General features: G+C 43.9%; 1 protein-coding gene across 1 annotated transcript; it reads left to right on the top strand.

Annotated features, from left to right (window-relative positions):
* Positions 1 to 23,948: 23,948 nt before the first annotated feature.
* Positions 23,949 to 58,947, top strand: LOC311115536 (ras-related protein Rab-5C-like). Its single transcript, XM_084190689.1, has 7 exons — positions 23,949 to 24,441; positions 30,327 to 30,668; positions 49,492 to 49,858; positions 51,344 to 51,381; positions 54,341 to 54,463; positions 54,685 to 54,807; positions 57,588 to 58,947. The coding sequence occupies exons 3-7, from the start codon at positions 49,693 to 49,695 to the stop codon at positions 57,852 to 57,854; spliced, it is 717 nt and encodes a 238-aa protein (XP_084046815.1). The 5' UTR covers positions 23,949 to 24,441; positions 30,327 to 30,668; positions 49,492 to 49,692; the 3' UTR covers positions 57,855 to 58,947.
* Positions 58,948 to 64,991: the final 6,044 nt, after the last annotated feature.

Below are 64,991 nucleotides of genomic sequence, written 5' to 3' on the forward strand. Positions count from 1 at the left end.
AAAGCACAATGTGCGCGCAAAAGTACACTGCCGGCCCTTTATGCGCAATAATAGTCGCTGAAGTCAAGAGTGAAATCTTATGTTATAATTTAATGCTAGCCTTCTATGGCAAACGAGACCAGTAGTACACTGCGCGGATGCAACTGCACACTGCGCGCAGGCAAAAGCACAATGTGCGCGCAAAAGTACACTGCCGGCCCTTTATGCGCAATAATAGTCGCTGAAGTCAAGAGTGAAATCTTATTTTCTAATCTAATGTCAGCCTGCTATGGCGAACGATGCCAATAGTCCACTGCGCGCAGGCATTAGGACACTGCCGCGCGATAATATTCATCAAAGTCAAGAGTAAAATCTTTTGTTCTAATCACCACATGTTCAGTAATGGCATTTTCCCCCTTTATTCAAATTACAACTTCTCACTTTCAGTTATTTGAAATGAAATAATCTCTCAAATATCACTATATCTAAAACAAGCCATAGAAAGTTGGTTGCAATTTCAATTAAATCACCCAGAAACGACAGAACAAACTCAAATACACTAATAGGAGAAAATATATATTTATTGACATTATATGTTGTATAGCCTTACTTGTTGGTATCTCAGACGACCAGAACCTTAATAATAATCACCATACTTACTTCACATAGCACGGACATATAGTAGACTACTGACACTCACTCCTATGGAATGGGTATGGGGACTGGACACGCCGGGACCCAGACCCTACTGTTGTCGATCACACATATTAATGTCGTGTTCAGGGTGCTATCAGAGTTATCGGAAATACCTAGTTCCGACTGGGAAGTTTCACTTGAATGACCCTCCAAGTAGGAATTACAAGTGAGAAATAGTGAAAATGTTGTTGGCAATCTTATTGGTTTAAGAATTGTTCCGACTTCAAAACCACTTGAACACAATCATGTGGGAGTTACAACTTCCCATTTTCCACGAGAATGTGAAGTTGGCATAACACAGCATTCAAGTGCTAGTCGGTACCAAGAAACGGACATTTCTGACTTGCTAACTGGTTGAACGCGTTACAATAGCCTAAGTATATAATATGATTGACATAACCACAATAGAAAGGCCTTGGAAGTGCCATAAGTGAAAGCCGACATATTTCATTATTTTTACATTAACCTCTTTAACATGTATTAAATGAATAATGAAGAAAATTGTGTAATTTAGACTCTACGAAATATGAAATGCATTATGAAGAAAATCGTGTACTGTTACCTACACGGAAAAGGGGCCTTTCTGACCAAAAGTGCTCCAGTATCCCAAAGTATTAATCGAAATCAAGCATAGAAAACAGCGTTAGCATTAATAAAACAATTTTTCCCACGAATTAAGTTGCACGTAAATGTGTGTATTTTCTCACAAATGATGTTCAGAAAATCTCAAACAGCACATAGGCATACAACTACAATGTTTGAAACATTATTAAATAAAGACAACATTTCTGTATATTCATAACGTTTAATTAGCCATAATAAAGAAAATAAAGAAAAATAGGCTATCCGTTTATGGTTGTTGTGTGTTAAATTGCTGTCTTTTCGCACGAATTAAGTAGCACATAAATTCGTGTCTTTTCACACAGAAACGCACGAAATCTGATGAAATACATTATGCTACCTGTGGTTTTCTCGAGCACGGTTATATGTCAGACATTTGAACGGCTACGGATAGCGGACAGCAAACCCCGTATTGAGTCAATACTGTCATCGATTGGTAAACATAATCCTTAACGTAAATATCCCAGGTTCGTACACAACGATTTCCCTTACATGTTGACTTTGCGTGCAGCCTTGGCGGCGAGCTGCATCCTGTAGGCTTTGCCACGGGTGGATTTGCGAGCGGTTTGCTTGGTTCTGGCCATGGCGCGAGCTTCATTCTTAGACAGTCGGAGTATAGCCTCGAAATGCCCATGTGAAATGTTTAAAGCCGGCAGTGGCATCTGCTGATTGGACACCATCTCCCCACCACCCCGATTGGCCCGTTACGGAGGCCTCCTCTGTCGGCTATCGGAAGGGATGCTTTGCTTCTCTTTTTTTTTGACCGCGCACCCAAAACAGTACACTGCGCACCCAAAACAATACACTGCGCGCCCATAAAACACACTGTACGCCAAAAAACAATACACTTTGCGTGCGCCCGCAATAATACACTGCACGCCCAAAACAATAGATCACTGCTGGCCTTTACACGCAATAATAGTCGCCATTGTCAAGAGTGAAATCTTGTGTTATAATTTAATGCTAGCCTGCTATGGCAAACGAGGCCAATAGTACACTGCGCGGATGCAACTGCACACTGCGCGCAGGCAAAAGCACAATGTGCGCGCAAAAGTACACTGACGGCCCTTTATGCGCAATAATAGTCGCTGAAGTCAAGAGTGAAATCTTGTGTTATAATTTAATGCTAGCCTGCTATGGCAAACGAGGCGAATAGTACACTGCGCGCAGGCAAAGGCACAATGTGCGCGCAAAAGTACACTGCCGGCCCTTTATGCGCAATAATAGTCGCTGAAGTCAAGAGTGAAATCTTGTGTTATAATTTAATGCTAGCCTGCTATGGCAAACGAGGCCAATAGTACACTGCGCGGATGCAACTGCACACTGCGCGCAGGCAAAAGCACAATGTGCGCGCAAAAGTACACTGACGGCCCTTTATGCGCAATAATAGTCGCTGAAGTCAAGAGTGAAATCTTATGTTCTAATCTAATGCCAGCCTGCTATGGCGAACGATGCCAATAGTCCACTGCGCGCAGGCATTAGGACACTGCCGCGCGATAATATTCGCCAAAGTCAAGAGTAAAATCTTTTGTTCTAATCACCACATGTTCAGTAATGGCATTTCCCCCCTTTATTCAAATTACAACCTCTCACTTTCAGTTATTTGAAATGAAATAATCTCTCAAATATCACTATATCTAAAACAAGCCATAGAAAGTTGGTTGCAATTTCAATTAAATCATCCAGAAACGACAGAACAAACTCAAATACACTAATAGGAGAAAATATATATTTATTATAATAATAATAATAAGCCATTTAGCAGACGCTTTTATCCAAAGCGAAATACAGTCATGCGTGCATACATTTTTTTTTGTGCATGGGTGGTCCCGGGGATTGAACCCACTACCTTGGCGTTACAAGCGCCGTGCTCTACCAGCTGAGCTACAGAGGACCACATTGTATGTTGTATAGCCTTACTTGTTGGTATCTCAGACGACCAGAACCTTAATAATAATCACCATACTTACTTCACATTGCACGGACATATAGTAGACTACTGACACTCACTCCTATGGAATGGGTATGGGGACTGGACACGCCGGGACCCAGACCCTACTGTTGTCGATCACACATATTAATGTCGTGTTCAGGGTGCTATCAGAGTTATCGGAAATAACTAGTTCCGACTGGGAAGTTTCACTTGAATGACCTTCCAAGAAGGAATTACAAGTGAGAAATAGTGAAAATGTTGTTGCCAATCTTATTGGTTTAAGAATTGTTCCGACTTCAAAACCACTTGAACACAATCATGTGGGAGTTACAACTTCCCATTTTCCACGAGAATGTGAAGTTGGCATAATACAGCATTCAAGTGCTAGTCGGTACTAGGAAACGGACATTTCTGACTTGCTAACTGGTTGAACGCGTTACAATAGCCTAAGTATATAATATGATTGACATAACCACAATAGAAAGGCCTTGGAAGTGCCATAAGTGAAAGCCGACATATTTCATTATTTTTACATTAACCTCTTTAACATGTATTAAATGAATAATGAAGAAAATTGTGTAATTTAGACTCTACGAAATATGAAATGCATTATGAAGAAAATCGTGTACTGTTGCCTACACGGAAAAGGGGGCTTTCTGACCAAAAGTGCACCAGTGTCCCAAAGTATTAATCGAAATCAAGCATAGAAAACAGCGTTAGCATTAATAAAACCATTTTTCCCACGAATTAAGTTGCATGTAAATGTGTGTATTTTCTCACAAATGATGTTCAGAAAATCTCAAACAGTACATAGGCATACAACTACAATGTTTGAAACATTATTAAATAAAGACAACATTTCTGTATATTCATAACGTTTAATTAGCCATAATAAAGAAAATAAAGAAAAATAGGCTATCCGTTTATGGTTGTTGTGTGTTAAATTGCTGTCTTTTCGCACGAATTAAGTAGCACATAAATTCGTGTCTTTTCACACAGAAACGCACGAAATCTGATGAAATACATTATGCTACCTGTGGTTTTCTCGAGCACGGTTATATGTCAGACATTTGAACGGCTACGGATAGCGGAAAGCAAACCCCGTATTGAGTCAATACTGTCATCGATTGGTAAACATAATCCTTGACGTAAATATCCCAGGTTCGTACACAACGATTTTCCTTACATGTTGACTTTGCGCGCAGCCTTGGCGGCGAGCTGCATCCTGTAGGCTTTGCCACGGGTGGATTTGCGAGCGGTTTGCTTGGTTCTGGCCATGGCGCTAGCTTCCTTCTTAGACAGTCGGAGTATAGCCTCGAAATGCCCATGTGAAATGTATAAAGCCGGCAGTGGCATCTGCTGATTGGACACCATCTTCCCACCACCCCGATTTGCCCGTTACGGAAGCCTCCTCTGTCGGCTATCGGAAGGGATGCTTTGCTTCTCTTTTTTTTTGACCGCGCACCCAAAACAGTACACTGCGCACCCAAAACAATACACTGCGCGCCCATAAAACACACTGTACGCCAAAAAACAATACACTTTGCGTGCGCCCGCAATAATACACTGCGCGCCCAAAACAATAGATCACTGCTGGCCTTTACACGCAATAATAGTCGCCATAGTCAAGAGTGAAATCTTGTGTTCTAATTTAATGCTAGCCTGCTATGGCAAACGAGGCCAATAGTACACTGCGCGGATGCAACTGCACACTGCGCGCAGGCAAAAGCACAATGTGCGCGCAAAAGTACACTGCCGGCCCTTTATGCGCAATAATAGTCGCTGAAGTCAAGAGTGAAATCTTATGTTCTAATCTAATGTCAGCCTGCTATGGCGAACGATGCCAATAGTCCACTGCGCGCAGGCATTAGGACACTGCCGCGCGATAATATTCATCAAAGTCAAGAGTAAAATCTTTTGTTCTAATCACCACATGTTCAGTAATGGTATTTCCCCCCTTTATTCAAATTACAACCTCTCACTTTCAGTTATTTGAAATGAAATAATCTCTCAAATATCACTATATCTAAAACAAGCCATAGAAAGTTGGTTGCAATTTCAATTAAATCATCCAGAAACGACAGAACAAACTCAAATACACTAATAGGAGAAAATATATATTTATTGATATTGTATGTTGTATAGCCTTACTTGTTGGTATCTCAGACGACCAGAACCTTAATAATAATCACTATACTTACTTCATATAGCACGGACATATAGTAGACTACTGACACTCACTCCTATGGAATGGGTATGGGGACTGGACACGCCGGGACCCAGACCCTACTGTTGTCGATCACACATATTAATGTCGTGTTCAGGGTGCTATCAGAGTTATCGGAAATACCTAGTTCCGACTGGGAAGTTTCACTTGAATGACCCTCCAAGTAGGAATTACAAGTGAGAAATAGTGAAAATGTTGTTGCCAATCTTATTGGTTTAAGAATTGTTCCGACTTCAAAACCACTTGAACACAATCATGTGGGAGTTACAACTTCCCATTTTCCACGAGAATGTGAAGTTGGCATAATACAGCATTCAAGTGCTAGTCGGTACTAGGAAACGGACATTTCTGACTTGCTAACTGGTTGAACGCGTTACAGTAGCCGAAGTATATAATATGATTGACATAACCACAATAGAAAGGCCTTGGAAGTGCCATAAGTGAAAGCCGACATATTTCATTATTTTTACATTAACCTCTTTAACATGTATTAAATGAATAATGAAGAAAATTGTGTAATTTAGACTCTACGAAATATGAAATGCATTATGAAGAAAATCGTGTACTGTTGCCTACACGGAAAAGGGCGCTTTCTGACCAAAAGTGCACCAGTATCCCAAAGTATTAATCGAAATCAAGCATAGAAAACAGCGTTAGCATTAATAAAACAATTTTTCCCACGAATTAAGTTGCACGTAAATGTGTGTATTTTCTCACAAATGATGTTCAGAAAATCTCAAACAGTACATAGGCATACAACTACAATGTTTGAAACATTATTAAATAAAGACAACATTTCTGTATATTCATAACGTTTAATTAGCCATAATAAAGAAAATAAAGAAAAATAGGCTATCCGTTTATGGTTGTTGTGTGTTAAATTGCTGTCTTTTCGCACTAATTAAGTAGCACATAAATTCTTGTCTTTTCACACAGAAACGCACGAAATCTGATGAAATACATTATGCTACCTGTGGTATTCTCGAGCACGGTTATATGTCAGACATTTAAACGGCGACGGATAGCGGAAAGCAAACCCCGTATTGAGTCAATACTGTCATCGATTGGTAAACATAATCCTTAACGTAAATATCCCAGGTTCGTACACAACGATTTTCCTTACATGTTGACTTTGCGCGCAGCCTTGGCGGCGAGCTGCATCCTGTAGGCTTTGCCACGGGTGGATTTGCGAGCGGTTTGCTTGGTTCTGGCCATGGCGCTAGCTTCCTTCTTAGACAGTCGGAGTATAGCCTCGAAATGCCCATGTGAAATGTATAAAGCCGGCAGTGGCATCTGCTGATTGGACACCATTTCCCCACCACCCCGATTGGCCCGTTACGGAGGCCTCCTCTGTCGGCTATCGGAAGGGATGCTTTGCTTCTCTTTTTTTTTGACCGCGCACCCAAAACAGTACACTGCGCACCCAAAACAATACACTGCGCGCCCATAAAACACACTGTACGCCAAAAAACAATACACTTTGCGTGCGCCCGCAATAATACACTGCGCGCCCAAAACAATAGATCACTGCTGGCCTTTACACGCAATAATAGTCGCCATAGTCAAGAGTGAAATCTTGTGTTATAATTTAATGCTAGCCTGCTATGGCAAACGAGGCCAATAGTACACTGCGCGGATGCAACTGCACACTGCGCGCAGGCAAAAGCACAATGTGCGCGCAAAAGTACACTGTCGGCCCTTTATGCGCAATAATAGTCGCTGAAGTCAAGAGTGAAATCTTATGTTCTAATCTAATGCCAGCCTGCTATGGCGAACGATGCCAATAGTCCACTGCGCGCAGGCATTAGGACACTGCCGCGCGATAATATTCGCCAAAGTCAAGAGTAAAATCTTTTGTTCTAATCACCACATGTTCAGTAATGGCATTTCCCCCCCTTTATTCAAATTACATCCTCTCACTTTCAGTTATTTGAAATGAAATAATCTCTCAAATATCACTATATCTAAAACAAGCCATAGAAAGTTGGTTGCAATTTCAATTAAATCATCCAGAAACGACAGAACAAACTCAAATACACTAATAGGAGAAAATATATATTTATTGATATTGTATGTTGTATAGCCTTACTTGTTGGTATCTCAGACGACCAGAACCTTAATAATAATCACCATACTTACTTCACATAGCACGGACATATAGTAGACTACTGACACTCACTCCTATGGAATGGGTATGGGGACTGGACACGCCGGGACCCAGACCCTACTGTTGTCGATCACACATATTAATGTCGTGTTCAGGGTGCTATCAGAGTTATCGGAAATACCTAGTTCCGACTGGGAAGTTTCACTTGAATGACCCTCCAAGTAGGAATTACAAGTGAGAAATAGTGAAAATGTTGTTGCCAATCTTATTGGTTTAAGAATTGTTCCGACTTCAAAACCACTTGAACACAATCATGTGGGAGTTACAACTTCCCATTTTCCAAGAGAATGTGAAGTTGGCATAATACAGCATTCAAGTGCTAGTCGGTACCAATAAACGGACATTTCTGACTTGCTAACTGGTTGAACGCGTTACAATAGCCGAAGTATATAATATGATTGACATAACCACAATAGAAAGGCCTTGGAAGTGCCATAAGTGAAAGCCGACATATTTCATTATTTTTACATTAACCTCTTTAACATGTATTAAATGAATAATGAAGAAAATTGTGTAATTTAGACTCTACGAAATATGAAATACATTATGAAGAAAATCGTGTACTGTTGCCTACACGGAAAAGGGCGCTTTCTGACCAAAAGTGCACCAGTATCCCAAAGTATTAATCGAAATCAAGCATAGAAAACAGCGTTAGCATTAATAAAACAATTTTTCCCACGAATTAAGTTGCACGTAAATGTGTGTATTTTCTCACAAATGATGTTCAGAAAATCTCAAACAGTACATAGGCATACAACTACAATGTTTGAAACATTATTAAATAAAGACAACATTTCTGTATATTCATAACGTTTAATTAGCCATAATAAAGAAAATAAAGAAAAATAGGCTATCCGTTTATGGTTGTTGTGTGTTAAATTGCTGTCTTTTCGCACTAATTAAGTAGCACATAAATTATTGTCTTTTCACACAGAAACGCACGAAATCTGATGAAATACATTATGCTACCTGTGGTATTCTCGAGCACGGTTATATGTCAGACATTTAAACGGCGACGGATAGCGGAAAGCAAACCCCGTATTGAGTCAATACTGTCATCGATTGGTAAACATAATCCTTAACGTAAATATCACAGGTTCGTACACAACGATTTTCCTTACATGTTGACTTTGCGCGCAGCCTTGGCGGCGAGCTGCATCCTGTAGGATTTGCCTCGGGTGGATTTGAGAGCGGTTTGCTTGGTTCTGGCCATGGCGCTAGCTTCCTTCTTAGACAGTCGGAGTATAGCCTCGAAATGCCCATGTGAAATGTATAAAGCCGACAGTGGCATCTGCTGATTGGACACCATCTCCCCACCACCCCGATTGGCCCGTTACGGAGGCCTCCTCTGTCGGCAATCGGAAGGGATGCTTTGCTTCTCTTTTTTTTTGACCGCGCACCCAAAACAGTACACTGCGCACCCAAAACAATACACTGCGCGCCCATAAAACACACTGTACGCCAAAAAACAATACACTTTGCGTGCGCCCGCAATAATACACTGCGCGCCCAAAACAATAGATCACTGCTGGCCTTTACACGCAATAATAGTCGCCATTGTCAAGAGTGAAATCTTGTGTTATAATTTAATGCTAGCCTGCTATGGCAAACGAGGCCAATAGTACACTGCGCGGATGCAACTGCACACTGCGCGCAGGCAAAAGCACAATGTGCGCGCAAAAGTACACTGCCGGCCCTTTATGCGCAATAATAGTCGCTGAAGTCAAGAGTGAAATCTTATGTTCTAATCTAATGCCAGCCTGCTATGGCGAACGATGCCAATAGTCCACTGCGCGCATGCATTAGGACACTGCCGCGCGATAATATTCGCCAAAGTCAAGAGTAAAATCTTTTGTTCTAATCACCACATGTTCAGTAATGGCATTTCCCCCCTTTATTCAAATTACAACCTCTCACTTTCAGTTATTTGAAATGAAATAATCTCTCAAATATCACTATATCTAAAACAAGCCATAGAAAGTTGGTTGCAATTTCAATTAAATCATCCAGAAACGACAGAACAAACTCAAATACACTAATAGGAGAAAATATATATTTATTGATATTGTATGTTGTATAGCCTTACTTGTTGGTATCTCAGACGACCAGAACCTTAATAATAATCACCATACTTACTTCACATAGCACGGACATATAGTAGACTACTGACACTCACTCCTATGGAATGGGTATGGGGACTGGACACGCCGGGACCCAGACCCTACTGTTGTCGATCACACATATTAATTTCGTGTTCAGGGTGCTATCAGAGTTATCGGAAATAACTAGTTCCGACTGGGAAGTTTCACTTGAATGACCCTCCAAGTAGGAATTACAAGTGAGAAATAGTGAAAATGTTGTTGCCAATCTTATTGGTTTAAGAATTGTTCCGACTTCAAAACCACTTGAACACAATCATGTGGGAGTTACAACTTCCCATTTTCCACGAGAATGTGAAGTTGGCATAATACAGCATTCAAGTGCTAGTCGGTACTAGGAAACGGACATTTCTGACTTGCTAACTGGTTGAACGCTTTACAATAGCCTAAGTATATAATATGATTGACATAACCACAATAGAAAGGCCTTGGAAGTGCCATAAGTGAAAGCCGACATATTTCATTATTTTTACATTAACCTCTTTAACATGTATTAAATGAATAATGAAGAAAATTGTGTAATTTAGACTCTACGAAATATGAAATGCATTATGAAGAAAATCGTGTACTGTTGCCTACACGGAAAAGGGGGCTTTCTGACCAAAAGTGCACCAGTGTCCCAAAGTATTAATCGAAATCAAGCATAGAAAACAGCGTTAGCATTAATAAAACAATTTTTCCCACGAATTAAGTTGCACGTAAATGTGTGTATTTTCTCACAAATGATGTTCAGAAAATCTCAAACAGTACATAGGCATACAACTACAATGTTTGAAACATTATTAAATAAAGACAACATTTCTGTATATTCATAACGTTTAATTAGCCATAATAAAGAAAATAAAGAAAAATAGGCTATCCGTTTATGGTTGTTGTGTGTTAAATTGCTGTCTTTTCGCACGAATTAAGTAGCACATAAATTCGTGTCTTTTCACACAGAAACGCACGAAATCTGATGAAATACATTATGCTACCTGTGGTTTTCTCGAGCACGGTTATATGTCAGACATTTAAACGGCGACGGATAGCGGAAAGCAAACCCCGTATTGAGTCAATACTGTCATCGATTGGTAAACATAATCCTTAACGTAAATATCCCAGGTTCGTACACAACGATTTTCCTTACATGTTGACTTTGCGCGCAGCCTTGGCGGCGAGCTGCATCCTGTAGGCTTTGCCACGGGTGGATTTGCGAGCGGTTTGCTTGGTTCTGGCCATGGCGCTAGCTTCCTTCTTAGACAGTCGGAGTATAGCCTCGAAATGCCCATGTGAAATGTATAAAGCCGGCAGTGGCATCTGCTGATTGGACACCATCTCCCCACCACCCCGATTGGCCCGTTACGGAGGCCTCCTCTGTCGGCTATCGGAAGGGATGCTTTGCTTCTCTTTTTTTTTGACCGCGCACCAAAAACAGTACACTGCGCACCCAAAACAATACACTGCGCGCCCATAAAACACACTGTACGCCAAAAAACAATACACTTTGCGTGCGCCCGCAATAATACACTGCGCGCCCAAAACAATAGATCACTGCTGGACTTTACACGCAATAATGGTCGCCATAGTCAAGAGTGAAATCTTGTGTTATAATTTAATGCTAGCCTGCAATGGAAAACGAGGCCAATAGTACACTGCGCGGATGCAACTGCACACTGCGCGCAGGCAAAAGCACAATGTGCGCGCAAAAGTACACTGCCGGCCCTTTATGCGCAATAATAGTCGCTGAAGTCAAGAGTGAAATCTTGTGTTATAATTTAATGCTAGCCTGCTATGGCAAACGAGGCCAATAGTCCACTGCGCGCAGGCATTAGGACACTGCCACGCGATAATATTCGCCAAAGTCAAGAGTGAAATATTTTGTTCTAATCACCACATGTTCAGTAATGGCATTTCCCCCCTTTATTCAAATTACAACCTCTCACTTTCAGTTATTTGAAATGAAATAATCTCTCAAATATCACTATATCTAAAACAAGCCATATAAAGTTGGTTGCAATTTCAATTAAATCATCCAGAAACGACAGAACAAACTCAAATACACTAATAGGAGAAAATATATATTTATTGATATTGTATGTTGTATAGCCTTACTTGTTGGTATCTCAGACGACCAGAACCTTAATAATAATCACCATACTTACTTCACATAGCACGGACATATAGTAGACTACTGACACTCACTCCTATGGAATGGGTATGGGGACTGGACACGCCGGGACCCAGACCCTACTGTTGTCGATCACACATATTAATGTCGTGTTCAGGGTGCTATCAGAGTTATCGGAAATACCTAGTTCCGACTGGGAAGTTTCACTTGAATGACCCTCCAAGTAGGAATTACAAGTGAGAAATAGTGAAAATGTTGTTGCCAATCTTATTGGTTTAAGAATTGTTCCGACTTCAAAACCACTTGATCACAATCATGTGGGAGTTACAACTTCCCATTTTCCACGAGAATGTGAAGTTGGCATAATACAGCATTCAAGTGCTAGTCGGTACCAAGAAACGGACATTTCTGACTTGCTAACTGGTTGAACGCGTTACAATAGCCTAAGTATATAATATGATTGACATAACCACAATAAAAAAGGCATTGGAAGTGCCATAAGTGAAAGCCGACATATTTCATTATTTTTACATTAACCTCTTTAACATGTATTAAATGAATAATGAAGAAAATTGTGTAATTTAGACTCTACGAAATATGATATGCATTATGAAGAAAATCGTGTACTGTTGCCTACACGGAAAAGGGGGCTTTCTGACCAAAAGTGCACCAGTGTCCCAAAGTATTAATCGAAATCAAGCATAGAAAACAGCGTTAGCATTAATAAAACAATTTTTCCCACGAATTAAGTTGCACGTAGATGTGTGTATTTTCTCACAAATGATGTTCAGAAAATTTCAAACAGTACATAGGCATACAACTACAATGTTTGAAACATTATTAAATAAAGACAACATTTCTGTATATTCATAACGTTTAATTAGCCATAATAAAGAAAATAAAGAAAAATAGGCTATCCGTTTATGGTTGTTGTGTGTTAAATTGCTGTCTTTTCGCACGAATTAAGTAGCACATAAATTCGTGTCTTTTCACACAGAAACGCACGAAATCTGATGAAATACATTATGCTACCTGTGGTTTTCTCGAGCACGGTTATATGTCAGACATTTAAACGGCGACGGATAGCGGAAAGCAAACCCCGTATTGAGTCAATACTGTCATCGATTGGTAAACATAATCCTTAACGTAAATATCCCAGGTTCGTACACAACGATTTTCCTTACATGTTGACTTTGCGCGCAGCCTTGGCGGCGAACTGCATCCTGTAGGCTTTGCCACGGGTGGATTTGCGAGCGGTTTGCTTGGTTCTGGCCATGGCGCTAGCTTCCTTCTTAGACAGTCGGAGTATAGCCTCGAAATGCCCATGTGAAATGTATAAAGCCGGCAGTGGCATCTGCTGATTGGACACCATCTCCCCACCACCCCGATTGGCCCGTTACGGAGGCCTCCTCTGTCGGCTATCGGAAGGGATGCTTTGCTTCTCTTTTTTTTTGACCGCGCACCAAAAACAGTACACTGCGCACCCAAAACAATACACTGCGCGCCCATAAAACACACTGTACGCCAAAAAACAATACACTTTGCGTGCGCCCGCAATAATACACTGCGCGCCCAAAACAATAGATCACTGCTGGCCTTTACACGCAATAATAGTCGCCATTGTCAAGAGTGAAATCTTGTGTTATAATTTAATGCTAGCCTGCTATGGCAAACGAGGCCAATAGTACACTGCGCGGATGCAACTGCACACTGCGCGCAGGCAAAAGCACAATGTGCGCGCAAAAGTACACTGCCGGCCCTTTATGCGCAATAATAGTCGCTGAAGTCAAGAGTGAAATCTTGTGTTATAATTTAATGCTAGCCTGCTATGGCAAACGAGGCCAATAGTACACTGCGCGGATGCAACTGCACACTGCGCGCAGGCAAAAGCACAATGGGCGCGCAAAAGTACACTGCCGGCCCTTTATGCGCAATAATAGTCGCTGAAGTCAAGAGTGAAATCTTATGTTCTAATCTAATGCCAGCCTGCTATGGCGAACGATGCCAATAGTCCACTGTGCGCAGGCATTAGGACACTGCCGCGCGATAATATTCGCCAAAGTCAAGAGTAAAATCTTTTGTTCTAATCACCACATGTTCAGTAATGGCATTTCCCCCCTTTATTCAAATTACAACCTCTCACTTTCAGTTATTTGAAATGAAATAATCTCTCAAATATCACTATATCTAAAACAAGCCATAGAAAGTTGGTTGCAATTTCAATTAAATCATCCAGAAACGACAGAACAAACTCAAATACACTAATAGGAGAAAATATATATTTATTGATATTGTATGTTGTATAGCCTTACTTGTTGGTATCTCAGACGACCAGAACCTTAATAATAATCACCATACTTACTTCACATATCACGGACATATAGTAGACTACTGACACTCACTCCTATGGAATGGGTATGGGGACTGGACACGCCGGGACCCAGACCCTACTGTTGTCGATCACACATATTAATTTCGTGTTCAGGGTGCTATCAGAGTTATCGGAAATAACTAGTTCCGACTGGGAAGTTTCACTTGAATGACCCTCCAAGTAGGAATTACAAGTGAGAAATAGTGAAAATGTTGTTGCCAATCTTATTGGTTTAAGAATTGTTCCGACTTCAAAACCACTTGAACACAATCATGTGGGAGTTACAACTTCCCATTTTCCACGAGAATGTGAAGTTGGCATAATACAGCATTCAAGTGCTAGTCGGTACTAGGAAACGGACATTTCTGACTTGCTAACTGGTTGAACGCGTTACAATAGCCTAAGTATATAATATGATTGACATAACCACAATAGAAAGGCCTTGGAAGTGCCATAAGTGAAAGCCGACATATTTCATTATTTTTACATTAACCTCTTTAACATGTATTAAATGAATAATGAAGAAAATTGTGTAATTTAGACTCTACGAAATATGAAATGCATTATGAAGAAAATCGTGTACTGTTGCCTACACGGAAAAGGGGGCTTTCTGACCAAAAGTGCACCAGTGTCCCAAAGTATTAATCGAAATCAAGCATAGAAAACAGCGTTAGCATTAATAAAACAATTTTTCCCACGAATTAAGTTGCACGTAAATGTGTGTATTTTCTCACAAATGATGTTCAGAAAATCTCAAACAGTACATAGGCATACAACTACAATGTTTGAAACATTATTAAATAAAGACAACATTTCTGTATATTCATAACGTTTAATTAGCCATAATAAAGAAAATAAAGAAAAATAGGCTATCCGTTTATGGTTGTTGTGTGTTAAATTGCTGTCTTTTCGCACTAATTAAGTAGCACATAAATTTGTGTCTTTTCACACAGAAACGCACGAAATCTGATGAAATACATTATGCTACCTGTGGTTTTCTCGAGCACGGTTATATGTCAGACATTTAAACGGCGACGGATAGCGGAAAGCAAACCCCGTATTGAGTCAATACTGTCATCGATTGGTAAACATAATCCTTAACGTAAATATCCCAGGTTCATACACAACGATTTTCCTTACATGTTGACTTTGCGCGCAGCCTTGGCGGCGAGCTGCATCCTTGTCACGTTCGTCATGATAAGGAGTAGACCAAGGCGCAGCGTTGCAAGCAAACATCTTCTTTAATAAATGAAACACGATCAAAACAAACAAAGACGATAACGTGACAGTACACGGTGAAACAAAACTACCTCGAAACAAGAACCCACAAAACACAAAGGAAAACCGACAGTTTAAATATGGCTCCCAATCAGAGATAACGAGCCGACAGCTGACACTCGTTACCTCCGATTGGGAGTCACTCAGGTACACATAGAAAAAGAACAACTAGACTACCCAACATAGAAAACGAAAACACACCGAACCAAACACACCCTGGCACAACAACACGAGTCCATAGCCAGAGTGTGACAGTACCCCCCCCTAAAGGCGCGGACTGCGACCGCGCCTAACTACGAGAAAACAAGGGAGGGTTGGGTGGGCATTCCTCCTCGGCGGCGGCTCCGGCTCCGGGCTTGATCCCCACTTCCTCTCCATCCCCCCAAAGTACTCCTGGTCCTGTCTAGCCCCGCTGGCCGGAGCCGGACTGACGACACGCGCCCCTGGCTTGGTGCGTAGAGCATGTATGGACCGGACTGGTCTGGCGACGCGCACCACCGACTTGGTGCGGAGAGCAGGAACGAGCCGGACAGGGCTGACGAGACGCACCACAGACTTGGTGCGGGAAGCTTGGACGGACCGGACCTGGCTGACGATACGCACCCTCGGCTTGATGCGTGGAGCCGGAACGGACCTCACCAGGCTGACGACTCGCATCCCTGGCTTGGTGCGAGTAGCAGGAGTGGGCTGGATCAGGCTGACGTCTCGCACCCTTGGCTTGGTGCGAGTAGCAGGGACGAGCTGAACCAGGCTGACGACTCGCACCCTTGGCTTGGTGCGAGTAGCAGGAACGGGCTGGACCAGGCCGACGACTCGTACCCCTGGCTTGGTGCGAGTAGCAGGAACGGGCTGGACCAGGCTGACGACTCGTACCCCTGGCTTGGTGCGAGTAGCAGGAACGGGCTGGACCAGGCTGGCGACTCGCACCCCTGGTTTGGTGCGAGTGGCAGGAACAGGCCGGGCTGGGCTGGCGACGCACACCGTAGGCTTCGTGCGTTGAGCAGGAACAGGCCGGGCTGGACTGGCGACGCACACCGTAGGTCCTGTGCGTAGAGCAGGAACAGGCCGGGCTGGGCTGACGACGCACACCACTGACTTGGTGGGAATGGCAGGAACAGGCCGGGCTGGGCTGACGACGCGCACCACTGACTTGGTGGGAATGGCAGGAACAGGCCGGGCTGGGCTGACGACGCGCACCACTGACTTGGTGGGAATGGCAGGAACAGGCCGGGTCGGGCTGGCGACGCGCACCACTGACTTGGTGGGAATGGCAGGAACAGGCCGGACCGTACTGGGGACACACACCACTGGCTCCACGCAGGGATCAGGAACGGGCCGGACCGGACTGGTAACACACCCCAGTACCTCTCGCCGTGCCTCCACACTTTCCCTCTCCTCTGTGCCCAGTGGCCCCCATAACCTGGCGGCCTTCTCTGCCAACGCTTTGTACCTCTCTACCCCGTACACCTGCTGCCCCGACGTCGTGAGCCCCCCCCTAAAAATTTCCTGGGGAACTCTCCCCGCGGCCAAGGCCTCTCTCCCTCTTGCCATACTATCAATCATCTCCTGCCACGTCCATCCTCTCTCCTCGTCCCGCTGCTTGATCCAGTCGAGGTTTCCACGGAGATCTGCCAGCGATGGCTCCTGAACACGCTGCTTGGTCTGGTTAAGGTGGGTTCTTCTGTCACGTTCGTCATGATAAGGAGTAGACCAAGGCGCAGCGTTGCAAGCAAAAATCTTCTTTAATAAATGAAACACGATCAAAACAAACAAAGACGATAACGTGACAGTACACGGTGAAACAAAACTACCTCGAAACAAGAACCCACAAAACACAAAGGAAAACCGACAGTTTAAATATGGCTCCCAATCAGAGATAACGAGCCGACAGCAGACACTCGTTACCTCCGATTGGGAGTCACTCAGGTACACATAGAAAAAGAACAACTAGACTACCCAACATAGAAAACGAAAACACACCGAACCAAACACACCCTGGCACAACAACACGAGTCCATAGCCAGAGTGTGACAATCCTGTAGGCTTTGCCACGGGTGGATTTGCGAGCGGTTTGCTTGGTTCTGGCCATGGCGCTAGCTTCCTTCTTAGACAGTCGGAGTATAGCCTCAAAATGCCCATGTGAAATGTATAAAGCCGGCAGTGGCATCTGCTGATTGGACACCATCTCCCCACCACCCCGATTGGCCCGTTACGGAGGCCTCCTCTGTCGTCTATCGGAAGGGATGCTTTGCTTCTCTTTTTTTTTGACCGCGCACCCAAAACAGTACAATGCGCACCCAAAACAATACACTGCGCGCCCATAAAACACACTGTACGCCAAAAAACAATACACTTTGCGTGCGCCCGCAATAATACACTGCGCGCCCAAAACAATAGATCACTGCCGGCCCTTTATGCGCAATAATAGTCGCTGAAGTCAAGAGTGAAATCTTGTGTTATAATTTAATGCTAGCCTGCTATGGCAAACGAGGCCAATAGTACACTGCGCGGATGCAACTGCACACTGCGCGCAGGCAAAAGCACAATGTGCGCGCAAAAGTACACTGCCGGCTCTTTATGCGCAATAATAGTCGCTGAAGTCAAGAGTGAAATCTTATGTTCTAATCTAATGCCAGCCTGCTATGGCGAACGATGCCAATAGTCCACTGCGCGCAGGCATTAGGACACTGCCGCGCGATAATATTCGCCAAAGTCAAGAGTAAAATCTTTTGTTCTAATCACCACATGTTCAGTAATGGCATTTCCCCCCCTTTATTCAAATTACATCCTCTCACTTTCAGTTATTTGAAATGAAATAATCTCTCAAATATCACTATATCTAAAACAAGCCATAGAAAGTTGGTTGCAATTTCAATTAAATCATCCAGAAACGACAGAACAAACTCAAATACACTAATAGGAGAAAATATATATTTATTGATATTGTATGTTGTATAGCCTTACTTGTTGGTATCTCAGACGACCAGAACCTTAATAATAATCACCATACTTACTTCACATAGCACGGACATATAGTAGACTACTGACACTCACTCCTATGGAATGGGTATGGGGACTGGACACGCCGGGACCCAGACCCTACTGTTGTCGATCACACATATTAATGTCGTGTTCAGGGTGCTATCAGAGTTATCGGAAATACCTAGTTCCGACTGGGAAGTTTCACTTGAATGACCCTCCAAGTAGGAATTACAAGTGAGAAATAGTGAAAATGTTGTTGCCAATCTTATTGGTTTAAGAATTGTTCCGACTTCAAAACCACTTGAACACAATCATGTGGGAGTTACAACTTCCCATTTTCCAAGAGAATGTGAAGTTGGCATAATACAGCATTCAAGTGCTAGTCCGTACCAAGAAACGGACATTTCTGACTTGCTAACTGGTTGAACGCGTTACAATAGCCTAAGTATATAATATGATTGACATAACCACAATAGAAAGGCCTTGGAAGTGCCATAAGTGAAAGCTGACATATTTCATTATTTTTACATTAACCTCTTTAACATGTATTAAATGAATAATGAAGAAAATTGTGTAATTTAGACTCTACGAAATATGAAATGCATTATGAAGAAAATCGTGTACTGTTGCCTACACGGAAAAGGGGGCTTTCTGACCAAAAGTGCACCAGTGTCCCAAAGTATTAATCGAAATCAAGCATAGAAAACAGCGTTAACATTAATAAGGGTGGCAGGTAGGTTAGTGGGTAAGAGCGTTGTGCCAGTAACCGAAAGGTCGCTGGTTCTAGTCCCCGGGCCGACTAGGTGAAAAATCTGTCGATGTGCCCTTAAGCAAGGCACTTAACCCTAAATGCTCCTGTAAGTCGCTCTGGATAAGAGCATCTGCTAAATGACTAAAATGTAATAAAACAATTTTTCCCACGTAAATGTGTGTATTTTCTCACAAATTATGTTCAGAAAATCTCAAACAGTACATAGGCATACAACTACAATGTTTGAAACATTATTAAATAAAGACAACATTTCTGTATATTCACAACTATAATAAAGAAAAATAGGCTATCCGTTTATGGTTGTTGTGTGTAGCTTACTGGTTAAATTGGTGTCTTTTCGCACGAATTAAGTAGCACATAAATTTGTGTCTTTTCACACAGAAACGCACGAAATCTGCTGAAATACATTACGCTACCTGTGGCTTTCTCGAGCACGGTTATATGTCAGACATTTGAACGGCTACGGATAGCGGAAAGCAAACCCCGTATTGAGTCAATACTGTCATCTATTGGTAAACATAATCCTTAACGTAAATATCCCAGGTTAGTACACAACGATTTTCCTTGCATGTTTTGCTAGGTCCTGCAGGACATCACCCCCTTCATCTTCCTGGAATAAAAAAATCACACACAAACACAGACATTCTTTCAATGTTGGGAACACATTTTACATGAACATTTAAATCAAGATAGATTACGAGATGCCCAGGAATATGCGCAAAGGCAACTATGCCGAGCGTGTGGGCGCTGTCACACCAGTCTACCTGGCTGCCGTGCTCGAGTGCCTGACTGCTGAGATCCTGGAGTTGGCCGGAGACATTGCCCGTGCAAACAAGAAGCCTCACATTACACTGATTAACTCTATAGTATTATCCCAGTTTACGGTCTTGCCTACACCTAGCGAACAGTTTTTTAATTGATATGAAAAATAAATATTCCATTTGATTTGGAACAGCAAGCCAGACAAAATTAAACGGGCCTATTTATAAAATGAATATCAATAGAGAGGACAGAATTGATTAAATATTTTAAGCTTGGACCTACCACTAAAAGCTTCAGTCATACAAAAGTTATACTTAAATCCGAACTGGTTCTCTAGAAATGTGTAAGACTGTCTCACCACGTTCAACAAATGGCATTTCCCCCCTTTATTCAGATTACAACCTCTCACTTTCAGTTATTTGAAATGAAATCAATTCTCAAATATCACTATATCTAAAACAAGCCATATAAAGTTGGATGCAATTTCAATTTAATCATCCAGAAACGACAGAACAAACTCAAATACACTAATAGAAAAATACATATGTCTTGATATTGTATAGCCTACTTGTTGGTATCTCAGACGACCAGAACCTTAATAATAATTACCATACTTACTTCACAAACAATAATTATACTAGCTGCCTGCACATAGCACAGACATATCACTGTAAACCCGAATAAGTAAGCAGAACTTTAAGAAAGTGAGGCAATCCGTTGCCACTGTTTTTTTGAGTTCATAAACTCAAACATTTGAGTATATCATTGCTTATATATTTGGAGTTCATGTTAAATGTAATTTTTAATTATAATTAAATGTACTGATTAAGCCAACTCAAACATTTTCAGTTTATGCTACTCAGAATATTTATTCATCTTTCTCATTGCAATATCTCAAGAGAACTTAATAATTTCAAGCATGAAAATGAAACATAAATATCCTGAGTTAACTTAACATTTATTCGTTTTTTCAATCAATCTTCTGATTACCCATAACTCAAAAGCATAGACTTGTTACAACTCAAAATCATTTACCACCAAACTTAAAATATTTGTGGCAACTGATTGCCTTAAAAATAATAAGTACTCTTGACTTAAAGGTCAAACAAAAAAACATCATCTATTCAGATGTTTAGTATAAACTTTTCTTGCCCAGTCTTTTAGCAAAACAATATGAAATAAAAAAACATTAATAAAAAATAACAATTAACAAGTCTACTTATGGGCATTTTGTTTATACTTTAAGATGAACTATGTAATAGTAGAACATATTCAAACTCAGAAAAGCTAAAATTACATTAAGAAAATATCATTATATCACAAATAGCTTATAAACTGTTAATACAACATTACCAGGAGGGCATCAGCAAGTCTTGGGTGGTGAACAAACATTTGTTTAGAAAGATTATTTGCCCACACCTGTGCCTTTTAGCACAAAATGAAACAATCTATTTAATAATAATAGTAATATAACAATAATAGTAATACAAATAATTAAGAATTAAAAAGAGAATTACATTTACATTTACATTTTACATTTTAGTCATTTAGCAGACGCTCTTATCCAGAGCGACTTACAGGAGCAATTAGGGTTAAGAGCCTTGCTCAAGGGCACATTTACATCATTTAGCAGACGCTCTAGTCCAGAGCGACTCACAAATTGATGCATTCACCCTATAGCCAGTGGGATAACCACTTTACAACATTTTTTTTACTTTATTTACATTTACATTTTAGTCATTTAGCAGACGCTCTTATCCAGAGCGACTTACAGTTAGCGCATACATTATTTTATCGAACCCACAACCCTGGCGTTGCAAACGCCATGCTCTACCAACTGAGCTACATCCCCTGCCGGCCATTCCCTCCCCTACCCTGGACGACGCTGGGCCAATTGTGCGCCGCCCCATGGGTCTCCCGGTCGCAGCCGGCTACGACAGAGCCTGGATTCGAACCAGGATCTCTAGTGGCACAGCTAGCACTGCGATGCAGTGCCTTAGACCACTGCGCCACTCGGGAGACTTTATCCATTAAATAAACAATTACAAAGCCACGCTTTTGGCCATCTGGTTGTAAACTTGCAGTGCAGCAATGTATAAACAAATTGCTTGTAAATTCTTCACAACTAAAACTGCTAAAATTTCAAAACGGTACATTAACATGTACAAAGGCAGTGTTTAGCCTTCCTTTGGCTATCTGGTTCAAATCTAGCAACTTCAGGGTGCACTGTATAGTTTTAGAAAATTAATTCAAACTCGAAAAGCAAAATTAACAATATTAATAAGACAATAAAAAGTATTTTATCATTTCCATAACTGAATAAACATCCCATCCTCAGAAGAAAATAAAGTCCCTATAACACTGTTTCCAACTAGAAAGGTGGCTACTTTAAAGTAAAGTAGCCTGAAACTTTGAGGACAGTTTATTTATTTATGAAAATGTATCAATGAAGAGCTTTCCTTTCTGATAAAAATGTACTTCCCAAAGCTATATAGTACACCTTTTAAAAACAAAATGCCATAGTGTATAAATATGGAGGATATATTTATTCATAATTCAAATTGAAAGTCCAAAGAGAAAAAGAAGCAAGATCAAATTAATAGTATTATTTTACTACGCTACTAGGAAAAATCATGCCATAATTAAATGTATGATGTAAAAGCTTAAAATGGAAATACTTCAATTAAAATCTAAAATATAATTGTTTTATTTTAGCCTTTCGCCTTTATAATTTTCAATTCGACATTTTATCTTTTGAATTTTACGTTTTACATTTGACATTGACATTTTCAGATTCACCTTTTACATTTTGATTTAAGCTTTTAATTTAGAAGTGACAGGTGTCAATTTAAATGAGGAGGCATGGCCCAACTGCTGGTGGGAGGGTCTGAAACGACTTCCAGCTGACAGTTGAAGCTTTGCATTTTAAATTTGACTTTTTAAATTTAATTATGGCATGATTTTTCCTAGTAGTGTAATAAAATAATAATATTTTTAATTTGATCTCGCTTCGTTTTCCCTTTGGCCTTTCAATTTGAATTATGAATAAAAATATCCTCCATATATAAACACTTAATTCAACCCTGAATTTCAGTTTAACAACAATTAAATGTACATTAAAACGTACAAAGACACTGTGTACTTTGTGCCATTTGGCTGAAAACCCATTGAGTAGAGCAGCAACTTTAACATAAACAGTTGAACAGTATTCAACATGGACCTGACATGACATATTCTCATTATGGACTATGCTCTAACAGAGTGAGCCATCAGAATCCACCACTCCTTTTTGGATCTTCAGTTACACATACAACATCAGCTCATTTTTAAGATTCTGCAGCTTGGGTGACAGTTTAGAGTCATCAAGACCAAGTAAGATTTTCTGTGTGAACTCAAAAGTGTTTGTCAGTCCCTTGGGATAGCTGAGATGTAGTGCATAAATCAGGCCGAACATTACCAGGAAGGCATCAGCAAGCCTGGGGAGATTGACAACCACATCACCCTCTAGGACGACAGAGACTCTCACTGGGTGGTAGTGAACTGGGCTTGTGGCATCATCACTGACTGTTGTAAGGAGGACCACTGATGCATCCCACAGGTCTGGCTCATCCATATCATCCTTTAAAAAATGAAAGGGAGAACATATACTAATCACATTTACTGAAACTATGGCTGTGGCAATTTTGATTACAGTTGGATGTAGGGGTGGAACAGTACATGTATTTGTATTGAACCGAAATGGTACGGGCGTCTCGGTACGGTACATGAATTTACACGGAGAATACACAGTATAAAAATAAATAAAACTTGAGTGCAAATTAATTAATGTAATGCGGAACTACTGTTAGACAAGCGGTTCTTTAGGGACACCTAATCTGTAGCCCTGCCCTTAGCTCTGAAGCTCCCGAGCCCCGCCTACATGTCGAGTCAGTCAGTCCAGTCCAAATGAAGAGTCCACATGAAGCGAACTAGTCCCTTCCAAATACAACCAAACACGGACGTAGCTGTATCCCTTCTCGCCTCGACCACAAATGGCCTCCAGGCCCGTTTGATTCGCTGTTTGCTCCGGTATTAGCTGTTAGCTCCGCCGTTAGCTTCGCCGTTAGCGTGTGAAGCTAACACCAAAACTCACATCATCCCTTGTCACCTGCAGCTGGCCTTCCGTAACGACGAGGACCCAACATCCGGGCGGTGCTACTCCCCAAGAAGACCGAGAATGCCGTCAAAGCCAAGTAAATTCGCTACTGCGGCTTCAACTTGACTACTCAACCCCCAAAGGCTATTTTAAGTGCCAACCAATTGAGTGGGTGTATACACAAAGAACCAGACACCTGGATAGTTCCCGTTGAGGTTCCCCCCGGAAGAGAAATGGTTTCTGACTGCAACAGTGAGTCCTACAACATCTTAATTATATCAACCCCCTCTCCACTAAGCACCCCAGTTATTTTAGGGACACATATCACTTCTTAGAAAATATCAAACACATAGCTGTTCCCTCCCAAACATATACACATATATACAGTATCTCACAAAAGTGAGTACACCCCTCACATTTTTGTAAATATTTGAGTTTATTTATATTTTTTTAATTTTTAATTTTTAATTTCACCTTTATTTAACCAGGTAAGCCAGTTGAGAACAGGTTCTCATTTACAACTGCGACCTGGCCAAGATAAAGCAAAGTAGTGCAATAAAAACAACACAGAGTTACATATGGGGTAAAAAAAAACATAAAGTCAGAAATACAACAGAAAATATATATACAGTGTGTGCAAATGTAGCAAGTTATGGAGGTAAGGCAATAAATAGGCTATAGTGCAGAATAATTACAATAGTATTAACACTGGAATGCTAGATGTGCAAGATATTATGTGCAAATAGAGATACTGGGGTGCAAAAGAGCAAAATAAATAACAATATAGGGATGAGGTAGTTGGGTGGGCTAATTTCAGATGGGCTGTGTACAGGTGCAGTGATCGGTAAGGTGCTCTGACAACTGATGCTTAAAGTTATTGAGGGAGATAAGAGTCTCCAGCTTCAGAGATTTTTGCAATTCGTTCCAGTCATTGGCAGCAGAGAACTGGAAGGAATGGCGGCCAAAGGAGGTGTTGGCTTTGGGAATGACCAGTGAGATATACCTGCTGGAGCGCAGACTACGGGTGGGTGCTGCTATGGTGACCAATGAGCTAAGATAAGGCGGGGATTTGCCTAGCAGTGATTTATAGATGGCCTGGAGCCATTGGGTTTGACGACGAACATGTAGTGAGGACCAGCCAACAAGAGCGTACAGGTCACAGTGGTGGGTAGTGTATGGGGCTTTGGAGACAAAACGGATGGCACTGTGATAGACTACATCCAATTTGCTGAGTAGAGTGTTGGAGGCTATTTTGTAAATGACATCGCCGAAGTCAAGGATCGGTAGGATAGTTAGTTTTACGAGGGCATGTTTGGCAGCATGAGTGAAGGAGGCTTTGTTACGAAATAGGAAGCCGATTCTAGATTGAACTTTGGATTGGAGATTCTTTATGTGAGTCTGGAAGTTGAGTTTACAGTCTAACCAGACACCTAGATATTTGTAGTTGTCCACATACTCTAGGTCAGACCCGTCGAGAGTGGTGATTCTAGTCGGGTGGGCGGGTGCTAGCAGCGTTCGATTGAAAAGCATGCATTTAGTTTTACTAGTGTTTAAGAGCAGTTGAAGGCTACTGAAGGATTGTTGTATGGCATTGAAGCTCGTTTGGAGGTTTGTTAACACAGTGTCCAATGAAGGGCCAGATGTATACAAAATGGTGTCGTCTGCGTAGAGGTGGATCTGAGAGTCACCAGCAGCAAGAGCGACATCATTGATATACACTGAGAAAAGTGTCGGCCCAAGAATTGAAGCCTGTGGCACCCCCATAGAGACTGCCATAGGTCCAGACAACAAGCCCTCCAATTTGACACACTGAACTCTATCTGAGAAGTAGTTGGTGAACCAGGCGAGGCAGTCATTTGAGAAACCAAGGCTATTTAGTCTGCCAATAAGAATGCGGTGGTTGACAGAGTCGAAAGCCTTGGCCAGGTCGATGAAGACGGCTGCACAGTACTGTCTATTATCAATCGCGGTTATAATATCGTTTAGGACCTTGAGCGTGGCTGAAGTGCACCCGTGACCAGCTCGGAAACCGGATTGCATAGCGGAGAAGGTACGGTGGTATTCGGAATGGTCGATGATCTGTTTGTTAACTTGGCTTTCGAATACTTTCGAAAGGCAGGGCAGGATGGATATAGGTCTGTAGCAGTTTGGAGTATATCTTTTCATGTGACAACACTGAAGAAATGACACTTTGCTACATTGTAGAGTAGTGAATGTACAGCTTGAATAACAGTGTACATTTGCTGTCCCCTCAAAATAACTCAACACACAGCCATTAATGTCTAAACCGCTGGCAACAAAAGTGAGTACACCCCTAAGTGAAAATGTTCACTCGTTAGTGTTACAAGGTCTCAGGTGTGAATGGGGAGCAGGTGTGTTAAAATTTGGTGTCATCGCTCTCACACTCCCTCATACTGGTCACTGGAAGTTCAACATGGCACCTCATGGCAAAGAACTCTGAGGATCTGAAAAAAAGAATTGTTGCTCTACATAAAGATGGCCTGGGCTATAAGAAGATTGCCAAGACCCTGAAACTGAGCTGCAGCACGGTGGCCAAGACCATACAGCGGTTTAACAGGACAGGTTCCACTCAGAACAGGCCTCACCATGGTCGACCAAAGAAGTTGAGTGAACGTGCTCAGCGTCATATCCAGAGGTTGTCTTTGGGAAATAGACGTATGAGTGCTGCCAGCATTGCTGCAGCGGTTGAAGGGGTCGGGGGTCAGCCTGTCAGTGCTCAGACCATACACTGCACCAAATTGGTCTGCATGGCTGTCGTCCCAGAAGGAAGCCTCTTCTAAAGATGATGCACAAGAAAGACCGCAAACAGTTTGCTGAAGACAAGCAGACTAAGGACATGGATTACTGGAACCATGTCCTGTGGTCTGATGAGACCAAGATAAACTTATTTGGTTCAGATAGTGTCAAGCGTGTGTGGCGGCAACCAGGTGAGGAGTACAAAGACAAGTGTCTTGCCTACAGTCAAACATGGTGGTGGGAGTGTCATGGTCTGGGGCTGCATGAGTGCTGCCGGCACTGGGGAGCTACAGTTCATTGAGGGAACCAAGGTCTCTAACATCCACCAGCTCCGTGATGTCGTCATGGCGGAGTGGAAGAGGACTCCAGTGGCAACCTGTGAAGCTCTGGTGAACTCCATGCCCAAGAGGGTTAAGGCAGTGCTGGAAAATGATGGTGGCCACACAAAATATTGACACTTTGGACCCAATTTGGACATTTTCACTTAGGGGTGTACTCACTTTTGTTGCCAGCGATTTAGACATTAATGGCTGTGTGTTGTGTTATTTTGAGGGGACAGCAAATTTACACTGTTATACAAGCTGTACACTCAATACTTTACATTGTAGCAAAGTGTCATTTCTTCAGTGATGTCGCATAAAAAGATATACTCAAATATTTACAAAAATGTGAGGGGTGTACTCACTTTTGTGAGATACTGTGTGTGTGTGTGTGTGTATATGTATGTATATATATATACACACACACACACACACACACACACACACACACACACACACACACAGTGGGGGGAAAAAAGTATTTAGTCAGCCACCAACTGTGCAAGTTCTCCCACTTAAAAAGATGAGGCCTGTAATTTTCATCATAGGTCAACTATGACAGAGAAAATGAGAAGAAAAAAAATCCAGAAAATCACATTGTAGGATTTTTAATGAATTTATTTGCAAATTATGGTGGAAAATAAGTATTTGGTCAATAACAAAAGTTACTCAATACTTTGTTGTATACCCTCTGTTGGCAATGACACAGGTCAAATGTTTTCTGTAAGTCTTCACAAGGTTTTCACACACTGTTGCTGGTATTTTGGCCCATTCCTCCATGCAGATCTCCTCTAGAGCAGTGATGTTTTGGGGCTGTCGCTGGGCAACACGGACTTTCAACTCCCTCCAAAGATTTTCTATGGGGTTGAGATCTGGAGACTGGCTAGGCCACTCCAGGACCTTGAAATGCTTCTTACGAAGCCACTCCTTTGTTGCCCGGGCGGTGTGTTTGGGATCATTGTCATGCTTAAAGACCCAGCCACGTTACATCTTCACTGCCCTTGCTGATGGAAGGAGGTTTTCATTCAAAATCTCACGATACATGGCCCCATTCATTCTTTCCTTTACACGGATCAGTCGTCCTGGTCCCTTTGCAGAAAAACAGCCCCAAAGCATGATGTTTCCACCCCCATGCTTCACAGTAGGTATGGTGTTCTTTGGATGCAACTCAGCATTCTTTGTCCTCCAAACACGACAAGTTGAGTTTTTACCAAAAAGTTATATTTTGGTTTCATCTGACCATATGACATTCTCCCAATCCTCTTCTGGATCATCCAAATGCACTCTAGCAAACTTCAGACGGGCCTGGACATGTACTGGCTTAAGCAGGGGGACACGTCTGGCACTGCAGGATTTGAGTCCCCGGCGGCGTAGTGTGTTACTGATGGTAGGCTTTGTTACTTTGGTCCCAGCTCTCTGCAGGTCATTCACTAGGTCCCCCCGTGTGGTTCTGGGATTTTTGCTCACCGTTCATGTGATCATTTTGACCCCACGGGGTGAGATCTTGCGTGGAGCCCCAGATCGAGGGAGATTGTTTGTCTTCCATTTCCTAATATTTGCTCCCACAGTTGATTTCTTCAAACCAAGCTGCTTACCTATTGCAGATTCAGTCTTCCCAGCCTGGTGCAGGTCTACAATTTTGTTTCTGGTGTCCTTTGACAGCTCTTTGGTCTTGGCCATAGTGGAGTTTGGAGTGTGACTGTTTGAGGTTGTGGACAGGTGTCTTTTATACTGATAACAAGTTCAAACAGGTGCCATTAATACAGGTAACGAGTGGAGGACAGAGGAGCCTCTTAAAGAAGAAGTTACAGGTCTGTGAGAGCCAGAAATCTTGCTTGTTTGTAGGTGACCAAACACTTATTTTCCACCATAATTTGCAAATAAATTCATAAAAAATCCTACAATGTGATTTTCTTGATATTTTTTTCTCAATTTGTCTGTCATAGTTGATCATACTGACCTATGATGAAAATTACAGGCCTCTCTCATCTTTTTAAGTGGGAGAACTTGCACAATTGGTGGCTGACTGAATACTTTTTCCCCCCACTGTATATAAAACATTAAGGACACCTTCCTAATATTGAGTTGCACCCCCCCTTTTTGCCCTCAGAACAGCCTTGGGGCATGGACTCTTCAAGGTGTTAAAGAGTTCCACAGGGATGCTGGCCCATGTTGACTCCAATGCTTCCCACAGTTGTGTCAAATTGGCCGGATGTCTGTTGGGCCATTTAAATGTTTTGTTTTTCACATTCACCCTCTGATTGGCACACATACACAATCCATGTCTCAGTTGTCTCAAGGCTTGAAAATCCTTCTTTAAACTGCCCCCCCACCCCCTTCACCTACACTGATTGAAGTGGATTTAACAAATGACATCAATAACTTTCACCTGGATTCACCTGGTCAGTCTATGTCATGGAAAGAGGTGTTCTTAATATTTTGTACACTCAGTGTATGTCTCTGTGTGTGTGTGTGTGTGAGTGATGACAGCCAGGGCTTACTTCAGACAGGCCTAGGATCAGATGCCACATGCACCTACACTGAGCCCTCTGAATATGGGCTCTTTTTGCGTCCCTGTCTTTTATGGGCAATCGGGTTTAACAGGTGGGCTTTGTGCAGAGGCGGGGCGGGCAGAGGATAGCATACCATGATGGCTCCATTGTTCCCAGCACACGTCTGTGCTCTAACACACCGTTATACCACTGTGATACTGGGAACCTCAGACTCACAGAGCACTGCCTCTCTGATCCACTGGCGCTGGACATAAGCCTAGGACTGGCCTGATCCCTGATCCTTCACCTCTGACCTCTTATCCCCGCTGGTCCGTTCTCTATACCTTCTCTCTCATTCTTTCTGTTTTGTCTCATCTCTATCCCTTTTCTTTGTCCTCTCTTCTCTTTCCACATTTCTCTTCTCTCATCTCTGTCCTCTTCTCTCCCCTCTTCCCTGCAACTCTTCATCGTGTCATTGCAGTAAATGAGAATGTGTTCTCTGTCAAGTTACCTCTCAAAACAAAGGTTAACGACACAATCAATAACAAATCCTTCTCTCCTCTCTCAGGAATGAAGCGTCCGTTCAGCCCATCCTCTGTATTGGAGATGGAGGAGGACAGGAACGGTTTAGGAGTGGGGGTGGGGTTGACCCTGGACAGCGAGGCGTGCTGTGACCCCCAGGAGGAGGGGGTAGTCCTGGGGGAGCAGCCAGGACCAGGTGGGGGCGCCCTGCCCTCCTCTGACCACAGCAGGCCCAAGAGGGAGAGGAAGCAGCGTAGCTACACACTGTGTGACGTGTGTAACATCCAGCTCAACTCCCCAGCCCAGGCCCAGATACACTACAACGGCAAGTCTCACCAGAAGAGACTCAAACAGATAAGCAACGGGAAGATCCAGCATGGCAACACAGGTAGGACAACCCACCCACTTTCTGCCCTATTCTGCAGCTGTACCCTACTCTACCCCTAGACTGTTAGAAAAAAGGGTTCCAAAAGGGTTCCGCAGCTGTCCCCATAGGAGAAGCCTTTTCGGTTCCAGGTAGAACCCTTTTTGGTTCCAGGTAGAACTCTTTTGGTTTCCATGTATAACCGTCTGTGGAAAGGGTTCTACATGGAACCCAAAAGGGGTTCTTGAAAGGGTTATTCTATGGGCATAGCCGAATAACAATTTTTGGTTAAAGATATAACACTTTTTTCTAAGAGTGTACAGTACCCTATTCCACTATAAAACTCTAAGGCTGCTCACGTCTGTACCTCCTTACCAGGTGAGGAGAGAAATGATAGTGTGCACACTTTTGACAAAATGTGAATATGAGTTCTACCCTCCAATGACACATAAAGCTACATTATATAACCTAATAAGGTGCATCGGTACTGTGTTCTACCTGTTTCATCATACTTTCAGTACATTTCTAAGAGGATGCTGTGATAATGAGTATGACAAGTGAACATGGAGTGCTGCTACAGATGTAGGATCTTAATTTGATCACCCTGTCCCAGGAGAACTTTCCACATTGAAATTTCAGACATGATTTTCCTTCAAGAAAAATGTATCAACCCCTACAAAAATGTCCATTAATTATAATCCACATAATAATTCACATTTCTTGTTGCTGCAGGATTATTTTCCTGCTGTAGCAAACTGTCTCAATCTGTATAGATGTGTTGTGCCCTGGCTCTCAGTACAGGAGTACTAGTGTAATGTAGAAGTGTGTATGGAAGTGTGTATAGAGTAGAAGTGTGTATGGTGCTATATAGTCTTCCCTAGCCTGAGGCTGGACACAGAGGGAGGAGAACAAAGCTGAGTTAAGTCATTCATTGACTGACTAATTAATTGCTGGTTATTTTAGATCGTTCTTGTTCCTGCTCGCTCCAGGGGAGCTACTGCAGTGGCTGCAGTGGAGTTGCAGGTTTTCCCCATAGCTTTGAATATATAGTGAAACTGGCTACATGGTATGATGTTAGTCCTTTCTGTCTCCCACTCTCTCTTTGCTTGTAACCCTCCTACGCAGCTCGAAAACACTCTCACAAACCTGGAGAACCTGCTCTCAAACACTCATCACTCACTCTTGAATACTCTCTCTATCTCTATATCTCTCTCTCACACACACACACGTGCACACACACACACACACGCGCGCGCGCGCGCACACACACACATCTCCGCATGAAAATTACTCTGACCCACTTCAGGTGCAGAAATCTCGTACAAACAGCACTTAATTACATAGCAACAGAGACCACGGCAACGCTTGCCATGGCCACAGATTCTTTGGCCCTGATTGGCTGCTGGCAGGCTGCTGGAAGGCTGCTGGCAGGCTGCTGTAGGCATGGTGGTGCAGTGTGTTTCTACTCCAACCCTGTAGGGGGCAGCAGTGGGGACAGACCTCCCTTGAGACTGCCTGGAAACCATGGAACATCTGACTCAGCACTAGAGGAAGGTACACAAACAGTCAATAGTCACCCGCTTAGGTCGTTCAGATAACTGGCTTTGGCAGTTAGTATACACCTGGGATGGCTGTTCTTAAACACAATGTAGCAGCAGTAATCTGGAAAGCAGAGAGATCACGATACACCCATACAAACATACCACCTCTCCTCTCCTCCTCTCTTCTCCTGTCTCCTCTCCTTCTAGCCTCTCTCTCTCTCTCTTCTATTTTGTCTCTCTCTTACTCTCACTCTCTCCCTTCCCCTCTCTCCCTTCCCCTCTCTCTCTCCTCCCTCTCACCCTTCCCCTCTTTCACCCTCCGCCCCCCCCCCCCCCCCCCCCCCTCTCTCTCTCTCCCTCTCTCTCTATGTAGTGACACAATGAATAGTTGGCTAAATAATTCAGCCATGCTGCCTGCAGGTGTGTTGCTCATGTGGACGCCCTTCTTTGCAGTCCTCCCAACCATCCTCCTTTCCCTTTCCTGATTGCTTCATTGCTTCAGTGAGCCAGCACGCAGAGCCCAGTCCAATGCCTTGTGGCCAGTCAGTCTTTAAGAAGGATGGGCAGAATGAGGCCTGACGTGGCCACTGACCGTCACTGTCTAAGGCATGGGTCAGCTAGGGCAAGGTCTGACTCAGACCAACTCACACACATACACACACCCATGCTTTTTCCCTAGCACCCTGGCACAGCTCCGGCATTAGAGAGAGATGGGGTGAGAGAGAGAGAAGGGGAGGGAGTGTGTGAGTTTGTGTGGTGTACGGTGCAGATTCCCTCTGACACACAGTCACAATCATGCAGCCTTATCTCTGCTCACCTTCTGCTGACTCCCACTGGCCCACAGCCTCAGCTCACACACACACACACACACATGTTGTTTGCAAGCTTTGTGGATGTTGAAGGGTGCGTGATGTGTGTTTCGAGTAAATGTGTATTCCTGTGTGTTTATGTGTGTGTGTGTGTGTTTGTGTGTGTGTGTGTGTGTGTGTGTGTGTGTGTGTTTTTGTTTGTTTGTTTGTTTGTTTGTGTGTGTGTGTGTGTGTGTGTGTTTTTGTGTTTGTTTGTTTGTTTGTTTGTTTGTTTGTTTGTGTGTGTGTGTGTGTGTGTGTGTGTGTGTGTGTCTTCCAACGAATCCTCTCCATGTCGGCTTGTGTTACCCTTCCTCTTTGCTTCACTGAACTGACAGAGGGTCCAGGCTTTTCTGCTCTCTCTCTCTCTCAATTCAATTTCAATTTTTCAATTTAAGGGCTTTATTGGCAGGGGAAATGTATGTTAACATTGCCAAAGCAAGTGAAGTGAAGTAGATAGTAAACAAAAGTGAAAGAAACAATAAATATTAACAGTAAACATTACACTCAGAAGTTCCAAAAGAATAAAGACATTTCAAATGTCATATTATGTATATATACAGTGTTGTAACAATGTGCAAATAGTTAAAGTACAAATGGGAAAATAAGTCAACATAAATATGGGTTGTATTTACATGGTGTTTGTTCTTCACTGGTTGCCCTTTTCTTGTGGCAACAGGTCACACATCTTGCTGCTGTGATGGCACACTGTGGTATTTCACCCAATAGATATGGGAGTTTATCAAAAATGGGTTTGTTTTCGAATTCTTTGTGAATCTCTGTAATCTGAGGGAAATATGTGTCTCTAATATTGTCATACATTTGTCTGGAGGGTAGGAAGTGCAGCTCAGTTTCCACCTCATTTTGTGGGCAGTGTGCACATAGCCTGTCTTCTCTTGAGAGCCAGGTCTGCCTACGGCGGCCTTTCTCAATAACAAGGCTATGCTCACTGAGTCTGTACATAGTCAAAGCTTTCCTTAAGTTTGGGTCAGTCACAGGGGTCAGGTATTCTGCCACTGTGTACTCTCTGTTTAGGGCCAAATAGCATTCTAGTTTGCTCTGTTTTTTTGTTAGTTCTTTCCAATGTGTCAAGTAATTCACTTTTTGTTTTCTCATGAATTGGTTGGGTCTAATTGTGTTGTTGTTGTTGTCCTGGGGCTCTGTGGGGTCTGTTTGTGTTTGTGAACAGAGCCCCAGGAACAGCTTACTTAGGGGACTCTTCTCCAAGTTTCTTTTTTTTTTTTTTTTTTTTTTTCAGGGGGTAGATCAGCTTAATATTGCAGATAGATTGTAACTTCTATTAATGTAATTGTCTGCATCACTTCCAATCCCCCATGTTTTTTATATATATATACTCCCCTTTATTACTTTTCAACCCCGCCATCCTTTCCCTACTTGGGGTAAATTAGTGAACAACAATGCCCAGGCCTCTACTTCCAGCCTATACTTACTATCTACACCTTATGGACACAGTCAATTTTACAATAATTCTATTTTATTAGTTTTTTTAGTTTTTTGCTCCTGAACTTCTTCTACTCTCAACCTCTCCGATCATTTTCATGATGTCTATCCGGTTTGCTTCTATATGCCATATCTTTCTAACTGTGCTCTTTCCCAAAAGCTCCCAACATACAACCTATATACTTATTATGGACACAGTATGCTTACATTATTAGTTATCTTGTTATTATTTGTTGTTATTTGTTATTAGTCCCATCCTTCAACTCCATTCAATACCTCCCATCTATCTCTTAACACCATCCATATACTCTTATCCAAGTTAATCTCTCTGTAGGTGATGGCTTTGTTATGGAAGGTTTGGGAATCGCTTCCTTTTAAGTGGTTATAGAATTTAACGGCTCATTTCTGGATTTTGATAATTAGCGGGTATCGGCCTAATTCTGCTCTGCATGCATTATTTTGTGTTTTTTTTTGTACACAGAGGATATTTTAGCAGAATTCTGCAATTTGGTGTTTGTCCCATTTTGTGAATTCTTGGTTGGTGAGCGGACCCCAGACCTCACAACCATAAAGGGCAATAGGTTCTATAACTGATTCAAGTATTTTTTGCCAGATCCTAATTGGTATGTCAAATGTTATGTTCCTTTTGATGGCATAGAAGGCCCTTCATGCCTTGTCTCTCAGATAGTTCACAGCTTTGTGGAAGTTACCTGTGGCACTGATGTTTAGGCCGAGGTATGTATAGTTTTTTGTGTGCTCTAGGGCAACGGTGTCTAGATGGAATTTGTATTTGTGGTCCTGGCAACTGTCAGGGCCCAGGTCTGACAGAATCTGTGCAGAAGATATAGGTGCTGCTGTAGGCCCTCCTTGGTTGGTGACAGAAGCACCAGATCATCAGCAAACATAAAGACATTTGACTTCAGATTCTAGTAGGGTGAGGCCGGGTGCTGCAGACCTGGGCCCTGACAGTTAGATTCTTTTTAGATTCTCTCTCTCTGTCTCTCTCTCTCTCTCTCTCTCTCAAAACCCCAGCACAGGGTGATGGGCAACAACAGTGAATCTAAAAAGGCTTTCATTTCAGCTTCAGCTGTATATGACGGTAAAACTTTACTTAAAGCATTCAGGTATAATGCATTGGTAGTTGTTATAAGCATGTATAAGCCCCTGTTGTGTTTTATAAATCAACTGAAATATCTTATTTCTTTCTGTGGTATTTTGTTTTACATATTCTAAATGGCTACTGTACTTTTTACATTATGTGGTCATTTTGTGGTCATTTCGTGATTATTTTCAAACCTCTTCAAACTACTCCTATAACAAAATAAGAACTGAGAAACAGATGATGCTAAAACAAGTATCATTTATTAGAAAATATGATATTGTATTATTTGGAATGCAAATGAACAATGTCCTGTATGGGCACGTTATTCAGTGTTTCCCCTTGTTGGACTGACGGCGGAGGCGGCGGGCTCTCTTCTTAGTTGAACCACGGGTGGTCACCAACACTGGAGCGGTTTGAGCATCTTTACAGCTGTCTTTCTCCCTCTCAGCTCCTCTCTCCTTTTGCTCATCTCCATGGAGCTCTAATGCGACCATTATCTATGGAAATAAAATAAACTTAGTCTTATTAGGAAAACAAAACCATATTTTAATTCATGTTCCAAGGTCAAATGAATTGATAACAATGTGGTGATTTCTTAAGTCTTTACAGTGACATGTAAGTAATACTGTATGTCAGCTTAGGCAATATATATATAACTACAAAGGGTAAATGTCACTATATGGACCTATTCTATTGTTGTTCTTAAAGCCTTTCTCAGACCCCCTCATACCCCTAATCTCTCTTTCACATCCAATTACCTGCAGTAGTTCTCTCACACTGATGGTGAGCAGCAGGCCCATTCCGTACAACCAGCAGCAGAGAGCCAGAAACATGCAGCATGCAGCCTCTATCCTCCTCTCTTCTGCCCCATTAATCACTTCCACCATCTTCTTCCACACAAGCTCACTTGCTCCCGCTCTCTCCCTACTCCTGAGCTCAGCTACTCGGGGGCGACGCGTTCTGCGGCTGGCCGTAGAATCACTTGTTGTCTGGTGCAAAGCACTAACATCTCTGTATTTCTGGTCAATACTGTTTCTGGTCTGGGTGGTGGTGGGCTTGTCCAAGCCACAATGGCCCATAGGGCAGGAGCCTATCTCCTGTTTTTGTAGCATGAGGCAGCTTGATGTACACCCCCTGGATAGGACACAAGTCTGTCGCAGGGCCTTACCCCCAATCCATCTCCTAAATGTGTGCCAAGCTGAGAGGCACCGGGTCCCGTTTTTAGAGTCTTTGGTATGATTGGACCGCGGATAAACCACCCGACCTTCCAATCTCAGGGCGGACACGCTAACGACAAGGCCACTGAGTTGGTTAGTGTTGTTTGTAGCTACCCGGGTAGCAGTGGGTTCCAAGCTGACCATAACACAAGCCTCTCCGGTGCACTTGTGCAAACTGTGTCCAGTGGTCTCGTTGGTGTTCTGTGTAGTCCAGGGTCGTTGATGGAAGTTGATGGTGTTGGTCTTCTTCCACACAAGCTCACTTGCTCCCGCTCTCTCCCTACTCCTGAGCTCAGCTACTCGGGGGCGACGCGTTCTGCGGCTGGCCGTAGAATCACTGGTTGTCTGGTGCAAAGCACTAACATCTCTGTATTTCTGGTCAATACTGTTTCTGGTCTGGGTGGTGGTGGGCTTGTCGAAGCCACAATGGCCCATAGGGCAGGAGCCTATCTCCTGTTTTTGTAGCATGAGGCAGCTTGATGTACACCCCCTGGATAGGACACAAGTCTGTCGCAGGGCCTTACCCCCAATCCATCTCCATAATGTGTTCCAAGCTGAGAGGCACCGGGTCCCGTTTTTAGAGTCTTTGGTATGATTGTACCGCGGATAAACCACCCGACCTTCCAATCTCAGGGCGGACACGCTAACGACAAGGCCACTGAGTTGGTTAGTGTTGTTTGTAGCTACCCGGGTAGCAGTGGGTTCCAAGCTGACCATAACACAAGCCTCTCCGGTGCACTTGTGCAAACTGTGTCCAGTGGTCTCGTTGGTGTTCTGTGTGGTCCAGGGTCGTTGATGGAAGTTGATGGTGTTGGTCTTCTTCCACACAAGCTCACTTGCTCCCGCTCTCTCCCTACTCCTGAGCTCAGCTACTCGGGGGCGACGCGTTCTGCGGCTGGCCGTAGAATCACTGGTTGTCTGGTGCAAAGCACTAACATCTCTGTATTTCTGGTCAATACTGTTTCTGGTCTGGGTGGTGGTGGGCTTGTCGAAGCCACAATGGCCCATAGGGCAGGAGCCTATCTCCTGTTTTTGTAGCATGAGGCAGCTTGATGTACACCCCCTGGATAGGACACAAGTCTGTCGCAGGGCCTTACCCCCAATCCATCTCCATAATGTCTCGTTGGTGTTCTGTGTGGTCCAGGGTCGTTGATGGAAGTTGATGGTGTTGGTGTTCAGTTCAATGTGAGGCATGCTGGCCCACTGCCAAATGCCCATGGGGGGCATCAGGTTATCCCGAAAATCCTTGCCGTCCAGAATGTGTAATGCCAAGATTACATATACCAACAATTTAATACTGGAAGAGTACAAAGCCATCTCTCAATCAGTAAAATTAAAAAAGCAACTACTCTGTACAGAGATAGGTGAGTTGTGGTGTTAAGAATGTTTGATAGGAATGTTGTGCCATACAGTGGTCTATGATGTCATAGAGGGCATCCAACATGTCACCTAGGTGAAGAGAACTAGCATGTCACCCCACCCTCCTTTATGACATCATTGCGATATAGATGCGGTAAAGAGGTTAATCGAACTCAACCAAAACAAAGGAATTGCCATGGCTGTGAGGGAAAGGGCTGTGAGGGAAAGGGCTGTGTGGGAAAGGGCTGTGGGGGAAGATCCTGAGTCTCCTCATTGCCCTCCTCATTGATCCCATGTGGCTTAGTTGGTAGAGTGTGGCGCTTGCAACGCCAGGATTGTGGATTCGATTCCCATGGGGGACCAGGAAGAAAAGTGTATGCGCTTACAAGTCGCTCTGGATAATTTAGCCTATTGTTTATATGTGTATTTCACACTATGTTGAGGTAGAAATTGGAGTATAATGTTTGTATGGATGTCAACCCCAATACATATTCATGTCATCGTTACCAATCAAATGCATTACAGTTAGAAACGACTTTGACTACCATCAACGATTTCTGTATGCTAGGTATGCTAACAAGCTTACACGAACGGGAGTTAGCATTTAGCAGTCACTTCTTCTAAACCTGAAAAGGGACAACTTCTACATGGTATGCAGTGATAACAGACACATTTATCCAAATCGGACTTAAGTAAGCACATTGTGGGCCTGTTACACTTCATAAATCATGACGGATTTGATGAATATCCACTTTGTTGGATCAGATTTGTTGAATGTGGTCAATGCAACGTCTGCATTCCATTGACTCCTTTACTGCATCTATGGTCAAGTTGAAAACCATAGAATTAGGAATTTGAATACTCTAATTTAATATGTAATTTAATAGGATCTCTATGTTGAAAACTCTGGTATTTCTCATCCTAAAGCTTGTTCTCCATATTATTTTTCAATGTTTTAAATGATGTGCCAACATGTTTTGAGCACTTTTATCTTCAAAACTAGATTTTTACTGGCTCTCTCTTGTCCCTTTGCAGCAGATATATAGTGAGCAATATGTTTGGAACATCAAATTGCAATAAAATCACAGTATCAAATTGCAATACATATAGAATCGCAATACATATCGTATCAGCACCTAAGTATCATGTTAATATTGTATCGTGAGGTCCTTGGCAATTCCCAGCCCTACTGTTCACCACTGCCCCATAAACTACCAGCCACCATTGTCTCTATCCTTCTATTGAGGGAGCCAGACCATAATCCCCCCTAATTAGGATCAGCTTGGCCATCGCCCCGCTCTAGGACGGCAGCACCAGCCAGCCAGTGTTACGCCCCTGAAAAAGGGGAGAAATAATCACGAGAGTGATGCAGTTATGTTTCCTCAATGAAAACTTTAGTATAATCCTTTTACAAAAATATCACATTTTACAGAACAACAGATCTACAGGAACTAGATAGTTTTGTAGGGTACAAAGCTTATTCAAGTCACAACAGCATAAACTGTAATTCACTAAAACATATACAAATGTTTCAATATAACTGTCAAACACAAAGTAGCTTTAGCTCAGTAACCCATAACTACATTTATCAACCATGTCAACAAAGTATTCTAAACACATTATACAAATAACCCCAAAATATATTATTAACAGCGCACATGTTCATTCACAATTAGCATAAAATGGCAGCTACTCTCAGTACGAAGCTATTCTTCGCTGCAACCGAGCAGGTTTCACTCACACGCACCTATTACTCTCCAACTTAACTCCAACTTACTCAAGATGTTACTAAAACATACCTTAAACTCTCTTGACATGTTAGCAACTCATTTTATATCAATAACGTACCTGAAAAAGGGGAGAAATAATCACGAGAGTGATGCAGTTATGTTTCCTCACTGAAAACTTTAGTATAATGAGGAAAAAGACCGCGATTTCCCTGGGAAGTTGGGTGGAGACCAGAGCAATCGATCTCAGGCTCATAGATTAAGAGCATTTAGTAGATCACAGATTAACACTTTTACCCTTAAATTAGGCACCACAAAATAAAGTAGTCAATATAACGTTTACACATTCCTCTTACAATTTTTACCCTTTGTACACTTGACGGATTTTAACCTTTTAACACAATTATGAATGTTATCAATCTCTATGAACTAGTACTGAATGCATGATCTTTTTAACCTTAGATATTTTAAGATCCTTACATACCATGAACTTACTAATACTTTTTAGTGTATAACAGGCTATGAATATGTCCTTTAACCTGTCACACCAGCGCCTCCCAAAATATTTTGAGAGCCAATTAAAAGAGGCGTAGAGTCTGCCGGGGCGGGACAGGTCCACTAACATGTGGATGAGATGCATGTTGGGATAGCTCTTCCTCCTCTTAATTTAGTGGGAGGGAGGGAGGGAGGGGGGACAGTGGCTTGGTCTGATTTGACCTGATGTCACTAGAGGGGGTGGATGCTCAGACCACAGTAAAGGCTGTGTCTGTGTCTGAGTTACTATTGTTTATTTTCTGCTTGGCATCTCTTTTCATATCTTCGAGAATTGATAAAGCATGCTATTGTGGTGTGGGTGTCTCTATGTTTGTGTGTGTGTGTGTGTGTGTGTGTGTGTGTTTGGGTGTGTCTCTGTATGTTTTTATGTGAGACTGAGAGAGATACTCTGACTCTACCTCTTTCTTGGTTCTGATCTTTCCACGGCCTATGATAAAGCTTGTTGTTGTGATGTGTGTGTCTGCATGTGTGAGTCAGTGTGTGTCTCTTCATGGTCCCTGTCTGTCTCTATCTCTCTCTCTCACTCTGTTTTAATAAAGCGTGAGGGATTGGATTAAAGGCTGGGATTTTCTGCATGAATGCATTTGCGCATCTGCGTTTTATTTTTGTGCCGCCTCGCCATTTTCCCATTTTATTTATTCCCTGTGGAGGGAAATGACTTTCCTCACTCACTGTGCCTTTGGACATGTATGTGTCATAGTGTGCGTATGCGTGTATGCACGTGTCATGTTGTTTGCAGCAGCGTCGAGACACACCTTAAGCCCTGGGTATCACCACATGTGGCTAGTCAGTCCCTGATCGGTCCATCTGATGTGTCTGTCAGCCACATACATTTTTTAAAACATTTTTGTCATTTAGCAGACGCTCTTATCCAGAGCGACTTACAGTTAGTGAGTGCATACATTATTTTATTTTTCATACTGGCCCCCCGTGGGAATTGAACCCACAACCCTGGCGTTGCAAACGCCATGCTCTACCATCTGAGTTACATCCCTGCCGGCCATTCCCTCCCCTACCCTGGACGACGCTGGGCCAATTGTGCGCCGCCCCATGGGTCTCCCGGTCGCGGCTGGCTACGACAGAGCCTGGATTCGAACCAGGATCTCTAGTGGCACAGCTAGCACTGCGATGCAGTGCCTTAGACCACTACGCCACTCGGGAGACAGTAAATATCCCTATGCCGTCAATAGAAGACTCCAGTGAAAGAATATCTCTAATATAATCGATAATCTCTAATACAGAAACCTTCCCTGTCTCCTCATAGCATATGCCAACATTTCTATTTCCATAAATGACGTTTGGCTATGTAGCCATGTACTCTGTCTCTGCCCCCCTCGCCCTGGGGTTTGGTCCTTCGTGTCCCGCCGGTTTAGACTCTGGGAAAAGGTTGTGTTTCGGATCGGCACGCAGGGCCCAGTGGAGCGGGAAAAGTCTGGAGCAGGGAGACGGTACGGAGAGGAGAATGTGGTGGAATAGACCACCACACGTCTGTCTTTACTGTTTACCCATGTCTGCCTGTCTGTATGTCTTGTCTGACTGTTTGCCTGTCTGTCTGTCGGTCTGTCCTGTGGAGACTAGGCCATACTCACTATCTGTTATTATCTAGTATAAATATCAAAAGCATATCCAAAGCTTTTGTTGTCACACAGCGCTCTGTCAAATTAATAGAACGGTGTGCCACTTTCTTAAATGTCACAGAATATCAATCCCTACTTTTCCTCAGTTCCCTTTTTAACACATTTTCTCTCTTATCAAACCGACCTCATGCAGTGTTCAACCATAGAATTATATATGTTTGTGTTCAACATCCTGTTCCATTCTCTGTTTGTAATGGATGTCTAGTCATCATAACAGCCTTGTCTGTTTGGTTGCCCCCCGCTACTGGAGATGTCCACCACTCCACCCCCTCCACCCCAGGCCCTTGGTGAGAAAGCCCAAAGAAAGGCTTTGTTTCTGGGCAGTACAAGGCCTCACTTCCCCCTCTCTTCCTGCAGCATATTATCCATCCTCCAGGCCCCATAAAACATTTTCTCACGTTTATTTAACCAAATAAGTCAATTGAGAACCAATTCTCATTTACAATAACGACCTGGCCAATAGTCATAACATTGCAACAGTGAACAGGACAACACGCAATACCACAAAAAAAGAAAAATACACACTACACAGAGGAAAGGTACAAATTCATCAAAAATACAACAATAAGAAATTCACAGTGGGTTCGAGCAGAAAAGTCCAAGGCAACACAGCAGACTTAATGATCAGCAGGTACATTGATCAGACAGCAGCTCAGTTAATATGTTTTTGAAGGAGTGTGGTGGGATGAATGTGTCAAATATGAGGGTGTTATGGCCCCTAAGAAGACCCAGATTACACCAGAGTGGCTTAGTACCTCTGATAGAGGGATAGAGGGATAATGGGGGAGAGAGGTGCTGTGCGGTGGGAGATAGAGGCTGATAAAGGGGACACTGAGTAAAGGAAAGACAGGGAGGCAAATGGATGAAGGGGAGGGAGGGAGGGAGGGAGGGAGGGGGGACACAGATAAACACTGTCATTTACCCAGTGAAGCGGGGCTGCCCAGGAATGGACACATGATAGATGGGCATTGGAAGTTTGTACTAGCTCAAAGTTCACACACACTTACCATCCGTCACGTCTGATCTGGAAGGAGGAAGGATACCGTCTAAACTCCAGTGGTAAACGCTTTCCTTGACTAGGCCTCACAGACAGACATAGAGAGGGACTGCCATGTATTGCACAAAACAAACCCTGAAATAGATATCTCATCTCATTGGCAATTAGGCAAGATGACAGTGTTTCTCTGTCAGTGGACCCTGTGAATGAACACACAAACACACACACACACAGTTCTGTTTGTGACTCTCTTTAATTGAATCACATGGTCACGCTCGTCATCTTTGATTGGCAGACAGATCTGGTTAGCCTGGGTACCATTCTTTTTAGCTAACATTCCACTCCTTGTAGCCTACTCTGTGTCATATGCCAAATATGCTAGTGCTCAAACTCCCACCACTTTGCTTCACTGTTCCTCCACTTAAAAGACAACTTTCTTCTCCTCCAGACTAGCACACGGCGCAGCCTCTTAGAGCGCTAGAGGCAACTCGCCGGTGACTTTCATTGTTATTCATGTGTTAATTTATTCGCTCATGGCAGACGTGAAACAGGGCTGTAATATGCAGATGCCGGTTTGTTTCTCGATGGGAATTTTCCGCTCCACTGCCCCTGTAGCTGCCACTAATAATAAAGTGAGGCAAGATGGAGAGAAAAGGAGGGGGAGGGAGGGGATACTTGTCAGGATGCCTCCTGAACCACCACACGTATGCACACACACAGAGAGAGCTCATCTCTCGGATAGACAGTGACCAGGTGCGATCGTCCTGGCAGAGGTGACCTTGACCTTGACACAAAGACTAGGAGTCTAGCTCTCCTCTCTTCACCTCTTCTCTTCTCTTCTCTTCTCTTCTCTTCTCTTCTCTTCTCTTCTCTTCTCTTCTCTTCTCTTCTCTTCTCTCTCTTCTCTTCTCTTCTCTTCTCTTCTCTTCTCTTCTCTTCTCTTCTCTTCTCTTCTCTTCTCTTCTCTTCTCTTCTCTTCTCTTCTCTTCTCTTCTCTTCTCTTCTCTTCTCTTCTCTTCTCTTCTCTTCTCTTCTCTTCTCTTCTCTTCTCTTCTCTTCTCTTCTCTTCTCTTCTCTTCTCTTCTCTTCTCTTCTCTTCTCTTCTCTTCTCTTCTCTTCTCTTCTCTTCTCTTCTCTTCTCTTCTCTTCTCTTCTCTTCTCTTCTCTTCTCTTCTCTTCTCTTCTCTTCTCTTCTCTTCTCTTCTCTTCTCTTCTCTTCTCTTCTCTTCTCTTCTCTTCTCTTCTCTTCTCTTCTCTTCTCTTCTCTTCTCTTCTCTTCTCTTCTCTTCTCTTCTCTTCTCTTCTCTTTTATTGATAGGACACAGGGGGCTGGAGGGCAGAACTACCTAGTCCAGGAGATAGGAAAAAGGCCTATTAGCAAAACCAATGGCAGTGAGTTGTGACTGAAAAGGATGGGATAGTGTAAATGGTTGGAGTCTATGAACGTGAACCAGTGTTGTTGTGGTTGATGTTAGTGTTGACACTATGGTCATGTCCCTGTCCGTCAGGAGGTCACACAGTAATGGAGTCACCATTAATAGCAGTGACGTCCTGTGAGATGTGAAGGACACAGCAGTAGAGAAACACATTCACTCATCATAGAACCCTGCTGTGTCTCCCAGGAGGCTGGTAAGAAGTGGGGGGTGGGGGGGGGGGGGCTCATATTAATGAATGGAATTCAATAAATGGAACGGTATATGTTTGATATTGTTCCATTAATTACTAGTCATTATGAGCCCGTCCTCCGATTCAAAGTGACACCAGCCACCACTTCCTGCCTCCATCTTCCTCTACCTCCCCAGTGCATTTATATGAGATATAAACCCCCTACTGACTGACACACACACACACACACACACACACACACACACACACACACACACACACACACACACACAAACAAACACACACACACACACTGTACTGGCTGTCAGGATAGAGAAACATACCAGTCCCATAGGACTTTTTAGGGAATTTAATATTGTCAAACCTATACAATTGCATCATATACTCCACAGAATAGTCTGATGTGGAAAAGAAAGGGGGCGTTATGGACATTGAAGAGAGATATAATGACAAGGATATAAGTCCTACTGTAACAAGCTGTCCCCTTCCTCTAGTACAGTAACTAAAGCTTAGAGTGGATTCTATTCTGTTCTATTTTAATTTAAACACACACAATCCCAACGCAAATCTTAACACTGTATCTACAACAGCAAACACAAGTTATATACACACACACAAACACATTCACATACACACACAAACACTCACACACCAACATTCACATACCACACGCACCCTATCGTCCTCACACAGTACAGTGCACGTCAAGGCATTGTGTCCTCAACCACAGAAACACATGGATTGCATCCCAAATGACACCGTATTTCCTATTTAGTGCACTACTTTTGACCAGGGCCCATAGGGCTCTGGTCAAAAATAGTGCACTATATATGGAATAGGGTGCCATTTGCGGCTCAGCCATGGTTCACTGGGACCCAAGGCATCCCATGCACCCAGGCCTGAGTCCAAACTCTGAGCGTGTCCAATCAGCCAAGGCTTTACTAGAGGCCAAATCTGAAGCATATAATTGGGTTTTAATCAGCTTTCTCATTCAGGCGAGCGCTAAAGATTAGGGCAGCACGGGCTCCGCTCAAAATAAGCATTCATAAAGGCGTGTGAAAGCCTCTGACCCACCGCAGCGAATCATACAGACCAACAGACACGAGACCGCATGCTCTTCCTCAACCTCTTCCTCTCTTCATCTCTCCATTTTCTCTCACACTCCATCCTTCATGTTTCTCTCTCTCCTCTTTCCCCACTCCATCTCTCACTTTTCTTTGCTCTCTCTCTTCCTCTCTCTCTTTCTCTTTCGCTCATGGGGATCCACACAAGTCAGGCAGGGGAGGAAAAGTGCCCTTCTTATCAAAAAGGGCACATGCCACCCCTACACAAAGATACACATACAGTGGGGAGAACAAGTATTTGATACACTGCCGATTTTGCAGGTTTTCCTACTTACAAAGCATGTAGAGGTCTGTAATTTTTATCATAGGTACACTTCAACTGTGAGAGACGGAGTCTAAAACAAAAATCCAGAAAATCACATTGTATGATTTTTAAGTAATTATTTATTGCATGACATAAGTATTTGATACATCAGAAAATCAGAACTTAATATTTGGTACAGAAACCTTTGTTTGCAATTACAGAGATCATACGTTTTCTGTAGGTCTTGACCAGGTTTGCACACACTGCAGCAGGGATTTTGGCCCACTCCTCCATACAGACCTTCTCCAGATCCTTCAGGTTTCGGGGCTGTCGCTGGCAATACAGACTTTCAGCTCCCTCCAAAGATGTTCTATTGGGTTCAGGTCTGGATACTGGCTAGGCCACTCCAGGACCTTGAGATGCTTCTTACGGAGCCACTCCTTAGTTGCCCTGGCTGTGTGTTTCGGGTCGGTGTCATGCTGGAAGACCCAGCCACGACCCATCTTCAATGCTCTTACTGAGGGAAGGAGGTTGTTGGCCAAGATCTCGCGATACATGGCCCCATCCATCCTCCCCTCAATACGGTGCAGTCGTCCTGTCCCCTTTGCAGAAAAGCATCCCCAAAGAATGATGTTTCCACCTCCATGCTTCACGGTTGGGATGGTGTTCTTGGGGGTTGTACTCATCCTTCTTCTTCCTCCAAACACGGCGAGTGGAGTTTAGACCAAAAAGCTCAATTTTGGTCTCATCTGACCACAACACTTTCACCCAGTTCTCCTCTGAATCATTCAGATGTTCATTGGCAAACTTCAGACGGGCATGTATATGTGCTTTCTTGAGCAGGGGGACCTTGCGGGCGCTGCAGGATTTCAGTCCTTCACAGCGTAGTGTCTTACCAATTGTTTTCTTGGTGACTATGGTCCCAGCTGCCTTGAGATCATTGACAAGATCCTCCCGTGTAGTTCTGGGCTGATTACTCACCGTTCTCATGATCATTGCAACTCCACGAGGTGAGATCTTGCATGGAGCCCCAGGCCGAGGGAGATTGACAGTTATTTTGTGTTTCTTCCATTTACGAATAATCGCACCAGCTGTTGTCACCTTCTCACCAAGCTGCTTGGCGATGGTCTTGTAGCCCATTCCAGGCTTGTGTAGGTCTACAATCTTGTCCCTGACATCCTTGGAGAGCTCTTTGGTCTTGGCCATGGTGGAGAGTTTGGAATCTGATTGATTGATTGCTTCTGTGGACAGGTGTCTTTTATACAGGTAACAAACTGAGATTAGGAGCACTCCCTTTAAGAGTGTGCTCCTAATCTCAGCTCGTTACCTGTATAAAAGACACCTGGGAGCCAGAAATCTTTCTGATTGAGAGGGGGTCAAATACTTATTTCCCTCATTAAAATGCAAATCAATTTGTAAAATTTTTTACATGTGTTTTTCTGGATTTTTTTGTTGTTATTCTGTCTCTCACTGTTCAAATAAACCTAGCATTAAAATTATAGACTGATAATTTCTTTATCTGTGGGCAAACGTACAAAATCAGTAGGGGATCAAATACTTTTTCCCTCACTGTATATAAACTTCCGACTTCAACTGTACGCAAGCAGCCAACTCTGCTGCCCCATGTACATAGAGACATTAAACACTGGACACTTCCCGTTTCTTTTATACTGTTTTTCACACTGTGTATTCATATACTGTATTATTCACATAGCTCATTCTAATATTTCTACTACTGTACATTGCATTTTTGTTATAGCGCTTATACACACACTTATCTCAGCTCGTTACCTGTATAAAAGACACCTGGGAGCCAGAAATCTTTCTGATTGAGAGGGGGTCAAATACTTATTTCCCTCATTAAAATGCGTTTTTCTTGATTTTTTCGTTGTTATTCTGTCTCTCACTGTTCAAATAAACCTACCATTAAAATATAGACTGATCATGTCTTTGTCAGTGGGCAAACATACAAAGTCAGCAGGGGATCAAATACTCCCCCCCCCCCCCCCCCCCCTCCCCCCCCCCCCCCATTTTGTTATGGCAAACCTAAATAAGTTCAGAAGTAAACATTTGTTTAACAAGTCACATAATAAGTTGTATGGACTCACTCTGTGTGCAATAATAGTGTTTAACCTGATTTTTGAATGACTACCTAATCTCTGAACCCCACACATACAATTATCTGTAAGGTCCCTTTCCAATGCCTCGCACAGAAGGGAACCTGTTGGTAGACATTGAATAACCCATTGAGCATGGTGAAGTTATTAATTACACTTTGGATGGTGTATCAATACACCCAGCCACTACAAAGATACAGGCGACCTTCCTAACTCAGTTGCCAGAGAGGAAGGATACCGCTTAGGGATTTCACCATGAAGCCAATGGTGACTTTAAAACAGAGTTTAATGGCGGAGACAACTGAGGATGGATCAACAACATTGTAGTTACTCCACAATACTAACGTAACTGACAGAGTGAATAGAAGGAAGCCTGTACAGAATACAAATATTCCAAAATGTGCATCCTGTTTGCAACAAGACACTAAAGTAATACTGCAAAAAATGTGGCAAAGCATTTAACTTTTTATCCTGAATACAAAGTGTTATGTCTGGGGCAAATCCAATACAAGACATTACTGAGTACCACTCTCCATATTTTTAAGCTACATCATGTTATGGGTATGCTTGTAATCGTTAAGGACTGGAGAGTTTTTCAGGATAAAAAAATTAACAAAATGGAGCTAAGCACAGGCAAAATCCTAGAGGAAAACCTGGTTGTCTGCTTTCCACCAGACACTGGGAGATGAATTTACCTTTCAGCAGGACAAGAACTTAAAACACAAGGCCAAATCTACACTGGAGTTGCTTACCAAGAAAACAGTGAATGTTCCTGCGTGGCCAAGTTAGTTTTGACTTAAATCTACTTGAAAATGTATGGGAAGACTTGAATGGCTGTCTTGCAATGATCATCAACCAATTTGACAGAGCTTGAAGAATTTTGAAAAGAATAATGGGCAAATGTTGCACAATCCAGGTGTGGAAAGCTCTTCGAGACTTACCTAGAAAGACTCACAGTTGTAATCGCTGCCAAAGGTGCTTCTACAAAGTATTGACTCAGGGTTGTAAATACATATGTAAATTAGATATTTCTTTATTTAATTTTCAATAAATGAGTAACATTTTCTAAACATGTTTTCACTTTGTCATTATGGGGTATTGTGTGTGTAGGTGGTTGAGAACAAAAAAAATGATTTAATCAATTTTGAATTCAGGCTGTAACACAATAAAATGTGGAATAATTCAAGGGTTATGAATACTTTCTGAAGGCACTCTACTTTACTTAAGTTTTCCTGTATCATACTGGCCGCCAACTTGTGATGTTATTAGTCACAGTCTGTTCTTTCTTCCAGCCCCCACAGGTGAAGTCCCCTCTTCCTCCAGCCCGCCTTGACTCTCCTGACCCAGCTTAGCCCACCCTCGCCTGGCCTGTCTCAGCTCCAGCACCTGCTCAGCTTCAGAGCCCCAGTCCTCCGCCCCAGACACACCCACCTAGAGCAGCCTCATCCTCCACCAAGAGCCTCTTACACTGGTGAATCTCTCTGCTCAGCAGCATGGCAGGTCGAGGAGGACCAGCACGGACCAACGGCGCGGCGGCCAGCAACAAGATCTGCCAGTTCAAGCTGGTGCTGCTGGGAGAGTCAGCGGTGGGCAAGTCCAGCTTGGTGCTGCGCTTCGTCAAGGGCCAGTTCCACGAGTACCAGGAGAGCACCATCGGAGGTGAGTAGGGACACTGTTTGCATTGGGATTGTTATTCTTCTGACTGTGTCTTAGTCATGCTTAGTGTTTGTGTTGATTTATTGCTGTCCTTGTGTTGAGTCAGTATCATGTTATAAAGATCAAATAGAATGGAAGTGTGAATGTGTAGTAGACTGAAGGAAGACCATTTACAATGCCTTCTTAACTGGGGCTGTGTTCAAGGCCAGATCAGGAGCAGACCTGAGCTGCAGAACCAGTTATTTCTTGGCAGCTGATCACCTGACTCTCGCATGAGCAGCCAAACCTCTCAGACTGACACTTTAAATATGCCACAAGGAGTGGGATGTCCTGACTCTTGGCCACAGAAAGCCTTATAGAGAATGTTCAAACTGAAAACAGAAAATAGATATGTGCTAGAAAGAGGTACTTGTCATCTGTCTAATAACGTATGTATTGACTTAATGCTAGCCGGAGTGGAGCAGAGAGAAGGGGGTCTCTCTCTGTGGACTCTTTAAAACAGGAAGGAAGTCGGTCAACAATGGGATTTTGTCCTGGAACTTCTCTAATAGCATCTGGAAACCAATACTTGATGGCTCGATGGATACCTGTCCTCAAAGAGCGCTCACGTTTCTATAACATTCAAAGAATTCCACTGCAAAAGTTGGGTAATGAGTAACTGTCTTTTCAGCTTCACCTAGTGTTTTAAACCTACACACAGATGTTGGGAACTTTCATTATGATTTAGCGTTTTTTTTTTTTACACCGAGTCACATCATGCAGCAGGAGCCACAGTAGGGTGAGGCTGGGGAGACAGGATGCTCGGTGCTTACACTAGCCAAAGCCTTAGGACGAGTCAGCATTTTGTTTCTTTTTTTTAAAACCTGTCGTCAGCTGCCTGGTCTAAGGTCACCAAGCTTTAGTATGGAGCGGGCTTCCTCTATGAGCGCTGCTGCACATTTCCCTCAGCCATGTGACACAATTCAAATTCAAACCCTCAACAAGTATCCTTTGCTCTCGTAACTGACACTTCTCTAGATATATATAATATAGCTCTTGTGTGAAAAACAAACATCCATTGTGAAATCTATCTTTGTCATGTACACTGCTCAAAAAAATAAAGGGAACACTTAAACAACACAATGTAACTCCAAGTCAATCACACTTCTGTGAAATCAAACTGTCCACTTAGGAAGCAACACTGATTGACAATACATTTCACATGCTGTTGTGCAAATGGAATATACAACAGGTGGAAATTATAGGCAATTAGCAAGACACCCCCAATAAAGGAGTGGTTCTGCAGGTGGTGACCACAGACCACTTCTCAGTTCCTATGCTTCCCGGCTGATGTTTTGGTCACTTTTGAATGCTGGCGGTGCTTTCACTCTAGTGGTAGCATGAGACTGAGTCTACAACCCACACAAGTGGCTCAGGTAGTGCAGCTCATCCAGGATGGCACATCAATGCGAGCTGTGGCAAGAAGGTTTGCTGTGTCTGTCAGCGTAGTGTCCAGAGCATGGAGGCGCTACCAGGAGACAGGCCAGTACATCAGGAGATGTGGAGGAGGCCGTAGGAGGGCAACAACCCAGCAGCAGGACTGCTACCTCCGCCTTTGTGCAAGGAGGAGCAGGAGGAGCACTGCCAGAGCCCTGCAAAATGACCTCCAGCAGGCCACAAATGTGCATGTGTCTGCTCAAACGGTCAGAAACAGACTCCATGAGGGTGGTATGAGGGCCCGGCGTCCACAGGTGGGGGTTGTGCTTACAGCCCAACACCGTGCAGGACGTTTGGCATTTGCCAGAGAACACCAAGATTGGCAAATTCGCCACTGGCGCCCTGTGCTCTTCACAGATGAAAGCAGGTTCACACTGAGCACATGTGACAGAGTCTGGAGATGCCGTGGAGAACGTTCTGCTGCCTGCAACATACATATACATATACAGTGGGGAAAAAAAGTATTTAGTCAGCCACCAATTGTGCAAGTTCTCCCACTTAAAAAGATGAGAGAGGCCTGTAATTTTCATCATAGGTACACGTCAACTATGACAGACAAATTGAGAAAAAAAAATCCAGAAAATCCCATTGTAGGATTTTTAATGAATTTATTTGCAAATTATGGTGGAAAATAAGTATTTGGTCACCTACAAACAAGCAAGATTTCTGGCTCTCACAGACCTGTAACTTCTTCTTTAAGAGGCTCCTCTGTCCTCCACTCATTACCTGTATTAATGGCACCTGTTTGAACTTGTTATCAGTATAAAAGACACCTGTCCACAACCTCAAACAGTCACACTCCAAACTCCACAATGGCCAAGACCAAAGAGCTGTCAAAGGACACCAGAAACAAAATTGTAGACCTGCACCAGGCTGGGAAGACTGAATCTTCAATAGGTAAGCAGCTTGGTTTGAAGAAATCAACTGTGGGAGCAATTATTAGGAAATGGAAGACATACAAGACCACTGATAATCTCCCTCGATCTGGGGCTCCACGCAAGATCTCACCCCGTGGGGTCAAAATGATCACAAGAACGGTGAGCAAAAATCCCAGAACCACACGGTGGGACCTAGTGAATGACCTGCAGAGAGCTGGGACCAAAGTAACAAAGCCTACCATCAGTAACACACTACGCCGCCAGGGACTCAAATCCTGCAGTGCGAGACGTGTCCCCCTGCTTAAGCCAGTACATGTCCAGGCCCGTCTGAAGTGCATTTGGATGATCCAGAAGAGGATTGGGAGAATGTCATATGGTCAGATGAAACCAAAATAGAACTTTTTGGTAAAAACTCAACTCGTCATGTTTGGAGGACAAAGAATGCTGAGTTGCATCCAAAGAACACCATACCTACTGTGAAGCATGGGGTTGGAAACATCATGCTTTGGGGCTGTTTTTCTGCAAAGGGACCAGGACGACTGATCCGTGTAAAGGAAAGAATGAATGGGGCCATGTATCGTGAGATTTTGAGTGAAACCCTCCTTCCATCAGCAAGGGCATTGAAGATGAAACGTGGCTGGGTCTTTCAGCATGACAATGATCCCAAACACACCGCCCGGGCAACGAAGGAGTGGCTTCGTAAGAAGCATTTCAAGGTCCTGGAGTGGCCTAGCCAGTCTCCAGATCTCAACCCCATAGAAAATCTTTGGAGGGAGTTGAAAGTCTGTGTTGCCCAGCGACAGCCCCAAAACATCCCTGCTCTAGATGAGATCTGCATGGAGGAATGGGCCAAAATACCAGCAACAGTGTGTGAAAACCTTGTGAAGACTTACAGAAAACGTTTGACCTGTGTCATTGCCAACAAAGGGTATATAACAAAGTATTGAGAAACTTTTGTTATTGACCAAATACTTATTTTCCACCATCATATGCCAATAAATTCATTAAAAATCCTACAATGTGATTTTCTGGATTTTTTTTTCTCATTTTGTCTGTCATAGTTGACGTGTACCTATGATGAAAATTACAGGCCTCTCTCATCTTTTTAAGTGGGAGAACTTGCACAATTGGTGGCTGACTAAATACTTTTTTTCCCCACTGTACATATACGTCATTTAGCAGACGCTCTTATCCAGAGCGACTTACATGAGCAATTAGGGTTAAGTGCCTTGCTCAAGGGCACATCGGCAGATTTTTCACCTAGTCGGCCCGGGGATTAGAACCAGCGACCTTTCGATAACTGGCACAACGCTCTTAACCACTAAGCTACCTGCCGCCCCATCCAACATCCTCCAGCATGACCGGTTTGGCGGTGGGTCAGTCATGGTGTGGGGTGGCATTTCTTTGGGGGGCTGCACAGCCCTCCATGTGCTCGCCAGAGGTAGCCTGACTGCCATTAGGTACCGAGATGAGATCCTCAGACCCCTTGTGAGACCATATGCTGGTGCGGTTGGCCCTGGGTTCCTCCTAATGCAAGACAATGCTAGACCTCATGTGGCTGGAGTGTGTCAGCAGTTCCTGCAAGAGGAAGGCATTGATGCTATGGACTGGCCCGCCCGTTCCCCAGACCTGAATCCAACTGAGCACATCTGGGACATCATGTCTCGCTCCATCCACCAACGCCACGTTGCACCACAGACTGTCCAGGAGTTGGCGGATGCTTTAGTCCAGGTCTGGGAGGAGATCCCTCAGGAGACCATCCGCCACCTCATCAGGAGCATGCCCAGGCGTTGTAGGGAGGTCATACAGGCACGTGGAGGCCACACACACTACTGAGCCTCATTTTGACTTGTTTTAAGGACATTACATCAAAGTTGGATCAGCCTGTAGTGTGGTTTTCCACTTTAATTTTGAGTGTGACTCCAAATCCAGACCTCCATGATTTGATACATTTGATTTCCATTGATAATTTTTGTGTGATTTTGTTGTCAGCACATTCAACTATGTAAAGAAAAAAGTATTTAATAAGATTATTTCATTCATTCAGATCTAGGATGTGTTATTTTAATGTTCCCTTAATTTTTTTGAGCAGTGTATTTCATCAAATCACAAGTGTTTTTTTCCTGTGCAGGATACATTCACACGCGCAAAGAACTGGGTGAAGGAGCTCCAACGACAAGCCAGCCCCAACATCGTCATTGCACTGGCAGGGAACAAAGCTGACCTTTCCAACAAAAGAGCTGTGGACTTCCAGGTACTGAGGAACACCTAACAGTTAGATGCTGCTCCCACTGGACTATTAGTGGGAAATGTTAAGGTTGTTTAAACAGTAGAATGTCTACAAATGACATTTTTATCATTTCTGTTGATATTCATGAATGCTCACAAACTCTCAAAACGTTGGGTTATTACTGTGTATCTATATGTTTGTGATAGACCTCTAAAGATCTCTGTCCTTCCTTTGTTTTTTTGTAGGAAGCACAAGCGTACGCAGATGACAACAGTTTGCTCTTCATGGAGACTTCAGCCAAGACGGCCATGAACGTCAATGAGATCTTTATGGCCATAGGTACGTGTACCACATTATTATGTGTGCATGTATACACTGAGTGTCACACCCTGGCTCTGGGGACTCTAGTATGTTGAGCCAGGGTGTGAGTTTTCATTTGTTTATGTTCTAGTTGTTGTATATCTATGTTGGCCAGGGTGGCTCCCAATCAGAGACGGCTGTAGCTCGTTGTCTCTGATTGGGAGTCATACTTAGGTAGCCGTTAGGCATTCATTATTTGTGGTTTCTTGTTCCGTGTGGGTTTGTTTATGTAACCAGGGACGTCACGTTTTCGTTTTGTTGTTTTGATCATGTGATCATTCTAATAAATAAAATGTTCGCTTTCAACGCTGCGCCTTGGTCCTCCTCTATGAATGACGATCGTGACAGAAGAAACCACCAAGATGTGACCAAGCAGCGTGTCCAGGAGCCATCGCCAGGGAGATCCCTAACAGATCTCCTTCGCCTCCTCGACTGGGTCAAGCCGAGTGAGGAAGAGAAGGGCTTGACATTGTGGCAGAAGGGCGAAAGGCTGGCGAGGGACATGGAGACCTGGTCCACGGGCAGGGGAGACGCCCAGAATTTTTTTAGGGGGGGGCTAACGCCGTGGACGACGGGCCAGCAGGAGACCGCGGCAGAGCGGCCCAGCGGATTGGCAGAGGAGGCCGCCAGGTTACGGGGGCCACTGGTCGAAGAGGGGGTGGAAGATGTAGAGGCACGGCGAGAGGTACTGGCGTGTGTTGCCAGTCCGGTCCGGCCTGTTCCTGATCCCCACGTAGGGCCAGTGGTGTGTGTTCCCAGTACGGTCCGGCCTGTTCCTGCCACTCGCACCAAGTCTACGGTGCGCATCGCCAGCTCGGCCCGGCCCATTCCTGCTCCCCACACCAAGTCAGTGGTGCGTTTCGTCAGCCCTGTCCGGCCCGTTCCTGCTCTCCGCACCAAGTCTGTGGTGCGCGTCGCCAGCCCAGTCCGGCCCATTCCTGCTCCCCGCACCAAGTCAGTGGTGCGTTTCGTCAGCCCTGTCCGGCCCGTTCCTGCTCTCCGCACCAAGTCTGTGGTGCGCGTCGCCAGCCCAGTCCGGCCCGTTCCTGCTCCCCGCACCAAGTCAGTGTTGCGCGTCGTCAGCCCGGTCCGGCCCGCTCCTGCTCCCTGCACCAAGTCAGTGGTGCGTTTCGTCAGCCCGGCTCGGCCCGCTCCTGCTCCCCACACCAAGCCAGTGGTGTGCGTCGTCAGTCCGGCACGGCCGTGCCTGTTCCACCGGTGGCGGGTCCGGCACCGGTCAGGTGCTGCGTCACGCCGGAGCTAGAGCAATCCTCTCCACCAGTGTTCAGTTCAGCTCCGGTCAGCAGGGCCAGACCGGACCAGGGGTACTTTGGGGGGTTAGAGAAGGAGTGGGGGTCATGTCCGGAGCCGGATCCGCCGCCGAGGCGGAGTGCCCACCCGGTCCCTCCCCTGTTGTATTTGGTTGGCGCGGTCGGAGTCCGCGCCTTTAGGGGGGGGTACTGTCACGCCCTGGCTCTGGGGACTCTAGTGTGTTGAGCCAGGGTGTGAGTTTTCATTTGTTTATGTTCTAGTTGTTGTATATCTATGTTGGCCAGGGTGGCTCCCAATCAGAGACGGCTGTAGCTCGTTGTCTCTGATTGGGAGTCATACTTAGGTAGCCGTTAGGCATTCATTATTTGTGATTTCTTGTTCCGTGTGGGTTTGTTTATGTAACCAGGGACATCACGTTTTAGTTTTGTTGTTTTGATCGTGTGATCATTCTAATAAATAAAATCTTCGCATTCAACGCTGCGCCTTGGTCCTCCTCTATGAATGACGATCGTGACACTGAGTATATCAAACATTAGGAACACCTTCCTAATATTGAGTTGCACCCCCGCTTTTGCCCTCGGAACAGCCTAAATTCTTTGGGGCATTGACTTTATAAGGTGTCAAGCGTTCCATAGGGATGCTGGCCCATGTTGACTCCAATGCTTTCGACAGTTATGTCAAGTAGGCTCGATGATCTTTGGGTGGTGGACCATTCTTGATATACACAGCAAACTGTTAAGCGTGAAAAACCCAGCACATACACAATCCAAACCCAGCACATACACAAATCAAATGTTATTTGTCACATGCGCCGAATACAACAGGTGTAGACCTTACAGTGAAATGTTTACTTACAAGCCCTTAACCAACAATGCAATTTTAAGAAAGAATACCAATGCAAATAGTCTGGGTAGCTATTTGATTAGATGTTCAGGAGTCTTATGACTTGGGGGTAGAAGCTGTTTAGAAGCCTCTTGGACCTAGACTTGGCGCTCCGGTACTGCTTGCCGTGCGGTAGCAGAGAGAACAGTCTATGACCAGGGTGGCTGTAGTCTTTGACAATTTTTAGTTGTAGTTGAACCTTTTTAGCAGTTGTAGAACCTGACTGATGTAACCAGTCAGGATGCTCTCGATGGTGCAGCTGTAGAACCTTTTGAGAATCTGAGGACCCATGCCAAATCTTTTCAGTCTCCTTAGTGGGAATAGGTTTGTCGTGCCCTATTCACAACTGTCTTGGTGTGCTTGGACCATCTTAGTTTGTTGGTGATGTGGACACCAAGGAACTTAAAGCTTTCAACTTGCTCCACTACAGCCCCGTCGATGAGAATGGGGGCGTGCTCGGTCCTCTTCTTTTTCCTGTAGTCCACAATCATCTCCTTTGTCACACATACACAATCCATGTCTCAACTGTCTCGAGGCTTAAAAATCTGTCTTTAACATGTCTCCTCTCCTTCATCTACGCTTGATTTTGAAGTGGATTTAACAATTGACATCAATAAGGGATCATAGCTTTCACCTGGTCAGTCTGTCATGGAAAGAGCAGGTGTTCATAATGTTTTGTATACTCGGTGTACATTTCTTCCCAGAACAAATTAAATGTGTAGAAACCATGAAGGCTTCCTACTCACTGTTTCTTTTTTTTCCTTCTCCTGTAGCCAAGAAGCTTCCTAAGAACGAGCCAGCAGGTGGAGCCAGTGGCCGGGCCAGTGGCCGGGCTGGAGTGGACCTGCAGGAAGCCGCCCCACAGGCTGGTGGTAGCAAGTGCTGTGGAGGTGGGAACTAACCAACTGGACCGACACACCAACCAACCTGCAGTATCAACCAACTGACCAGACCAGCTGACAAACACATCCCACGGTCAAACCAACCGACGGTCTGACCAACCCCCATGCACCAATACTGCACTGATCAACTGATAAGCAAACCAGCTCACAGGCCAATCAACTGTCAACACACAACTCCAAGGTTCCAATGATCCGACCAACAGACATGACACAATTATGACCAACATGATGACCTAAAACTGTTTTAACTTATCCGAGGACATAACAACCCAGTATCTGCAACGAAACTATGGACATCTGACAACACCCAGGCAAAAAACAACAACCCCACTTAGGGAGGAAAAAAATATCAATCCTTACCAATCGCACATAACAGAGCACTGCTCTTCTTTGTTTCACTGTATTTCTGTAAGAAAAATAAAAAATCAAACGCAACTGGGAGGAATAATGAACAGGCTCTTTGGCCCTCTCCTTTCTGTCTCTCCCTCTCTCTTGTCATTTCTTTACCATAATACTACAGTATTTCAACGTATGTCTTCTGTCACTGTTCTAACCCTGTTTAGTTTGGTGGTGGGTGAATGTAGCAATTCTCATGATTTAATTTTGTCTTGTTCCCGATCGTCACCCTTGGGCAAAAGAAGGGAGAGTGTTCAACTCCTCAACCCCAAATAAGGAGTTAGGAGAACAGTTGTTTCCTTCCAGATATAGCAGTTGTGTAGATGAACTGAACTATTACATTGTTATTATTATTGTTATTACTTTCACTTATTTTTGGCACAAGTTAAACAGTATGATTTCAAAGACTAGACCACCTAAGGTTTTCCAATCATTAATCTATGATATCCAACCATATACATAGTGCATTAACATCATTGTCACCAATAAGTCATTTTTAGTATTAATATAATGTCTCTGAATCATTCATATACAATGACGAAAGTGGAATAAAACACAAAGCAAGATTTGTTTTCCTGACCAAAATCACAATTGTGTATTGAAAACATGTTGCTATTATTTGTATAATTATTTTCTTCAAATATGTAACCAATCAGTAGTTACTGTCAATACAATACCTTCCCAATCTCAACATGATACTTTGTCATCCTCAATTATTTTTGTCATGTAAAGATGTCTTTTTTATTTGTATACAATTATTTTGTTTCTGAAGATTCTCTGGTATGGGGTGCACTGGTTCTGTCATCTGTTGTGATTTCAGATTTTATCAGTTTCTTTTGCTTTTCTTTTTCTCTGTTCTTTTTTTACTTTTTCATATCGGGGAGGGATCGTCTGTTATGACATCAATGATTAGCACAACAGTACCTGCAGCTGTCACTGCTGTGAGATGGGGGACATGGGGAGGGCAGGGGTAAACAAAGCAAAACAACATTGTAATTTTACCAATAAATAAGGGGGAAGGTATCTCATTGTCTGCCTGTCTTCTCATTTGTTGTATGACAATGGGTATTCGAGTAGAAGATTTTTCACTTAGTTTTCACCTAACAGCTATGAGTATCTTTACCGACATGTTGGGCGTACAGTAGTTGTTTCCAGTCATACAGAAGCCTTTGTTCTCTAATTCTCGATCTTCTCTAATTCTCAATCTCATCAATAGATCCTCATCAGTCTAAGAAGCCAGCTGAGCTCAGTGAGATTCTTTCTGCTGAAAAATCTCACACTATGGTCTGACTGAATTCCTCACATTCCTGCTCCACAGTCGTGGTCGTCGTCGTCCCGCCAGTGGATTTAGTTGGCCAAAACCCCTTTGCTCTCTCTCTGACATGACAGTAATGGCTGGGGCAGATTATACTTTACCAGACTAGTTGTAAACAGCTGTTGCCCCAAAGCTGAAACCTTTCATTTCAAACGCAAAGGGATAAGTACACATTTTAAGTTATTTCGATTATTTATCCTACATGTTACACAAGAACCTCTCACAACAGTCCTCATTGAAGTTAGAAAGTTAGTGTGCTCTACTGACCTCTACTGGATCGTTAAAGTATAATTTATACTCAATGGTGGTCAATAAATAGTGTAGCTAATTCAACACAGTGTAATTCTGTATTGTTCTATGTAAATGCATTTGTATGTTTTCATTGCAAACTTTGACAATTCCGGCTACTTTCAATACTTTAGGCAGACTGCAGGGGCCACTGAGACTACAGTACCCATACTGCCTTTCTTCAAATCCAGGGCGAGGGGAGAGGTGAGCGACCCAAAAAAGGGGTGGAGTGGAACCAATGATGTGTATACGTACCATTGAGTGGAACAGGCTGCAGTGAAGCGTGCGTTTTGATATGTCGGACCCGGCGGCACAGACATTTACATTTTACATTTTAGTCATTTAGCAGACGCTCTTATCCAGAGCGACTTACAGGAGCAATTAGGGTTAAGTGCCTTGCTCAAGGGCACATTTACGTCATTTAGCAGATGCTCTTATCCAGAGCGACTTACAAATTGGTGCATTCACCCTATAGCCAGTGGGATAACCACTTTACCATTTTTTTTTTTTTGGGGGGGGTAGAAGGATTACTTTATCGTATCCCAGGTATTCCTTAAAGAGGTGGGGTTTCAAATGTCTCCGGAAGGTGGTGAGTGACTCCGCTGTCCTGGTGTCGTGAGGGAGCTTGTTCCACCATTGGGGTGCCAGAGCAGCGAACAGTTTTGACTGGGCTGAGCGGGAACTATGCTTCCGCAGAGGAAGGGGAGCCAGCAGGCCAGAGGTGGATGAACGCAATGCCCTCGTTTGGGTGTAGGGACTGATCAGAGCCTGAAGGTACGGAGGTGCCGTTCCCCTCACTGCACCATAGGCAAGCACCATGGTCTTGTAACGGATGCGAGCTTCAACTGGAAGCCAGTGGAGTGTGCGGAGGAGGGGGGTGACGTGAGAGAACTTGGGAAGGTTGAACACCAGACGGGCTGCGGCATTCTGGATGAGTTGTAGGGGTTTAATGGCACAGGCAGGGAGCCCAGCCAACAGCGAGTTGCAGTAATCCAGACGGGAGATGACAAGTGCCTGGATTAGGACCTGTGCCGCTTCCTGTGTAAGGCAGGGTCGTACTCTCCAAATGTTGTAGAGCATGAACCTGCAGGATCGGGTCACCGCCTTGATGTTGGCAGAGAACGACAGGGTGTTGTCCAGGGTCACGCCAAGGCTCTTCGCACTCTGGGAGGAGGACACAACGGAGTTGTCAACCGTGATGGCGAGATCATGGAACGGGCAGTCCTTCCCCGGGAGGAAGAGCAGCTCCGTCTTGCCAGGGTTCAGCTTGAGGTGGTGATCCGTCATCCATACTGATATGTCTGCCAGACATGCAGAGATGCGATTCGCCACCTGGTTATCAGAAGGGGGAAAGGAGAAGATTAGTTGTGTATCGTCAGCGTAGCAATGATAGGAGAGGCCATGTGAGGATATGACAGAGCCAAGTGACTTGGTGTATAGGGAGAAAAGGAGAGGGCCTAGAACTGAGCCCTGGGGGACACTAGTGGTGAGAGCACGTGGTGCGGAGACAGCTTCTCGCCACGCCACTTGGTAGGAGCGACCGGTCAGGTAGGACGCAATCCAGGAGTGAGCCGCGCCGGAGATGCCCAGCTCGGAGAGGGTGGAGAGGAGGATCTGATGGTTCACAGTATCAAAGGCAGCAGACAGGTCTAGAAGGACAAGAGCAGAGGAGAGAGAGTTAGCTTTAGCAGTGCGGAGAGCCTCCGTGACACAGAGAAGAGCAGTCTCAGTTGAATGACCAGTCCTGAAACCTGACTGGTTTGGATCAAGAAGGTCATTCTGAGAGAGATAGCAAGAGAGTTGGCTAAAGACGGCACGCTCAATAGTTTTGGAAAGAAAAGAAAGAAGGGATACTGGTCTGTAGTTGTTGACATCAGTGGGATCGAGTGTTGGTTTTTTGAGAAGGGGTGCAACTCTCGCTCTCTTGAAGACGGAAGGGACATAGCCAGCGGTCAAGGATGAGTTGATCAGCGAGGTGAGGTAGGGGAGAAGGTCACCGGAGATGGTCTGGAGAAGAGAGGAGGGGATGGGGTCAAGCGGGCAGGTTGTTGGGCGGCCTGCAGTCACTAGTCGCAAGATTTTATCTGGAGAGAGAGGGGAGAAAGAAGTCAAAGCATAGGGTAGGGCAGTGTGAGCAGGACCAGCAGTGTCATTAGACTTAACAAACGAGGATCGGATGTCGTCAACCTTCTTTTCAAAGTGGTTGACGAAGTCATCCACAGAGAGGGAGGAGGGGGGGTGGGGGAGGATTCAGCAGTGAGGAGAATGTGGCAAAGAGCTTCCTAGGGTTAGAGGCAGATGCTTGGAATTTAGAGTGGTAGAAAGTGGCCTTAGCAGCAGAAGCAGATGAAGAAAATGTAGAGAGGAGGGAGTGAAAAGATGCCAGGTCGGCAGGGAGTTTAGTTTTCTTCCATTTCCGCTCAGCTGCCCGGAGCTCTGTTCTGTGAGCTCGCAATGAGTCATCAAGCCACGGAGCTGGAGGGGAGGACCGAGCCGGCCGGGAGGATAGGGGACACAGGGAGTCAAAGGATGCAGAAAGGGAGGAGAGGAGGGTTGAGGAGGCAGAATCAGGAGATTGAAGGGAGAAGGATTGAGCAGAGGGAAGAGATGATAGGATGGAAGAGGAGAGAGTAGTGGGAGAGAGAGAGCGAAGGTTGCGGCGGCGCGTTACCATCTGTGTAGGGGCAGAGTGAGTAGTGTTGGAGGAGAGCGAGAGAGAAAAGGATACAAAGTAGTGGTCGGAGACATGGAGGGGAGTTGCAGTGAGATTAGTAGAAGAGCAACATCTAGTGAAGATGAAGTCAAGCGTATTGCCTGCCTTGTGAGTAGGGGGGGGGACGGTGAGAGGGTGAGGTCAAAAGAGGAGAGGAGTGGAAAGAAGGAGACAGAGAGAAATGAGTCAAATGTAGATGTAGGGAGGTTGAAATCCCCCAAAACTGTGAAGGGTGAGCCATCCTCAGGAAAGGAACTTATCAAGGCGTCAAGCTCATTGATGAACTCTCCAAGGGAACCTGGAGAGCGATAGATGACAAGGATATTAAGCTTAAATGGGCTAGTGACTGTGACAGCGTGGAATTCAAATGAGGAGATAGACAGATGGGTTAGGGGAAAAATGGAGAATGACCACTTGGGAGAGATGAGGATTCCTGTGCCACCACCCCTCTGACCAGATGCTATCGGGGTATGCGAGAACACATGGTCAGACGAGGAGAGAGCAGTAGGAGTAGCAGTGTTTTCAGTGGTAATCCATGTTTCCGTCAGCGCCAGGAAGTCGAGGGACTGGAGGGTAGCATAGGCTTGGATGAAGTCAGCCTTGTTGGCAGCAGAACGGCAGTTCCAGAGGCTGCCTGAGACCTGGAACTCCAGGTGTGTGGTGCGTGCAGGGACCACAAGGTTAGAGAGGCAGCAGCCACGCGGTGTGAGGCGTTTGTGTAGCCTGTGCGGAGAGGAGAGAACAGGGATAGGCAGAGGCATAGTTGACAGGCTGTAGCAGATGGCTACAATAATGCAGAGGAGATCGGAATGAAATGAACTAAACATCTGGGAAAGGAGAGAGCAAGGCCTCCCTCACCAAAAAAAATATAACTCTCCCAACTTCCACCTCAGAAACTATAATTGTTTCACTGAACCACCCGAATAAAACTCTCCCAACTTCCACTTTAGAAATTAGAATTGTTGTAAACTACAGCGGTTCAATGTTTCAAGGACTAGACTCAACTTACTTTATTCAGCTAGCTAACTATGACGCCATAGCTAACTAGCATGCTAGCATCCAATAACACACAGTTTAGCACCAATACTTGGTTACAACAAACTACAAATAGTGTGTTAACACACTAAACAGATAATTCGTGTCCGTGTCTAGTTCTTTCATAACGCAGCAATGATTAAACGTTGGCTAGCTAGCACAAATATATTGTATTTAGCTACTACAGTACAGCTAGCTGGTAGTGTTGGCTAGCTAGCAATGGCTGCTGTGTTGACTTTGTTTGAAAAACGGCGTCGCTGCGAACGAATGTAGCTGGCTAAAAGGATATTGTATTTAGTTGCTACCGTTGCTAATAGCTACTAGCCAGCTAGTCCAGGAGGTGAGTTGGCTAGCTAGCTAGCTTCGTGTTACACCCGGCACCGCCGAATACAAAAGTAACCTACAATAACTACATACAACAACTACCCACAACAGCCCACGATGCCTACCTATAATACCTAACTACAATCTAAATACATAGTTTAAGCCTTACTCGACAAAGCCCAAGCTATGTATAAAGCCAAACTTACCCAATGCCAGCTATCTGGGTGGCAGACTGCAATCAGTAGCTGTAATTAAGTACAGCAGCTACCAACCACCTAACGTTAATGCCTCGGATAATGAAGTTAGAAAAACAGCTGAATGGTAGGTAGCTAGTTGGCTCAATTACAGGTACTCTTAAGCGTGAAATAACATTGGAAACAACTAACCACAGTTGCTAAAAGTTACCAGTAGCTACCCGCCATTCAGCTGTCTTGCAACCCCGGCTACATCAAGCTCAGTCTGGTGGGACTGCTGGGGCGGGATCTGGATCGGGGAACAGTGACCCAGTCAGACCAGGTCTTAGCCAACAACAGCTGGCGAGTCAGAAATAAGCCCAAGTCAGAGCTTTTCCACGGGCGAAAAAGCTCGAGAAACTCGGAGTCTTCTCCGCTTGCAAGGTAGCTAAATAGCTAACGTTAGCTATATGGCTAGGCTAGCTAGCATAGCCAAGTTCACCAAAACAATTACTAGCTAACTAGCCATTTCCCCTACTTGCACAACCATCTAAACAAACAGAAACAAAACACCATTATCATTTGCATTTGGTTTCTAACATGCAATAATATCCTTCATAAATGTATATGGCGTACATGCGTAGCTAACGTTACTGTCAAGAATATAGTTATCAACAGCAAGGCTAACCAACTTTGGTAGTAGCTAGCTAGGCAGCCAACTAGCATGAATCTGTTTTATTATGCTAGTGTGGGCTTCTGATTTATTTTCCTCTTATCTTTAGGCTAGTGACACCCACAACCGCCGACAGCCACCCGTAGTATGGACTTACAGCAACAAGCGGCCAGCCTGAGCGAGTCCTGCCGCAGCTGCGGGCATGCACTGGGTAGGCTG

This window comes from Coregonus lavaretus (genome assembly GCF_964263955.1).
Source record: "Coregonus lavaretus genome assembly, contig: HAP1_SCAFFOLD_735, whole genome shotgun sequence".
NCBI lineage: Eukaryota > Metazoa > Chordata > Actinopteri > Salmoniformes > Salmonidae > Coregonus > Coregonus lavaretus.

What these genes read in the sequence shown, in the direction of transcription:
- LOC311115536 (XM_084190689.1), top strand. Translation starts at nt 49,693, where the DNA reads ATGGCAGGTCGAGGAGGACCAGCACGGACCAACGGCGCGGCGGCCAGC. An exon ending in AAAGAGCTGTGGACTTCCAG is followed by an intron (nt 54,464 to 54,684) that starts GTACTGAGGAAC and finishes GTTTTTTTGTAG; the next exon opens with GAAGCACAAGCGTACGCAGA. An exon ending in CCACATTATTATGTGTGCAT is followed by an intron (nt 54,808 to 57,587) that starts GTATACACTGAG and finishes CATAGCTTTCAC; the next exon opens with CTGGTCAGTCTGTCATGGAA.